The sequence below is a fragment of the Adelges cooleyi genome, unplaced genomic scaffold (genome assembly GCF_023614345.1).
Source record: "Adelges cooleyi isolate 19-005CV unplaced genomic scaffold, UGA_ACOO_1.1 ACOO_flye_CR_arks_rails_tigmint_CR_PRNA_108, whole genome shotgun sequence".
Classification (NCBI taxonomy): Eukaryota; Metazoa; Arthropoda; class Insecta; order Hemiptera; family Adelgidae; genus Adelges; species Adelges cooleyi.
This window is the reverse complement of record NW_026095761.1, coordinates 17,186,401-17,250,219: the sequence shown is the minus strand read 5'-3', so window position 1 is coordinate 17,250,219 and position 63,819 is coordinate 17,186,401. Positions and strand designations below refer to the sequence as shown.

Sequence of the window (63,819 nt, the reverse complement as noted above, 5' to 3'; positions counted from 1 at the left end):
TGAGTGTGTTAATTAATGACAAAATAAATAAACTCAAATGTAAGTAAGTCCGATTTTAATATTTTATTATTTAGCGAATTTTCAAAAACTGTAGAACAAGATACTGGAGTATCTGAAGGAGTAGTAAATCACCTAGGTATCATAGTATGTGATCGCAAACAAAAAATATGCTTGCTGTTTAAACAAAAATATTTTGTAAAAACATGTAATATATTAGGAACATTTGTTCATTTTCATTCAATTGAAAACGGGCATTTGTTAAGAGATATTCATTTATTCATTTTGTTCCTGAATTAAACATTAATAAAATGTACAAATTTGCTATTTTGATAATATGGTGTTATTTAGCTGCTAATAACCCTGTACAGAGCTATCAAATTTCGTCCGAACTTTGTGCTGCTACCTCTGTACAGGATGGTCCTACCGAAGACAAAGCTGCTACCTCTGTACAGGATGGTCCTACCGAAGACAAAGCTGCTACCTCTGTACAGGATGGTCCTACCGAAGACAAAGCTGCTACCTCTGTCCAAGACGATCCTTTTACGGTAGTAAAGGTAATGTTTTATATTTTCACAGATAATAAAAATGTATGATTTTTTTTTCATCCAAAAACTTTAGCTAGGGAAATAAATACTTTATTCTTGATTGAAAAATGTATTACGGATAAATAGTTAATTTAATCTATTAATGAATGAATAATATAATAACAGTTCATTCTTTATTCGTGATTTATTCAATTAAATATTCAATCAAATAATACTCCTATTTTTTGTATGATATAACTGAAAAAAATTTCAGGAACTAGACCAAATATTCTATGCCTACGTAACACTTCTTGGTGTTTGTAAAGCTACAAATTACAAACGTTTCTTTAATGAACAGTTCTTCTTATTTGTTGGGGACGATGAGACAAATAGAAGTACTATTGATAAATATATTGAAAAGAACCCTGGACCATATGAAAGCACAAGTAAAATTAAAAAAACCTAATTTTAAAACTATTATAATATTTTCAGCTTCGCATAGAAACTAAAACACATACCCAAATAATATGTAAACCAGTATATTAGTGTTTAAAATAAGTATGGCACTCATTTTATTGGAAAGTACTTATAGTTAAAGTTAATGGAGCCTTTGAAAATACTAATTAAAGATAATATTAAGTAATTTTTTAATATTGTAAAAAGCCACTAATGTTTAAAAAAAAAAAGAAACTATAAAATCGTTATTACTTTTCGAGAATAATATGAGTGACTTGCAATAAATTGATCTTCCTGTATCATACTGGAATCGTCAAAAATTACATCATGACAATTAAATTTTCATTTTTAGTCCACTCTGTATAACGTCGCCCTCTGTCATAACCCTACAAATGATTTTTAACAATTGTCTTGCAAAGTCCACGTCACGCACCAGAAGGGTGCATTATAAAAAGGATAATATTATTTAACAATTTGTAAAAATAAGTTTTTTTTGTTTTAGAGACTGTAGATGTATGGCAATTTAGACATTACATAAATCTAGTTTACGAAGCTCGTTATAAGGATCAAAAGGGTGTAGTTGCCTTCGCTAAAGAATGCCTTGAAAAAGCAAAAGAATCTTTTAAAATAGGTCGTGACAAAGCTGCTACCTCTGTACAGGATGGTCCTACCGAAGACAAAGCTGCTACCTCTGTACAGGATGGTCCTACCGAAGACAAAGCTGCTACCTCTGTCCAAGACGATCCTTTTACGGTAGTAAAGGTAATGTTTTATATTTTCACAGATAATAAAAATGTATGATTTTTTTTTCATCCAAAAACTTTAGCTAGGGAAATAAATACTTTATTCTTGATTGAAAAATGTATTACGGATAAATAGTTAATTTAATCTATTAATGAATGAATAATATAATAACAGTTCATTCTTTATTCGTGATTTATTCAATTAAATATTCAATCAAATAATACTCCTATTTTTTGTATGATATAACTGAAAAAAATTTCAGGAACTAGACCAAATATTCTATGCCTACGTAACACTTCTTGGTGTTTGTAAAGCTACAAATTACAAACGTTTCTTTAATGAACAGTTCTTCTTATTTGTTGGGGACGATGAGACAAATAGAAGTACTATTGATAAATATATTGAAAAGAACCCTGGACCATATGAAAGCACAAGTAAAATTAAAAAAACCTAATTTTAAAACTATTATAATATTTTCAGCTTCGCATAGAAACTAAAACACATACCCAAATAATATGTAAACCAGTATATTAGTGTTTAAAATAAGTATGGCACTCATTTTATTGGAAAGTACTTATAGTTAAAGTTAATGGAGCCTTTGAAAATACTAATTAAAGATAATATTAAGTAATTTTTTAATATTGTAAAAAGCCACTAATGTTTAAAAAAAAAAAGAAACTATAAAATCGTTATTACTTTTCGAGAATAATATGAGTGACTTGCAATAAATTGATCTTCCTGTATCATACTGGAATCGTCAAAAATTACATCATGACAATTAAATTTTCATTTTTAGTCCACTCTGTATAACGTCGCCCTCTGTCATAACCCTACAAATGATTTTTAACAATTGTCTTGCAAAGTCCACGTCACGCACCAGAAGGGTGCATTATAAAAAGGATAATATTATTTAACAATTTGTAAAAATAAGTTTTTTTTGTTTTAGAGACTGTAGATGTATGGCAATTTAGACATTACATAAATCTAGTTTACGAAGCTCGTTATAAGGATCAAAAGGGTGTAGTTGCCTTCGCTAAAGAATGCCTTGAAAAAGCAAAAGAATCTTTTAAAATAGGTCGTGACAAAGCTGCTACCTCTGTACAGGATGGTCCTACCGAAGACAAAGCTGCTACCTCTGTACAGGATGGTCCTACCGAAGACAAAGCTGCTACCTCTGTACAGGATGGTCCTACCGAAGACAAAGCTGCTACCTCTGTCCAAGACGATCCTTTTACGGTAGTAAAGGTAATGTTTTATATTTTCACAGATAATAAAAATGTATGATTTTTTTTTCATCCAAAAATTTTAGCTAGGGAAATAAATACTTTATTCTTGATTGAAAAATGTATTACGGATAAATAGTTAATTTAATCTATTAATGAATGAATAATATAATAACAGTTCATTCTTTATTCGTGATTTATTCAATTAAATATTCAATCAAATAATACTCCTATTTTTTGTATGATATAACTGAAAAAAATTTCAGGAACTAGACCAAATATTCTATGCCTACGTAACACTTCTTGGTGTTTGTAAAGCTACAAATTACAAACGTTTCTTTAATGAACAGTTCTTCTTATTTGTTGGGGACGATGAGACAAATAGAAGTACTATTGATAAATATATTGAAAAGAACCCTGGACCATATGAAAGCACAAGTAAAATTAAAAAAACCTAATTTTAAAACTATTATAATATTTTCAGCTTCGCATAGAAACTAAAACACATACCCAAATAATATGTAAACCAGTATATTAGTGTTTAAAATAAGTATGGCACTCATTTTATTGGAAAGTACTTATAGTTAAAGTTAATGGAGCCTTTGAAAATACTAATTAAAGATAATATTAAGTAATTTTTTAATATTGTAAAAAGCCACTAATGTTTAAAAAAAAAAAGAAACTATAAAATCGTTATTACTTTTCGAGAATAATATGAGTGACTTGCAATAAATTGATCTTCCTGTATCATACTGGAATCGTCAAAAATTACATCATGACAATTAAATTTTCATTTTTAGTCCACTCTGTATAACGTCGCCCTCTGTCATAACCCTACAAATGATTTTTAACAATTGTCTTGCAAAGTCCACGTCACGCACCAGAAGGGTGCATTATAAAAAGGATAATATTATTTAACAATTTGTAAAAATAAGTTTTTTTTGTTTTAGAGACTGTAGATGTATGGCAATTTAGACATTACATAAATCTAGTTTACGAAGCTCGTTATAAGGATCAAAAGGGTGTAGTTGCCTTCGCTAAAGAATGCCTTGAAAAAGCAAAAGAATCTTTTAAAATAGGTCGTGACAAAGCTGCTACCTCTGTACAGGATGGTCCTACCGAAGACAAAGCTGCTACCTCTGTACAGGATGGTCCTACCGAAGACAAAGCTGCTACCTCTGTACAGGATGGTCCTACCGAAGACAAAGCTGCTACCTCTGTCCAAGACGATCCTTTTACGGTAGTAAAGGTAATGTTTTATATTTTCACAGATAATAAAAATGTATGATTTTTTTTTCATCCAAAAATTTTAGCTAGGGAAATAAATACTTTATTCTTGATTGAAAAATGTATTACGGATAAATAGTTAATTTAATCTATTAATGAATGAATAATATAATAACAGTTCATTCTTTATTCGTGATTTATTCAATTAAATATTCAATCAAATAATACTCCTATTTTTTGTATGATATAACTGAAAAAAATTTCAGGAACTAGACCAAATATTCTATGCCTACGTAACACTTCTTGGTGTTTGTAAAGCTACAAATTACAAACGTTTCTTTAATGAACAGTTCTTCTTATTTGTTGGGGACGATGAGACAAATAGAAGTACTATTGATAAATATATTGAAAAGAACCCTGGACCATATGAAAGCACAAGTAAAATTAAAAAAACCTAATTTTAAAACTATTATAATATTTTCAGCTTCGCATAGAAACTAAAACACATACCCAAATAATATGTAAACCAGTATATTAGTGTTTAAAATAAGTATGGCACTCATTTTATTGGAAAGTACTTATAGTTAAAGTTAATGGAGCCTTTGAAAATACTAATTAAAGATAATATTAAGTAATTTTTTAATATTGTAAAAAGCCACTAATGTTTAAAAAAAAAAAGAAACTATAAAATCGTTATTACTTTTCGAGAATAATATGAGTGACTTGCAATAAATTGATCTTCCTGTATCATACTGGAATCGTCAAAAATTACATCATGACAATTAAATTTTCATTTTTAGTCCACTCTGTATAACGTCGCCCTCTGTCATAACCCTACAAATGATTTTTAACAATTGTCTTGCAAAGTCCACGTCACGCACCAGAAGGGTGCATTATAAAAAGGATAATATTATTTAACAATTTGTAAAAATAAGTTTTTTTTGTTTTAGAGACTGTAGATGTATGGCAATTTAGACATTACATAAATCTAGTTTACGAAGCTCGTTATAAGGATCAAAAGGGTGTAGTTGCCTTCGCTAAAGAATGCCTTGAAAAAGCAAAAGAATCTTTTAAAATAGGTCGTGACAAAGCTGCTACCTCTGTACAGGATGGTCCTACCGAAGACAAAGCTGCTACCTCTGTACAGGATGGTCCTACCGAAGACAAAGCTGCTACCTCTGTACAGGATGGTCCTACCGAAGACAAAGCTGCTACCTCTGTCCAAGACGATCCTTTTACGGTAGTAAAGGTAATGTTTTATATTTTCACAGATAATAAAAATGTATGATTTTTTTTTCATCCAAAAATTTTAGCTAGGGAAATAAATACTTTATTCTTGATTGAAAAATGTATTACGGATAAATAGTTAATTTAATCTATTAATGAATGAATAATATAATAACAGTTCATTCTTTATTCGTGATTTATTCAATTAAATATTCAATCAAATAATACTCCTATTTTTTGTATGATATAACTGAAAAAAATTTCAGGAACTAGACCAAATATTCTATGCCTACGTAACACTTCTTGGTGTTTGTAAAGCTACAAATTACAAACGTTTCTTTAATGAACAGTTCTTCTTATTTGTTGGGGACGATGAGACAAATAGAAGTACTATTGATAAATATATTGAAAAGAACCCTGGACCATATGAAAGCACAAGTAAAATTAAAAAAACCTAATTTTAAAACTATTATAATATTTTCAGCTTCGCATAGAAACTAAAACACATACCCAAATAATATGTAAACCAGTATATTAGTGTTTAAAATAAGTATGGCACTCATTTTATTGGAAAGTACTTATAGTTAAAGTTAATGGAGCCTTTGAAAATACTAATTAAAGATAATATTAAGTAATTTTTTAATATTGTAAAAAGCCACTAATGTTTAAAAAAAAAAAGAAACTATAAAATCGTTATTACTTTTCGAGAATAATATGAGTGACTTGCAATAAATTGATCTTCCTGTATCATACTGGAATCGTCAAAAATTACATCATGACAATTAAATTTTCATTTTTAGTCCACTCTGTATAACGTCGCCCTCTGTCATAACCCTACAAATGATTTTTAACAATTGTCTTGCAAAGTCCACGTCACGCACCAGAAGGGTGCATTATAAAAAGGATAATATTATTTAACAATTTGTAAAAATAAGTTTTTTTTGTTTTAGAGACTGTAGATGTATGGCAATTTAGACATTACATAAATCTAGTTTACGAAGCTCGTTATAAGGATCAAAAGGGTGTAGTTGCCTTCGCTAAAGAATGCCTTGAAAAAGCAAAAGAATCTTTTAAAATAGGTCGTGACAAAGCTGCTACCTCTGTACAGGATGGTCCTACCGAAGACAAAGCTGCTACCTCTGTACAGGATGGTCCTACCGAAGACAAAGCTGCTACCTCTGTACAGGATGGTCCTACCGAAGACAAAGCTGCTACCTCTGTCCAAGACGATCCTTTTACGGTAGTAAAGGTAATGTTTTATATTTTCACAGATAATAAAAATGTATGATTTTTTTTTCATCCAAAAATTTTAGCTAGGGAAATAAATACTTTATTCTTGATTGAAAAATGTATTACGGATAAATAGTTAATTTAATCTATTAATGAATGAATAATATAATAACAGTTCATTCTTTATTCGTGATTTATTCAATTAAATATTCAATCAAATAATACTCCTATTTTTTGTATGATATAACTGAAAAAAATTTCAGGAACTAGACCAAATATTCTATGCCTACGTAACACTTCTTGGTGTTTGTAAAGCTACAAATTACAAACGTTTCTTTAATGAACAGTTCTTCTTATTTGTTGGGGACGATGAGACAAATAGAAGTACTATTGATAAATATATTGAAAAGAACCCTGGACCATATGAAAGCACAAGTAAAATTAAAAAAACCTAATTTTAAAACTATTATAATATTTTCAGCTTCGCATAGAAACTAAAACACATACCCAAATAATATGTAAACCAGTATATTAGTGTTTAAAATAAGTATGGCACTCATTTTATTGGAAAGTACTTATAGTTAAAGTTAATGGAGCCTTTGAAAATACTAATTAAAGATAATATTAAGTAATTTTTTAATATTGTAAAAAGCCACTAATGTTTAAAAAAAAAAAGAAACTATAAAATCGTTATTACTTTTCGAGAATAATATGAGTGACTTGCAATAAATTGATCTTCCTGTATCATACTGGAATCGTCAAAAATTACATCATGACAATTAAATTTTCATTTTTAGTCCACTCTGTATAACGTCGCCCTCTGTCATAACCCTACAAATGATTTTTAACAATTGTCTTGCAAAGTCCACGTCACGCACCAGAAGGGTGCATTATAAAAAGGATAATATTATTTAACAATTTGTAAAAATAAGTTTTTTTTGTTTTAGAGACTGTAGATGTATGGCAATTTAGACATTACATAAATCTAGTTTACGAAGCTCGTTATAAGGATCAAAAGGGTGTAGTTGCCTTCGCTAAAGAATGCCTTGAAAAAGCAAAAGAATCTTTTAAAATAGGTCGTGACAAAGCTGCTACCTCTGTACAGGATGGTCCTACCGAAGACAAAGCTGCTACCTCTGTACAGGATGGTCCTACCGAAGACAAAGCTGCTACCTCTGTACAGGATGGTCCTACCGAAGACAAAGCTGCTACCTCTGTCCAAGACGATCCTTTTACGGTAGTAAAGGTAATGTTTTATATTTTCACAGATAATAAAAATGTATGATTTTTTTTTCATCCAAAAATTTTAGCTAGGGAAATAAATACTTTATTCTTGATTGAAAAATGTATTACGGATAAATAGTTAATTTAATCTATTAATGAATGAATAATATAATAACAGTTCATTCTTTATTCGTGATTTATTCAATTAAATATTCAATCAAATAATACTCCTATTTTTTGTATGATATAACTGAAAAAAATTTCAGGAACTAGACCAAATATTCTATGCCTACGTAACACTTCTTGGTGTTTGTAAAGCTACAAATTACAAACGTTTCTTTAATGAACAGTTCTTCTTATTTGTTGGGGACGATGAGACAAATAGAAGTACTATTGATAAATATATTGAAAAGAACCCTGGACCATATGAAAGCACAAGTAAAATTAAAAAAACCTAATTTTAAAACTATTATAATATTTTCAGCTTCGCATAGAAACTAAAACACATACCCAAATAATATGTAAACCAGTATATTAGTGTTTAAAATAAGTATGGCACTCATTTTATTGGAAAGTACTTATAGTTAAAGTTAATGGAGCCTTTGAAAATACTAATTAAAGATAATATTAAGTAATTTTTTAATATTGTAAAAAGCCACTAATGTTTAAAAAAAAAAAGAAACTATAAAATCGTTATTACTTTTCGAGAATAATATGAGTGACTTGCAATAAATTGATCTTCCTGTATCATACTGGAATCGTCAAAAATTACATCATGACAATTAAATTTTCATTTTTAGTCCACTCTGTATAACGTCGCCCTCTGTCATAACCCTACAAATGATTTTTAACAATTGTCTTGCAAAGTCCACGTCACGCACCAGAAGGGTGCATTATAAAAAGGATAATATTATTTAACAATTTGTAAAAATAAGTTTTTTTTGTTTTAGAGACTGTAGATGTATGGCAATTTAGACATTACATAAATCTAGTTTACGAAGCTCGTTATAAGGATCAAAAGGGTGTAGTTGCCTTCGCTAAAGAATGCCTTGAAAAAGCAAAAGAATCTTTTAAAATAGGTCGTGACAAAGCTGCTACCTCTGTACAGGATGGTCCTACCGAAGACAAAGCTGCTACCTCTGTACAGGATGGTCCTACCGAAGACAAAGCTGCTACCTCTGTACAGGATGGTCCTACCGAAGACAAAGCTGCTACCTCTGTCCAAGACGATCCTTTTACGGTAGTAAAGGTAATGTTTTATATTTTCACAGATAATAAAAATGTATGATTTTTTTTTCATCCAAAAATTTTAGCTAGGGAAATAAATACTTTATTCTTGATTGAAAAATGTATTACGGATAAATAGTTAATTTAATCTATTAATGAATGAATAATATAATAACAGTTCATTCTTTATTCGTGATTTATTCAATTAAATATTCAATCAAATAATACTCCTATTTTTTGTATGATATAACTGAAAAAAATTTCAGGAACTAGACCAAATATTCTATGCCTACGTAACACTTCTTGGTGTTTGTAAAGCTACAAATTACAAACGTTTCTTTAATGAACAGTTCTTCTTATTTGTTGGGGACGATGAGACAAATAGAAGTACTATTGATAAATATATTGAAAAGAACCCTGGACCATATGAAAGCACAAGTAAAATTAAAAAAACCTAATTTTAAAACTATTATAATATTTTCAGCTTCGCATAGAAACTAAAACACATACCCAAATAATATGTAAACCAGTATATTAGTGTTTAAAATAAGTATGGCACTCATTTTATTGGAAAGTACTTATAGTTAAAGTTAATGGAGCCTTTGAAAATACTAATTAAAGATAATATTAAGTAATTTTTTAATATTGTAAAAAGCCACTAATGTTTAAAAAAAAAAAGAAACTATAAAATCGTTATTACTTTTCGAGAATAATATGAGTGACTTGCAATAAATTGATCTTCCTGTATCATACTGGAATCGTCAAAAATTACATCATGACAATTAAATTTTCATTTTTAGTCCACTCTGTATAACGTCGCCCTCTGTCATAACCCTACAAATGATTTTTAACAATTGTCTTGCAAAGTCCACGTCACGCACCAGAAGGGTGCATTATAAAAAGGATAATATTATTTAACAATTTGTAAAAATAAGTTTTTTTTGTTTTAGAGACTGTAGATGTATGGCAATTTAGACATTACATAAATCTAGTTTACGAAGCTCGTTATAAGGATCAAAAGGGTGTAGTTGCCTTCGCTAAAGAATGCCTTGAAAAAGCAAAAGAATCTTTTAAAATAGGTCGTGACAAAGCTGCTACCTCTGTACAGGATGGTCCTACCGAAGACAAAGCTGCTACCTCTGTACAGGATGGTCCTACCGAAGACAAAGCTGCTACCTCTGTACAGGATGGTCCTACCGAAGACAAAGCTGCTACCTCTGTCCAAGACGATCCTTTTACGGTAGTAAAGGTAATGTTTTATATTTTCACAGATAATAAAAATGTATGATTTTTTTTTCATCCAAAAACTTTAGCTAGGGAAATAAATACTTTATTCTTGATTGAAAAATGTATTACGGATAAATAGTTAATTTAATCTATTAATGAATGAATAATATAATAACAGTTCATTCTTTATTCGTGATTTATTCAATTAAATATTCAATCAAATAATACTCCTATTTTTTGTATGATATAACTGAAAAAAATTTCAGGAACTAGACCAAATATTCTATGCCTACGTAACACTTCTTGGTGTTTGTAAAGCTACAAATTACAAACGTTTCTTTAATGAACAGTTCTTCTTATTTGTTGGGGACGATGAGACAAATAGAAGTACTATTGATAAATATATTGAAAAGAACCCTGGACCATATGAAAGCACAAGTAAAATTAAAAAAACCTAATTTTAAAACTATTATAATATTTTCAGCTTCGCATAGAAACTAAAACACATACCCAAATAATATGTAAACCAGTATATTAGTGTTTAAAATAAGTATGGCACTCATTTTATTGGAAAGTACTTATAGTTAAAGTTAATGGAGCCTTTGAAAATACTAATTAAAGATAATATTAAGTAATTTTTTAATATTGTAAAAAGCCACTAATGTTTAAAAAAAAAAAGAAACTATAAAATCGTTATTACTTTTCGAGAATAATATGAGTGACTTGCAATAAATTGATCTTCCTGTATCATACTGGAATCGTCAAAAATTACATCATGACAATTAAATTTTCATTTTTAGTCCACTCTGTATAACGTCGCCCTCTGTCATAACCCTACAAATGATTTTTAACAATTGTCTTGCAAAGTCCACGTCACGCACCAGAAGGGTGCATTATAAAAAGGATAATATTATTTAACAATTTGTAAAAATAAGTTTTTTTTGTTTTAGAGACTGTAGATGTATGGCAATTTAGACATTACATAAATCTAGTTTACGAAGCTCGTTATAAGGATCAAAAGGGTGTAGTTGCCTTCGCTAAAGAATGCCTTGAAAAAGCAAAAGAATCTTTTAAAATAGGTCGTGAAGCAACAACTGATGACACTACAATGGAAATAGGAAGAATTACATTATGAACTTCAGTTATTATAAATATCTTGTAACAACGTATACACTATATAATATCTTATTTGCACAAATGTTTAAATTATATTATCATATAACAATAAATAAATATATTTTATACACACTGGGGTAGAGTAAAAAGGATTTACCTTATAATCTCATCTCAGTGTGCATGCAGTATTTTAACTCAAATTAAAAGTCGTTACTTTTTTTTTTTTCGCCTAATATAATGTTCTCACCTACTATAAGCTACCACTGTGAAAGACTAAAAGAGCTTTATAATCCGTTTAAAGACAAGTTCGATAATCAAGTCGATCAAAGACTATGTTGAGTTACCAGAAAGCTGTACAACAGCTCAACAGTTGTCTAGTTATATATATTATATCTTATTAGTACAAGCCGCTACTGTTATCGATGCTTAGGCGCACACGTGTGTTAAGTATTATCTTATAATTATTTAGTTATAAACTCATAAATAATTAATTAACCAGTATAAAAACTCAAGGAAATACAATATTTCACAATGAAATCATGTATTATTTTATTTGTTGGTCGTAATCATCGATATACAAATAAAATTCAGCCAAATTCGGATCGCATAAATTAAATGGTTTAATATAATATAATAAGCATAATATTATAGAGTCTGAAATTAATTTACGCTTAAGTATTACATTTGTAATATTAAGACATAATTATTGAAATATAAATATTTTTACAATATTATTTCCTACTAAAATATTATAATAATTGATATTGATATATTAGATAATTGTATATTGTATTGCCCCACACAGCACACTGGATTCACAATCGATCAAATTGTCAGACCTTATTTTGTTATCAAATGTATACCTATGTCTATTACTGTTTCATAACAAGCCTACCAATAAGATCTAGAACATGGCTTTGTTTTATAAGGGATTTCTTATCAGTGCAATGTGTCCATCTTCGTGAAAATATAAGATAATTTATTTTAAAAAGGAGAATAACATCGAAATTTTAATGTGATATTCCTTACATTTCGGAAGACGGGTTAACATTTGTATATTAAATTTAATTGCAACAGCAATTTTTATTACCCCAGAAGAGTTTATATCGTTTTTTAGATGTTGTTTTATAGATTTAACTCTGAAAATTAGACTGTTAGTCATTGGACTAGGCTTGATGACAAAGAGTTCAAAAATCTAAACGTCGTTTTTTACAAATTTTTCACTATCACAATTTTTAAACCTAGGCTTTCGGTAAACGATTTCAGTCAGTGCATATTAGGAAAAAAACAGTCAAGAAGTTCAAATTGTTCCAGATATTAAAAAATAATAATAATACAAATACTAACACCAATAATAACAAAACCCCTATATCTTTTATATTAAAAAGATGTTTTAGTTATTTTTCATAGGAAACATATTATAGCGAGTATAAGGCCTACAATTAATAAGTGATTTTTGAGTATGGACCATTGTAAAGTATTTAAGGTAAATAAGACACACAGATATTACTTAATAGCTGTAAATAATTTTAAAGTTGTGCTTCGATCAAAACCTTGTTAAATATGTAATGCATTTATTAATTTTTCATAAAAATTAATAATTAAATATCAAAATAAATCCTTCTTTAATCGGTTAATATTTACAAATTTTACCTTATATCCAGTTTTGATGACAAATTGCCTATACAATGCGCTTCAACAATGTCCGTTTTGAAAATAATTTTTAATTGCTCAAGTCAAAAATAAAACGTCCCACGATAAGATAATAATCGAAATCGTTTTCTAAAACTTTCTAGACTTAAAGTTATATAATTAGATGGATTTCAAAGAAGTCGTTTTTTTGGACATATTTGTGATTTAGTGCATTGGTGTATGACTAACGGGTTACTGATTGAACAAACATACAAAACATCATTTCAATATATTATTATATATTTTTATTATAATTTCAATAAAACACACAAAATCTTTTCAATACTTTTTCGTAAAAAAGTAAATATACAATTATTCAGAAATGTAATAACAATATTACAACTTTGTAATATTTTCAATAGGTTTGAAATAAATATAAAAAATTAAACAGTAAGATTATTCATGGCCGGATGTGGAAATGTGTCCGAGACCAATTGCAGCAATATATATATGAAAAAAAAATAAACTATAATATTATATTTTATAATAACTATTATCTATTTAGTTTACACAATTTTTCATAAAAATTGGTATCGACTATTGTGGAGAGTTAAATTGAAAAATTTTAATAAAACTAAATATTTCTGTTTAATACTTATTGAGAAAATTCAAGTTCTAGGCAGAGGTTTTGTTATATCAGGGGTTTTTAATCAGTGTCCATCAAAATCACTTGAAAACAATTTTTCGGTGCGAATCTGAGGGTAGATAGAATCCAGCGGAGTACTTACTATTGATTATTATGCCGGCTTGGCCAAGGATAAGCTGCTGAAACATAAAAAAAAGTAACTCAAATACTTGTTTCTCCGTTTTATTTATATTTTTTAAGTACATATAACAGCATTGTAATTGTTAATTATCGATTAAAAGTGTTTAGCCGTGTTTAGTGTTTACTACGAACTATAGTAATTATTTTACAACTAGAAGTTTTTTGCATTCAATTAATTCGGATACACTAATAATATTTCCGTCATACCGTCATTTAATATATACTTTTATGTAATGTAAAGTTATTCAATATAATAATTTACATGAACTTACCGGGAGTAACGGTAGATGATAAAGGTTGTGGAAATGTAACTGAAACATAGAAAAATTCAATTACTTGTTTTTTTGTTTTATTTGTATTTTTCAAGTGCCCATTTATTAGTCAGTAGGACAACTGGTATTTTTTATATTAAATTTATTTGGAGGCACTAACATTATACGTCATACATTTATTTTATAAATAGGTACTTTTATCTAACCTTCAGTTAGTTCATAACTCATTTTCTCATTTGTCATATTTGTAAAATTCTCCCTTTCTTAATGTAAAATGTATCAATAAATAAATATTCATAGACTTACAACTACCAGTAGCTGTTGGTACTGAAGGATTATTTATTGTTCCACCTGAAACATAGAAAAACAATATTTCTAATGCTTGTTTTTATATTCTATCTTTTTTTAGTACATAAATTGGTGTAATTTATTTTAATTGATGATTCAAATCGTTTCACTTTGTTAAGTTAAACGATAACCACAAATTAGTTTTTGAATATTTTTACAACAAGACAAATGATATTATAATATGCTAATGAACAAAGTTATTATTTTTTTCAACAATGTTAGGCATTTATAGTATTTTATACAAATTTCAAGCCATCAATAGCGTATTTGATAATATTAAAAAAAAATCCCTGAAACTGTAAATAATAAACGGAGAAAATATATTCACTATTTCAGAGAATCATATTGTGCCCTCAAGAACACTAAGAATTTTTATTTGTTTTTTCTTTATATTTAAGACATTGGAATCCGACCACCAAATAAAAATAGTAAAATGTAGTAAATAACTTACCAGATTGTCCACCAGAAAAAGCTAAAACATGGAAAATAAATAACTATAATACCTATATAAAAATGCATATAAAACTATTGTAATAAAGCATTTAAACATTTTTTTTTTTAATTACTTAATTTTTATTTAATTTATTGTATAAACTTATATTATAACGTTTTATACTATTTTTTTTTTGTACCTATACATAACATATTCACTACAATATTTAATACAAAGAAACCCTGAATCGGAAAAATCGAAACAGAGAACATAATGTGTTCATGATTTCATTGAATCCTGGGCACTCAAGAACTCTAAGAATTTTTTTTTGTTTTTTCTTTATATTTAAGACATTGGAATCCGATCTCCAAATAAAAATAGTACAATGTAGTAAATAACTTACTAAACTGTGAAGGTGACTGGGTATTAGGTTGACCTAAAAATAAATAATTATAATATATTATATTGATGAATATAAAACTATTGTAATAAAGCATTTGAACTTTTTTTTTTTAATTTCATAGTTTTATTTCATTTATAATTTTAACTTATATTATTACATCTTACAATATTTTTTTTTGTACATATTTTAATCTTTTGTAGATTTTATGTTCGATACTTCGTCAATGTAATTAGATAGAAGTTATACAAAAAAAATATTTTTGTTTTTATTGGTTATTTATTTTCGTATGAGTAGTTTGATTTATTTATTTACTTATTAGCAGTACCTATCTAATATAAGTTTACACTTGAGTCCGTAAATGTATAAGAAACATTACTACAAACATTATATTTATATTTTCCTAACATTTATGACATAAGAATCTGATCAACAAAAAAAATAGTACAATTTAGTTTAAAACTTACTAGGTTCAATGTAATCTGAAACATGAAAATGAGTATGTTTAATATAAATAAATAATATAAAACTATTGTAATAAAGCATTTAGTTTGTTTTTTTTATTTCTTAATTTCTTATTATTATTAAGTTTTTTACAAAATTTGTTTTCTGCCCATTCTAAATAACGCCAATGGTTTCTATAGTAACGGCTGATAACCGTTCGCACTATGCACATTGAGAGTCTAGTTTTTTGGCATTTTCGGTACTTTAGATGTGGGATCAAACATATTTTTTACGCATACTAAACCTATGCACATTAGCCTTCTTTTTTTACAAGCGGGTAAAAATTGTTTGGTTAGGTTAGGTAAGAAAACAACGCCCCTTTATAAATATAAAGGTTTTCATGAAAATAACTATATTGACTTACCTCCTCCTCTGGGTAGTTCTTTATCTTGCTCTGAAACATCGAAAAAATAACCTTGTCTAAATACTTATTTAATCCATTGGATAACTTTTCTAATTACTACTTATTAAGTTGTATCTAAAAAAGTTGTATTAAGGTTATACCAAATACTGATTTTCTTTAACTCACTAACACGTACGTATGAATTTATTATTCTATTCATAATTATTAAGTTAAATTATGTATCAGATAAAATTTCAGATAATGATTTTATATTAGTGTGTGACACATACATTTCACAATACTTAACTCGATGAATTTAGACTTTGTTAAATAGGGCCTACACTTTTCTTTTTTAGTCAAATTCTTCTATCAACGAATACAAATAGTACAACTTAATTTAAAACTTACCTCCATTAACGCCTGAAACATGAAAAGTAAAACTATTGTAATATCGCTCTTAGAAAATATTACCTACACTTTTTCTAAAAAACGACCTAATTCGTTTTTATTATATTATACTATTAATTTTTATACTCAATGTTTGTATGTACCTGTAGATGTTGACAGCACAACCAAAACCACTGCTGATAAAAACAAAAAGCTGCCTTTGAAATGCATATTTAAGATATAAATGTATAACACCAAAGAAGCAAATTAATCTCAATGCTAGGTTACCGGTGAATTTGCTAACGTTTTATACCCAAAATGGTTATAATTAGTATTACAATGTAAACAGGTTAAAAAAAATATTATGAGGAAATGACATACAAAACACGACGGTTGTTGTTTGTTTTTATCTTTTAAAGCGTATTTGATGTTAGTGATTTATGATATTCTTCCTGAAATGTTGAAGTATTATTTGACCAATATAGTTTAATATTACAAATATTAGCATAAAGTTTCCGTGTATTATTATATTCTTCATGTTTTTAAGCTATCTCTTCCGTCGTCGCCAAACGGTTTGAACAGATAACCTACATAATATTATGTCAATAATAAAATCTTAACTGATGACAGTGTCAATATCGTGTTTAATTCCGTACGCTGAACTTTCGTTGCATGAAATGCGCCTACACATAATAAACAATAATGTTTATTATAATAATAATTTTTTAAAATTTAATTGGCATCTTTTTTTATCTTAGTTTCGTGAAAAAAGGTCGGGTAAACGTTTGGCCAATTAGCCAAACAGATACTTTACATAAGTATTACTTATTTGGTATAAACCTATAGGTCTATAGCCTCAAATCTTAATTATATCCATTTATCACCCTCACAGTGGTTGGAGTTTGATTATTTTTTGCGATTTTAATAGGATATTTTGTAGAGGAGAAAAATAGTATTGTTTTAATCGTCAATATACTGTTTTTGTAAATTTTAACTTATACACCCAATTACTTCTCAAGCAACGTTAATATTTTTATGAACACCTATTTAGAGCGGTCTTAATAAGTTTTTAATTTCAATTCCTACATCTCTTGATTCTTCACCGTATTATTAAGTCATTTTCAATTAGAACTCAGTGTTTATCCTTGAAGTATTCACCGATGGTTCTTCTCCTAGTTGTTATTACAAAATAATTGTATATTTACATTTTTACACGGAAACGTATTGAAAATACTTTTTAAGTTGTGTTATTTATTGAAATAAGAAGTAAATAGTTATTGATGTTTTGTATGCTTGTTCAAACAGTTATGTGATAGTCACACACCAGTGCTCTAAATTAAGAAGTATATCCAAAACAAAAACAACATCTTTTACATCGCCTTAGTTATATTATTTTAAGGGTTTAATTCTCAAAATGCTGATAAATATTCGTTTAAATATTATTATTGAACGGTCTTTTTTTTTTTTTTTTAATAATTTGAAACCAACATACTTTACAATTAAAAATATGTAGGATTCATTTTTGTACCTTGAATTGTTCTTATAAAAATCGTATTTAAGCCAATCCAATATTATGTGATTGACCAGCTAGGATATTTTTTTCACAGCTCTATATTTATTATACATAGATAGGGTTATTTAGTCGGTCAACATGAGAACTCCATTTAGGCTATATTACCTCTAACACACTAAAATATTTATATCATAATTGTTAAGATAAATTAGAATTTATATCTACTATAAATATGAACAACGAACCTGCCACCAGCATATGCATTGACGTTGAATAAAAGTAGAAAAATAAGGGGAGGATTCCAAAGTAGAAATAAATAGTTTGGAATTGGATAGACAAAACAATAAACTTTACTTAACTTTTATAATTTTAGATTTATTACTGTATAGCTTATCATAAAAGTTGAAATTAAGTTGTAATTACTATATAAATTATCATAAAAGTTGAATAAAAGTTGTGAGAAAATGCAAAAAAGTGTAATTTTGATGGGAACCGGTTTGAACCTGGTACCCCGCTCATATGTGAGCACCGTTTACGCCCAAACGCACCACGCATAATTTTTGCTGGCGAGTGAGAAATAAGTCTTTTTGAATCGCAAGATTCCACCCGGAACGACGGACAAGAAATCGACCCCATTTTAACCCCCTTAGGGGTGGAATTTTCAACCTCTTGTGGATTAATAATGCATTGTCATCGAATTGTGAGCTACCCTGAATATACGATATCGATGGATAGCCAATCGGGAAGTGCTCGAAATTTGAGTTGCAAGATTCCACCCGAAACGACAAACAAGATTGTGAGTTCATAAAAACGTTATAATTATAAAAAAAAAATAGCGAGCGCGCACCGCCGTATATACTATACACAAAGCACCGCAATCCAATTAAACGCGTGTAAATTACACGCGAATTTTACCATAAAATTCGAAATGATTTTGTAAAAATAACGGCTGGACAGAAATGAACATATGAGATATCAGTAGATTGGAAAAGTTGTGTAAATGAGATCGAGCAAACTAGCATATTAGTTGGTACTTTCTTAGTTACAAGCAAAATAGTACAACATTTCTAAGGTTTCGAGATACTTGTTTTAGTCAAAAAAATTGTATGATCACCGCGCGGTGCCAGACGTTGTGTATGACGGCGAGGGGTCGGACCGGGGTAGTCCCCACCATTGTTATTTATACAGCTACACTGTCATGTAATTGTTGTATATTGTGCTGTACCTTGTTGTGTGTTGTCTTTGTATTTATTTTGCTAATGTTAATACTGACGGTTAATACTATATATTTAAAACTATATTTTGTATAATAATATTAAAAAAAAACTACTGATATCCCAACAAAAACACTTCGTTAAATCAGTGTAAATAGTAGCTAAGTAAAAAATTAAAAAAAGTATTCCAACATAAGCCTTAAAATACGTGATATAATATTATAGGAACTGAGTAAATACATAATGTAATATATTTATTATACATCGATGTCAACAAATAAAATCAGTTGTCATATCAAACCAAACCAGTCATATATGACTTGTTTTCGATGTAGGTTTGGTTCAAAAACAAATAATACAAATTACAATTGTTGTTTTTTGGTAAATAAATAATATTTCAGTGGAGTGTACATTAGGATTTCACTGTATGTATTTGCCAGATTCGTCATCGAAGCCAAATGTTTTGGTTATTAGAATATATGACTAAGGCCTGGTTTCAAAACAAATAATACAAAATATGCTGTGGTTTTTATCATAAATAAATAATATTTTTGTAGAGGGTTTCAATGTATGTGTTACAGTTTACACTAGTCATGAAACCCAAATATTGGATACAAGAATACACACCTTGTTTTCGACTTAAATATCTGTTTCTTGTTTTCGACGTAGGTTTGGTTCAAAAACAAATTTTACAAATATGGTTTATTGGTAAATAAATAATATTCCAAAGGGGCATACATTAGAACTTCACTGTATGTATTAGCCAGATTAGTCATCGAAACCAAATGTTTTGGATATAAAAATATGTGACTTGTTATATAACCTATATAACCACACCATTTATAGTATTTCTTAAACATTCCCAAGCCGAACTTGACTTATAATACAACTTACCATAACGTTTCAAAGTTAATATAAAATTAAAATTTGGTTTTCCTATTAGCTGCAGCGGTTTTTAAGTATGGCATTTAAAAGAAATTTTACCGGAATTTTATCAGTACTATTGTTTTTCGTTTTGACAATAATTACAGGTAATATTATATATTATTATGTATTTTTACAAATATATTTTTGTGAATGATGTAGTTAAAACCATATTTTTAGATATATTTATCATTTAGTCCTACGTGTATTTATTATATTGATATTTTGATGGTTGGTATGATAAAATTAAGTTTAAGTTTTCTTTTGTATTTCTGTCATAAACGCAAGACCCGCAGGAGGTGAGTGTTAAAAGTACATTTGATGAGTGGTGGATGCTAGGGTGGCGTAATTTTTACAATGGATAAAGTAGAACTTTATCTTTTTTAATTTGTTTATAAAAAAATATTAAGTATAGATGTTGAAAAAATTAAAACGCAAAAATTATGTTCACAATATATTTTGAAAAAAAATTAGTTTAATGAGGTACCTATTCCATATGTTTATTTTATCAAGTTCGTTAACTGAGTGTAAGTGGTAGCTAAGTAAAAAAAAATAGTATTCCAACATAAGCCTTAAAATACGTGAAATAATATTATAGGAACTAAGTAAATACATAATGTAATATACTTATTATATATCGATGTCAACAAATAAAATCAGTTGACATATCAAACCAAACCAGTCATGAAAAAATTGAAATTTAGTTTACTTGAGCGGAGTCGTAAGTCTGATTTTATTTGTTGACATCGATGTATAATAAATATATTACATTATGGTATTCACTTAGTTCCTATGTTATATCACGTATTTTAAGGCTTATGTTGGAATACTATTTTTTTTTACTTAGCTACCACTTACACTGAGTTAACGAACTTGATAAAATAAACATATGGAATAGGTACCTCATTAAACTAATTTTTTTCCAAATATATTGTGAACATATTTTTTGCGTTTTAATTTTTTCAACATCTATACTTAATATTTTTTTATAAAGAAATTAAAAAAAATGGATAAAGTTCTACTTTATCCATTGTAAAAATTACGCCACCCTAGCATCCACCACTCATCAAATGTACTTTTAACACTCACCTCCTGCGGGTCTAAAACTTAAACTTAATTTTATCATACCAACCATCAAAATATCAAAATAAGAAATTCACACTGGACTAAATAATACAAATATCTAAAAATATGGTTTTAACTAAATCATTCACAAAAATATATTTGTAAAAATACATAATAATATATAATATTACCTGTAATTATTGTCAAAACGAAAAACAATAGTACTGGTAAAATTCTGGTAAAATTTCTTTTAAATGCAATACTTAAAAACCGCTGCAGCTAAAAGGAAAACCAAATTTTAATTTTATATTAACTTTGAAACGTTATGGTAAGTTGTATTATAAGTCAAGTTCGACTTGGGAATGTTTAAGAAATACTATAAATGGTGTGGTTATAAAGGTTATATAACAAGTCACATATTTTTATATCCAAAACATTTGGTTTCGATGACTAATCTGGCTAATACATACAGTGAAGTTCTAATGTATAACCCTTTGGAATATTATTTATTTACCAATAAACCATATTTGTAAAATTTGTTTTTGAACCAAACCTACGTCGAAAACAAGAAACAGATATTTAAGTCGAAAACAAGGTGTGTATTCTTGTATCCAATATTTGGCTTTCATGACTAAATCTGTGTAACACATACATTGAAATCCTCCACTAAAATATTATTTATTCAAAAACAACATCTTAATTTTTTGTTTTAAAACCAAACTTTTAGCCAAGAACAAAACGTATGTTTTGTTTTTACACTATATTTTTGTATCCAAAAACTGTATATTTAATTGAGTACATAAGATTTAACGTATTTTTTTTAATACAAACTCGCATCGATATTCGTAGCTGGTATTAAAAACTTTTGGCTCAGATGACTTAATTATATTTAAGAATTATAACTATAAATACCTATACTATAATATATTTAGACCTTATCAAAGTACCTAAAAAGTATAGTTGAAAAAAATAGAGCAATATAAAAAAAAATGTTTATTAAAAATATTGTCTTTCTGGTTTCATACTTCAAAAGTACTACTAACGTAAAACATGAATAATTATTATACTATACGCAATGTGTATAGTAATCATTAATAAGTATATTTTAATACTCATATACAGGGTGGTTTTTTTTATCAAGAACCACTCAATTTCTTATAGTTTTTTTATAGGAAATTACAATTATTTTTATCATATTGTTTTTATACAATGTGATCTCAGATTATCACATTTTTTTTTGTTTTTATCCCCCTCCCAACTTATTATTTTTGACAGCATGTTTGGTGTTTTGCCATTGCGGCAGCCCATTGTAAAGAACGGTGAATAAAATCAGTTGTTTTATTTTTATTCAAACATTGGGTTGTACTTTTTTTTAACCAACACTTCGTTTGACATTATAGCTGGTATTAAAAACTTTTGGCTCAGATGACCCAATTATATTTAAGAATTATAACTATAAATACCTATACTATAATATATTTAGACCTTATCAAAGTACCTAAAAACTATAGTTGAAAAAAATAGTTACATAAGAAAAATGTTTATTAAAATGATTGTCTTTCTGGTTGCATCCCGTGGAAGCGTCTTCTTAAATGTTAATTTATATTAACATAATAAAAAATTCCTATTACTCATATTGTACTAAACTCTTTCTGTACTGATCTCGACTGTACTTGCTTTAGACAGTGCTGGAATTATTTTCCCAATCAATGACATAAGTTAGTAAACACGACCGTAATAATGTTTTCATTATAATATAACGCTCTTCAATACACAAAACGGCTATCTAAAACGAGTAAATAAATCTGTTGCTTACAGTCAATAATAGGTGCAATTAACGAATAATATAACATTTCAAAATTGGCCGAACAGTAAATATTTATTATGATTTAGTCAAAATATATAATTTTGGTTTTGAAAAAATGTGTACACAATTTGACAATTTATTTAGTTGGATTCGAAAGTTTATTTTTCACAGCTTGTGTTACAGAATAAAAAAATTTAGGGCAGCAGCAGAAGCAGCAGCCAAGGTATATACAACATCCGATAGAACATACACTCGCCTGGACCATGCAATCTTTACATCCCTCTAAATAAAAAAAGAACACCAGACATTTACTTTATTATTACTCATATTGTTTCAACTATTTGCAAAAGGGTACATGTTCATATTTTACTGACTTTAAAACTCGTATAACTTTAAACATAGTTATCCGAAACTAGTTTTCGACCAGTCAACATTTTTAGTACATTATTCTAAATATAAAAAGTTTATAAAATATAATTGTTTGTTAAATAGAACAAAAAAAAAAAAGTTGGGTTGCCCCTGAATTAATTTCGAATAGGCCACCGAACGTGCGCCTCGCTGTTTCGGTAGGTGTCCGCACGTTGACGCAAACGCAGCGCGTTGGACAGGGTGACGCAAAGAGTGACTTAATAGGGACCGTATATAGGGACCGTCACCGCAACAGACATCGTGTTCGATTACGGTTTACTCGGGACGTCCACGAGTAATCAAGAAGGATAAGTCTCTCTGGACTCGGGACGTCGGGCGTTCGAGGGATGCCACGATTATAATCGGTCAGCGTTGTGTGACTGACAGCGTGTCAGGTCTATTTAGCCAAACCATGATGGTACTTGCTTCACTCAGACGTGGAGGTACAAGATCAACGCAATGTCGAACGAAGTGTTGGTTAAAAAAAAGTACAGCCCAATGTTTGAATAAAAATAAAACAACTGATTTTATTCACCGTTCTTTACAATGGGCTGCCGCAATGGCAAAACACCAAACATGCTGTCAAAAATAATAAGTTGGGAGGGGGATAAAAACAAAAAAAAATGTGATAATCTGAGATCACATTGTATAAAAACAATATGATAAAAATAATTGTAATTTCCTATAAAAAAAACTATAAGAAATTGAGTGGTTCTTGATAAAAAAAACCACCCTGTATATGTGTATTAAAATATACTTATTAATGATTACTATACACATTGCGTATAGTATAATAATTATTCATGTTTTACGTTAGTAGTACTTTTGAAGTATGAAACCAGAAAGACAATATTTTTAATAAACATTTTTTTTTATATTGCTCTATTTTTTTCAACTATACTTTTTAGGTACTTTGATAAGGTCTAAATATATTATAGTATAGGTATTTATAGTTATAATTCTTAAATATAATTAAGTCATCTGAGCCAAAAGTTTTTAATACCAGCTACGAATATCGATGCGAGTTTGTATTAATAAAAATACGTGAAATCTTATGTACTCAATTAAATTTACAGTTTTTGGATACTAAATATAGTGTAAAAACAAAACATACGTTTTGTTCTTGGCTAAAAGTTTGGTTTAAAAACAAAAAATAAAAGATATTAAGTGGTTCACGATAAGTGGATCACCTTGTATAAAAAAAATGTACATAAAACTATTGTAATCATGCATTTGGATTATGTTTTTCTATTAATTACCTACTCTGTATTATAGGTACATGTGCTTAACGGCGACTACCGCACGTGTGATTGCGAAATTGGGCGCAATTATTTAGCTAGCATTAGATAACAAGCTTGTTTTTTTTGTAAGCATTATTTAACAACATTTTATACCATTTTTTTTTTTTTTTATCATTTTTTTTTTCTATTATATATCACGATCTGTATGGTAATGTGTTATTATCAAAGATTTATATACATTAATAAATATTTCATAGGAGATGGAAAGTTTTCTAAAATAATCATCAATAAAATAAGTTAGATATGTACATAGCTACATTGAATTATAAACTAATTTAAAAAAACGATAGAAATAAAATTATTATTATAAAAATATATACAAATATTATGTGAATTTTTAATTATTACTTTGTAAACGTAAACATACCGACGGCTGTTGTTTGTGTAACTGAAAATAAATAAAATTATAATAAGCCAAATGTGGTAATGAAAAAAGATTAGTCAATATTCAAGGGCTTAAACAAAATAATCAAAGTCAGAACTGTCTTTTTAAAACCTACTAGCACATAATAATAATTATTCTAATAATACTACTAATATTTCTGACATAATCATGTTATCTCATAAATTATTATTTACTGATCTACGTAAACGTTTTTGTAGTCCAAAATAAGTTGGATCTGAACAAGTTGGATAGCTACATTGATATAAACTAATTTAAAAAAAAGATAGAAATAAAATTATTATTCTAAAAAAAAATACGAATATAATGTGAATTTTTATTTATTATTTTGTAAACGTAAATATACCTGCGGCTGCTGGTCTTGTTTCTGAAAATGATTAAAGTTATAATAAGCCAAATGGACCATACAATAAAATAAACGTACAAATAAACTAAATAAACAATATTATATCCAAAATAACTATAGTAATAAAGACGACTTGTCAAAATACAAAGGTTTAAACGAAATATCAAAATCGGACCAGCTCTTTTTATAAAGACACTCTCTATTAAATTAAACATTATATAATTATTATACAGGTGATTTAATCTTAGTCCCAACATTGTTGTTGAAAATTTTCGAGTAACTTATAACCATAATTGTATAAAACTAATGTAACTTATTATTTATTGCTTAGTAAACGTAAACATACCTGCTGACCATGTCTGTGTTTCTTGCGGGGTTACTGAAAATGAATTAAGTTGTTATAAGCCAAACGGACAACATTCGGTACATAATAAATATGATAATAAAAACTATAGTACTGTACATAACCACATCGAATTATTAATTTATTAAAAAAATCGATAGAAATAAAATTATTATTACAAAAAGAATAACGAATATAATGTGAATTTTTATATATTATTTTGTAAACGGAAACATATCGACGGGTGCTGGTGGTGTTACTGAAAATGATTAGTTATAATAAGCCAAATGGACCATTCAACAAAATAAATGTACAAATAAACTAAATAAACATTATGATAATCAAAACTATTAGTCAAACTATAAGGATGTGTCAGATCAGCTGTTTTTATTATAAGGAACTCTTAAATAAAAAAAGTGGTATTGAAGAAGTGCGCCTCTTCCCTTACCAACAGATTTATGATTATAAATCGCCAAAATAAAATGTCAAAACTTCTTATCGACCAATATTAGTTTCCGGATTACACTACTGAATAAAAGGGACAACTAATTTAAGTATAAAAATTGGTTTTAGTATGAGTTATGTTTATTTATATAAAGTAATTGTAAAATCTACAAGCACCTAATAATAATTAATAAAAAAATGAAAAGAAGCAAATAACATACCGTCTTTGTTTTCACCAGGACCTGCATAAAAATAATTGTTTTTATAAAATTAAATATAACATACATATTTAGGGCTGCGGCGAAAAAAGATCAATGCCAATTTTTTATCATTCTGAGAAAATCATGTTTTTTAATTTTAAAACGTTATACATTTTACCTGTATGCTTAAACTTCTGGCGGCCGTTACTCTCGACTATTCTGTTTTTTTCCCTGGTTCGAGCGCATAAAAGATACAATACATCAATACAAATAATTTGATACCAAAATCTCATTGTCAAAAAAAAAATTGACATTGATCTTTTTTCCCCGCAGTTCTTCATATGGAATAGGTACCTCATTAAACTAAAATTTTTTCCAAATATATTGTGAACATATTTTTTGCGTTTTAATTTTTTCAACATCTATACTTAATATTTTTTTATAAACAAATTAAAAAAGATAAAGATCTACTTTATCCATTTTTTTCAATTATATCGTGAACATATTTATTGATAAATACTAATGGATTTGTTTGGTCTTTGCAAGCTTCAGGTCAATATTTAATGCAGAAATATGTAAAATATTTTTGTTTTGATATATGGAAATGGTAGCGTTTTATTTTTTTCGATATCTATATCTAATATTTTTTTATAAACAAATTAAAAAAGGAAGCCCGATAAACTAGATTTATACCAATTTTGATTGTAAATAAGTTATTTAAAAAAAAACTAAAAACCCTACCCCGTTGATAAAGTTCTACTTTATTCATTATAAAAACTAAGTCACCCTAGCATCCACCACTCATCAAATGTACTTATAACACTTACCTTTTGGTCTTGCGCTTATGACTGAAATACAAAAAAAAACTTAAACTTGATTTTACCATACCAACCATCAAAATATCAAAATAATAAATTCACATTGGACTAAATAATATAAATATCTAAAAATATGGTTTTAACTAAATCATTCACAAAAATATATTTGTAAAAATACATAATAAAATATAATATTACCTGTAACTATTGTCAAAACGGCGATCAAAAGTACTGGTAAAATTCTGGTCAAATTTCTTTTAAATACCATACTTAAAAACCGCTGCAGCTAAAAGGAAAACCAAATTTTAATTTTATATTAACTTTGAAACGTTATGGTAAGTTTTTTTGTAAGTCAAGTTCGGCTTGAGAATGTTTAAGAAATACAATAAACGGTGTTGTAATATAGGTTTACAGTAAAATCCTCTACAAAAATACTATTTATTTATGATAAAAACCACAGCATATTTTGTATTATTTGTTTTCAAACCAGGCCTTAAGTCATTTATTCTAATATCCAAAACATTTAGCTTCGATGACGAATCTGGCAAATACATACAGTGAAATCCTAATGTACGCTCCACTGAAATATTATTTGTTTACCAAAAAACAACAGTTGTAATTTGTATTATTTGTTTTTGAACCAAACCTACGTCGAAAACAAGTAATATATTCTTGTATCCAAAACATTTGTCTTCGATGACTAATCTGACGAATACATACAGTGTAGTACCTAATGTACGCCCCACTGAACTATTATTTATTTATCAATAAACAACATTTGTATTATTTGCTTTTGAACCAAACCTACGTCGAAAACAAGTTGTATATTCTTGTATCCAATATTTGTCCTTAATGACTAAATCTGTGTAACACATACATTGAAATCCTCCACCAAAATATTATTTATTAAAAAAAAAAAAACAACAAGGTATTGTTATTTTATGGTTCTTTTCCAATGTGGTATTTTTTTTTATCTGTATACACTGTAATTTTTTTAATACTAAACCAATTCCTTCGAGTAGCAACTCTATAAATCACAAATTTAATCTTTAAAAGTTTCAGCTGTAAAATGGACTGTACATAGAAAAGATTAAGTAGAAAATAACATTTTAAGGAAAACAATAATAATACTTATTAAGTGGGGTCCAGTGTCTAAAGATTTCCGTTGAAGCGTCTTCGTGAATGTTAATTTATATTAACATAATAAATAATTCCTATTACTCATCTTGTACAAAACTATTTTTGTACTTGCTTCAGACAGTGCTGGAATTATTTTTCCACTCAATGACATAAGTTAGTTAACGCGACTGTAATAATGTTTCCATTATAATATAACGCTCTTCAATACACAAAACCGCTATCTAAGACGTGTAAATAAATCTGTTATTTTCAGTCAATAAGAGGTGAAATTAACGAAAAACATAACATTTTAAAATTGGCCGAATAGTAAATATTTATTATGATTTAGTAAAAATATATAATTTTGATTTTAAAAAAATGTGTAGAATATTTGAGAATTTATTTAGTTGGATTCGAAAGAAACTGGATATAATTATGACTCCTCTGGATCCTTCCTGAAATAAAAAAAACAAATTAAATAACTGAATTCATTCCCATGACACCATTGTCAAAATAAAACTATTGTAAATGGTTTAAGCATGTTATAATTAGACTTTTTTAAAACTATATTTCCTTAAAAAAGAAACGTTATTCAATAGAAAGATCTAAGTTATTTTGGAAAATTTAACATGTTAAAGATTTGTGTTTAACTTTTTTTTGCTAAATCATATAATATTTAATAGAAATATATACCAGGCTCTTAATTTCTAAAGATATATGTGACGGATTTTGTGTTTATATCCGTTTTTGTACGTTCTCAAATTGTTTAGATTTCTTTATCAATAGGAATGTTTCAATGATTTTTTTTTTTAACTTGTATATTTTAAAAGTTAGGTTAGCTTACTCCGTCATTATCAACGATGATAACGATGATGCGAACTAAAATTTGATTATTTATTTATTAATTGTACCAACTTACAAAGTCTATTTTCAATATGTTTTAAAAGAGACCCACAAAATTTATGGCAGAAGCAGCAGCAGCAGCCAAAATAGAAACAAGATCCGATAGGACATACCACCATCTCAACTATGGTGTCTCTACATCCCTCTAAATAAAAAACACCAGACATTTACTTTATTATTATTCATATTGTTTAAACTATATAACAAAAGGTTACATATTATACTAACGTCCTTCTCTTTCCAATTCCGTCGAACCTAACAAAAAAAAAAAAATATATATATATACAAATCAAATTAGGGAGCAGCATAGTAGATAAATATCTAACATAGTAAGAAGCTAAAATACTACAATAAATATAGTCAATAGTGGCAAAGTTCCTTTAAAAACAAGTCTAAAAAAACGCTTCGGTGTCAATCTATGGATAGTCGATACTGGACCCCATTTTGGTCATTTCTTACTTTGCTGGTTTACAATTTTTCACAATTTTGTTTGTTTTTACCCTCATCTCGACTTTGTTTTTTTGATAGCAACTTTTGAAACTTAAATGGTAACGTATATATTTTATTAACTTTTTAAATTGAGAATAATGTAATAAAAATTTTGACTGGTCGGTAACCAGTTTCAGATAACTATTGTTGAAGTTTCAAGGTAATGGTAGGAGGAAAGGTGGAGTGTAGTATTATTTTTATCTGCTCGCATTTTCCAACCGCACTTTTTCTCCCATCCTAACTAAAACTCTTACAACTTTAAAAATAGTTATCCGAAACTAGTTATCGACCAGTCAACATTTTTAGTACATTATTCTTAATTTAAAAAGTTAATAAAATATATACGTTACCATTTAAGTTTCAAAAGTTGCTATCAAAAAAACTAAGCTTGGAGGGGGGTAAAAACAAAACTAAATGTGAAAAATTGAGATAACATTGAATAAAAACTATATGGGAAAAAAACATTTAAATTTCTTAATTAACCCTATGAGATATTGAGTGGTTCACGATAAGTGGATCACTCTGTATAATAAACAAATTTATATAAAACTATTGTAATTAAGCATTTAATTTTTTTAATAACGACTACCGCACGTGTGAATGCAAAATTGGATACAATTTAGCTAGCATTAGGCAACAAGCTTGTTATTTTTGTCAGCATTATTTAACAACATTTATGACATTTATTTTTTTAATCACTTTTTTTAAAACACATACCAGATATGCAAGGACCGCAGCAAAATTTCTTCAGGCAATTTCTACACGTCTCTAAATAAAAAAAACAACAGACATTTACTTTATTATTACTCATATTGTTTAAACTATATTAACAAAAGGTTACATATGCTACTAACGTCCTTCTCTTTCCAATTCCGTCGAACCTAACAAAAAAAAAAAAATATATACAAATCAAATTAGGGGGCAGCATAGTAGATAAATATCTAACATAGTAAGAAGCTAACATACTACAATAAATATAGTTAATAGTGGTAAAATTCCTTTAAAAACAAGTCTAAGAAAACGCTTCGGTGTCAATCTATGGATAGTCGATACTGGACCCCATTTTGGTCATTTCTTACTGTGCTGGTTTACAATTTTTCACAATTTTGTTTGTTTTTACCCTCATCTCGACTTTGTTTTTTTGATAGCAACTTTTGAAACTTAAATGGTAACATATATATTTTATTAACTTTTCAAATTGAGAATAATGTAATACAAATTTTGACTGGTCGATAACCAGTTTCGGGTAACTATTTTTGAAGTTTCAAGGTAATGGTAGGAGAAAAGGTGGAGTGTAGTATTGTTTTAGTCTGCTCGCATTTCCCAACCGCACTTTATCTCCCATCCTAACTAAAACTCTTACAACTTTAAAAATAGTTATCCGAAACTGGTAATCGACCAGTCAATATTTTTAGTACATTATTCTTAATTTAAAAAGTTAATAAAATATATACGTTTCATTTAAGTTTCAAAAGTTGCTATCAAAAAAACTAAGCTTGGAGGGGGGTTAAAACAAAACTAAATATGAAAAATTGAGATAACATTGAATAAAAACAATATGAAAAATAAATTTAATTCCTTATTAAACCCTATGAGATATTGAGTGGTTCACGATAAGTGGATCACTCTGTATAATAAACAAATTTATATAAAACTATTGTAATTAAGCATTTAATTTTTTTAATGACGACTACCGCACGTGTGAATGCAAAATTGGATACAATTTAGCTAGTATTAGGCAACAAGATTGTTATTTTTGTCAGCACTATTTAACAACATTTTATGACATTTATTTTTTTAATCACTTTTTTTAAAACACATACCAGATATGCAAGAACCACAGCAAATTTTCTTCAGGCAATTTCTACACGTCTCTAAATAAAAAAAACAACAGACATTTACTTTATTATTACTCATATTGTTTAAACTATATTAACAAAAGGTTACATATGCTACTAACGTCCTTCTCTTTCCAATTCCGTCGAACCTAACAAAAAAAAAAAATGTATACAAATCAAATTAGGGGGCAGCATAGTAGATACATATCTAACATAGTAAGAAGCTAAAATACTACAATAAATATAGTCAATAGTGGCAAAGTTCCTTTAAAAACAAGTCTAAAAAAACGCTTCGGTGTCAATCTATGGATAGTCGATACTGGACCCCATTTTGGTCATTTCTTACTTTGCTGGTTTACAATTTTTCACAATTTTGTTTGTTTTTACCCTCATCTCGACTTTGTTTTTTTGATAGCAACTTTTGAAACTTAAATGGTAACGTATATATTTTATTAACTTTTTAAATTGAGAATAATGTAATAAAAATTTTGACTGGTCGATAACCAGTTTCGGATAACTATTTTTGAAGTTTCAAGGTAATGGTAGGAGAAAAGGTGGAGTGTAGTATTATTTTTATCTGCTCGCATTTTCCAACCGCACTTTTTCTCCCATCCTAACTTTAAAACTCTTATAACTTTCTTATATATTATCTTATTATAATCTTAGTCGTAACATTGTCGTTGGAAATTTTCGAGTAACTTATAATTGTTTTAAAACTAATAGTGCCTTGGTAATTCACATCGAACAAATTGGTATTGAAGGGAGCATCTCTTCCCAGCCTATAGATTTAAATTTAAAAAAATGCCAAAATAAAATATCAAAACTTCTCATTAACCATTCTAAGTTTCCGGATTACACTGCTTAAATAAGAATCCCTTTTGGCCACGTATGTAGACAGTATAATATAGTACAATTTGTTAAGACATTATTATAAAAAATATAAATATATCATGTAACATATTATAGTTTATTGTTTGGCAGGCGTAAACATACTTCTTGACAATGTCTGTGTTACTGGCGGGGTCACTGAAAATTAATAAAGTTATTATAAGCCAAACGGCCAATATTGGGTACCTACATAATAAATATGATAATCAAAACTATGGTACTGTACATAGCCACATCGAATTATTAATTTATTTAAAAAATTGATAGAAATAAAAATATTATTATAAAAAGATCTGATACATCATATATCTGATATACGAAGAGTATGTTAATTTTTATATATTATTTTGTAAACGTAAACATACTGGCGGCTGCTGGTGTTGTAACTGAAAAAGATTAAAGTTATAATAAGCAAAATGGACGATACAATAAAATTAATGTCCATATGAACTAAATAAACAATATTATATACAAAATAATTATGATAATCAAAACTATTAGTCAAACTACAAGGATGTGTCAAACCAGCTGTTTTTATTATAAGGAACTCTTAAATAAAAAAAGTGGTATTGAAGAAGTGCGCCTTCTCCCTTGCCAACAGATTTATATTTATAAATCGCCAAAATAAAATTTCAAAACTTCTTATCGACCAATATTAGTTTTTGGATTACACTACTGAATAAAATGGACAACTAATTTAAGTATAAAAATTGGTTTTAGTATGCGTGATTTGTATTTATACAAAATAATTGTAAAATCTACAAGCACCTAATAATAATTAATAAAAAAATGAAAAAAAAAAACAAATAATTATACATACCGTTTTGACCAGGACCTGCATACAAATAATTGTTTTTAAAAAATGAAGTATACTTATGGAATTGGTACCTCATTAAACTAAATTTTTTTATTCAAATATATTGTGAACATATTTCTTTTTATAATTGAAAAGTACTAAATCCATTAGTTTGGTCTTTGCGAGCTTCAGGTCAATACTTAATGCAGAAATATGTGAAATATTTTGACATTTTTATATCTTTGCTTTGGCACATAAACGGAAAAATCGACACCGGTTATCATAACGAAAAAATCAGCTGATTTATCTGATAAAATAAGAGAGATAAGAGGTAAGGGAAAGAGATAAGAGATATGGTTTTTACTTTGGAACACAACCGGAAAAATCGACAACGACACCAAGACCGGTTATCATAACGAAGAGTAACAGCTGATTTATCTGATAAGAGAGATAAGAGAAGGAGATAGAGGGTGAGAGTTAGGGAGTGCGAGATAGAAGTGAGATATAGGGGGTGAGAGATAGGGGTGAGAGATAGGGGTGAGAGATAGTGGTGAGAGATAGTGGTGAGAGACAGGGGTAAGAGATAAGGGTTGGGGGTGGGGTTGGGGACATATATGGTGTATTCACAACGTTCAAAATAGAAATGAATAATAAATTCAATAATTTAAGGGGACAAATTTTCTATGAATTATTTTGGGCCAGATATTATAAGAACACTAAAATATAAGCCAGAAACTTGATACAAAACTTCTTATCGACCAATATTAGTTTCCGGATTACACTACTGAATAAAATGGACAACTAATTTAAGTATAAAAATTGGTTTTAGTATGCGTGATTTGTATTTATACAAAATAATTGTAAAATCTACAAGCACCTAATAATAATTAATAAAAAAATGAAAAAAAAAACAAATAATTATACATACCGTTTTGACCAGGACCTGCATACAAATAATTGTTTTTAAAAAATGAAGTATACTTATGGAATTGGTACCTCATTAAACTAAATTTTTTTATTCAAATATATTGTGAACATATTTTTTTTTATAATTGAAAAATACTAAATCCATTAGTTTGGTCTTTGCGAGCTTCAGGTCAATACTTAATGCAGAAATATGTGAAATATTTTGACATTTTTATATCTTTGCTTTGGCACATAAACGGAAAAATCGACACCGGTTATCATAACGAAAAAATCAGCTGATTTATCTGATAAAATAAGAGAGATAAGAGGTAAGGGAAAGAGATAAGAGATATGGTTTTTACTTTGGAACACAACCGGAAAAATCGACAACGACACTTAGACCGGTTATCATAACGAAGAGTAACAGCTGATTTATCTGATAAGAGAGATAAGAGAAGGAGATAGAGGGTGAGAGTTAGGGAGTGCGAGATAGAAGTGAGATATAGGGGGTGAGAGATAGGGGTGAGAGATAGGGGTGAGAGATAGTGGTGAGAGATAGTGGTGAGAGACAGGGGTAAGAGATAAGGGTTGGGGACATATATGGTGTATTCACAACGTCCAAAATAGAAATGAATAATAAATTCAATAATTTAAGGGGACAAATTTTCTATGAATTATTTTGGGCCAGATATTATAAGAACACTAAAATATAAGCCAGAAACTTGATATGTTTACTAACCACCTTAGGTACATACAAATGTATCCCGTGGTGTTGCGGACTCGTACGCAAGCTGTTTATACATCATTTCTTAACTACGTGAGTATGCCAGTTAAACACCTTAAAAATATAATATTTTTATTTGTTTTGGTATATGGCAATGGTAGCGTTTTAATTTTTTCGATATCTTTACTTAATACTTTTTTATAAGCAAATTAAAAAATGTAAACTAGACTAAGTTAAGCCCGCTAAACTCGATTTATACCAATTTTGATTGTACTTAAGATATCAAAAAACTAAAAACGCTACCCCATAGATAAAGTTCTACTTTATCCTTTGTAAAAATTACGCCACCCTAGCATCCACCACTCATCAAATGTACTATTAACACTCACCTCCTGCGGGTCTTGCGTTTATGACTGAAATACAAAAGAAAACTTAAACTTAATTTTATCATACCAACCATCAAAATATCAATATAATAAATACACGTTGGACTAAATGACAAATATATCTAAAAATATGGTTTTAACTACATCATTCACAAAAATATATTTGTAAAAATACATTATAAAATATAATATTACCTGTAATTATTGTCAAAACGAAAAACAATAGTACTGGTAAAATTCCGGTAAAATTTCTTTTAAATCCCATACTTAAAAACCGCTGCAGCTAATAGGAAAACCAAATTTTAATTTTATATTAACTTTGAAACGTTATGGTAAGTTGTATTATAAGTCAAGTTCGGCTTGGGAATGTTTAAGAAATACTATAAATGGTGTGGTTATATAGGTTATATAACAAGTCACATATTTTTATATCCAAAACATTTGGTTTCGATGACTAATCTGGCTAATACATACAGTGAAGTTCTAATGTATGCCCCTTTGGAATATTATTTATTTACCAATAAACCATATTTGTAAAATTTGTTTTTGAACCAAACCTACGTCGAAAACAAGAAACAGATATTTAAGTCAAAAACAAGGTGTGTATTCTTGTATCCAATATTTGGGTTTCATGACTAGTTTTGTGTAAACTGTAACACATACATTGAAACCCTCTACAAAAATATTATTTATTTATGATACAAACCACAGCATATTTTGTATTATTTGTTTTGAAACCAGGCCTTAGTCATATATTCTAATAACCAAAACATTTGGCTTCGATGACGAATCTGGCAAATACATACAGTGAAATCCTAATGTACGCTCCACTGAAATATTATTTATTTACCAAAAAACAACAATTGTAATTTGTATTATTTGTTTTTGAACCAAACCTACATCGAAAACAAGTCATATATTCTTATATCCAAAACATTTGACTTTGATGACTAATCTGGGCAATACATACATTGAAATCCTCCACTAAAATATTATTTATTCAAAAACAACATTTTATTTTTTTGTTTTAAAACCAAACTTTTAGCCAAGAACAAAACGTATGTTTTGTTTTTACACTATATTTTTGTATCCAAAAACTGTATATTTAATTGAGTACATAAGATTTAACGTATTTTTTTTAATACAAACTCCCATCGATATTCGTAGCTAGTATTAAAAACTTTTGGCTCAGATGACCCAATTATATTTAAGAATTATAACTATAAATACCTCTACTATAATATATTTAGACCTTATCAAAGTACCTAAAAACTATAGTTGAAAAAAATAGTTACATAAAAAAAATGTTTATTAAAATGATTGTCTTTCTGGTTGCATCCCGTGGAAGCGTCTTCTTAAATGTTAATTTATATTAACATAATAAAAAATTCCTATTACTCATATTGTACTAAACTCTTTCTGTACTGATCTCGACTGTACTTGCTTTAGACAGTGCTGGAATTATTTATATTTATATCTATATCTAATATTTTTTTATAAACAAATTAAAAAAGGAAGCCCGATAAACTAGATTTATACCAATTTTGATTATACTTAAGATATTAAAAAACTAAAAACGCTACCCCGTAGATAAAGTTCTACTTTATCCTTTGTAAAAATTACGCCACCCTAGCATCCACCACTCATCAAATGTACTTTTAACACTCACCTCCTGCGGGTCTTGCGTTTATGACTGAAATACAAAAGAAAACTTAAACTTAATTTTATCATACCAACCATCAAAATATCAATATAATAAATACACGTTGGACTAAATGATAAATATATCTAAAAATATGGTTTTAACTACATCATTCACAAAAATATATTTGTAAAAATACATAATAAAATATAATATTACCTGTAACTATTGTCAAAACAAAAAACAATAGTGCTGGTAAAATTCTAGTAAAATTTCTTTTAAATGCCATACTTAAAAACCGCTGCAGCTAAAAAGAAAACAAAGTTTTAATTTTATATTAACTTTGAAACGTTATGGTAAGTTTTTTTTGTAAGTCAAGTTCGGCTTGAGAATGTTTAAGAAATACAATAAACGGTGTAGGAATATAGGTTTACAGTGAAATCCCCTACAAAAATACTATTTATTTATGAAAAAAAACAACAGCATATTTTGTATTATTTGTTTTCAAACTAGGCTTTAAGTCAAAAACAAGTCATATATTGTAATATACAAAACCTTTGGCTTCGATGACTTTGGATCCGGCAAATACGTACAGTGAAATCCAAATGTACGCTTTACTAAAATATTATTTATTTACCAATAAACCACATTTGTAAAATTCGTTTTTGAACCAAACCTACATCGAAAACGAGAAACAGACCTTTGTCGAAAACAAGTTGTATATTCTTGTATCCAATATTCGGCTTTCATGATACACAAATCTGTGTATCACATACAGTGAAATCCTCCACTAAAATATTATTTATTTTAAAAAAACAACAACATTTTTATTTTTAGGGTTTTTAACCAAACTTTTAGCCGAAAACAAAACTTATATTTTTATATTATATTTTTGTATTCTAAAAATGTATACTTAATTGAGTACATCAGATTTTCATTTAAGGTTTTTTTTTAATACAAACTTGCATCGATATTCGTAGCTAGGATTCGAAACTTTTGGCTCAGATGTCTTAGTAAAAATCAAAATCAAATTAATATGTCTATAAATTTATAGAACAAAATGCGGGGGCTGGGTTGTGTAACCATAGAGTGCCCTATTTAGATAGATGGAATGTTGGCTAATTTCTAAAGTTATAGGAACGGACATATAGATAAATAAGCCTTAAAAGAAAATAATCATCGTTTGAATCAAAGCAGAATTTTTAATTTAAAGTTATGCGGTGGGAAAATACCTATAAAATTGATATTTTATAATGAGGTATCATTCATACTATTTAATAAATGTATGCTCTAATTAAAACATTTTGTTTAATATAAGTGTTTTGTTTTATATTACATAATTTGGAATGTTTTCTTCAAAATGACATTTTAGTATATTATTGAAAATTAATTTAATAATTTACTTTTTCGGTGACTAGTAACCCCATGTTTATTAACATTTAAAATTTTAGCAAAAAATGTTTACCCAGTTTGCACAAACGGTTTTACTAAACAAATGGATCATAATATACTGCTGGGTGATTTTTTCAACGCCCTAATATTAAACAACGTTTTAGTGTTTATTAGTATTATCTAGTTTTATCAACGTTTTAAAATTAATTTAAGTATAGATGTTACCATTTAAGTTTTAAAAGTTGTCATAACCCTAGCAAATACTAAAAATGATAATAATTTAAAAGTTGTCTAATAATGTACTATAACATAAATACAATTTTTTTCAAAAAGAAATACAACAATATTGCAATTATTTCCATTATTTCGATAGTAAACTAGTCTGGGGCGTTAAGAAAAAACCTTTTATATTTGTTTATAGAATCGGAGAGTATTTTTAAATACTTAAAAAAAAAAATAAAAGCTACAAAATTAAAATGTTTTTTTTCTTAATGAGTTGTTCTCTTTAAAATTAAAACAAATTTATTGAACATTTTGTGTAGTCGATAACCCGTTTTTATTTATTTATCATTAAATTTATCGTTAAAATTTCAAAAGTTAATAAGACTAGATAATACTAAAACAGATAAACAATAGTTGACTTATATTAGGTCGTTGAAAAATCACCCGCGGTATATTATGATTTTATTATTATTATTATTTTTTTAGTAAAACCGTTTGTACAAACTGGGTAAACATTTTTTGCTAAACTTTGAAATATTAATAAACATAATATGGTTACTTGTCACCAAAAAAGAATATTATTAAATTCATTTTGAAAAATACATTCAAAATTATGTAAAATACGGACAAATGTCCGTTAAAGTAGATAAAAGAATATTATTAAACTTATATATTTGTATTTAGACACATCTAGTCAATAGTCAACCTAGTGTCTAGACTTTGTGTCGAAAAGCAATCCATGTTAGGTCAGTATATTGTTTGTTTTTTTAACCAAAGTTGGCTCTAAACACACATATATAAATTTATGTATAAGGGTGCGACAGGATTTTATTTTTCTGATTTTCCAGGTTAAAAAAAGTCTTAATACAAATTTTAGCAAAAATAAAACAAGGCTGCGAGCTTTAAATTTATGAAAACATTAGCTCTTTTATTACACGAGCAAAACAAAATATGTAATACTAATATCACTTATGCTACAAATATTAAGCAAAAACCTTATTTTATTGAATTTATGTATAATATATGTATAGGTATCATACATACAATGCACACGTATGTGTTTATTACATTAGGTCAATCTTCGTTAAACATTTTATTCTAACAATACTTGTTATAAAGTAATGTTTTTTTTGATCAATTTAAATGTAGGAACTTCTAATGTATGTCATACAACAAACTAGAGATTTGTCTTAAAATCCTGAAATGTTTCCAGGTCGTCTAAAGTCTGCCATAGCCGTTATTTTTCCACCTGTTGTCCTGTGAATAGCTGTAACAGCTGACCCTCCTCGAACCTTCAGTCTCTTTACCGGATGACCAACGTCTGTTAAATTTTTAATCACATCCTATATAAAAAAAAAGAAGTATGTAATATATTAATATCAACATTTTAATTAATTTTTAAAGCTTAATACTACAGGAAGACAAAATATGTTCTATTCTTGTACAAATGAGTGATGGCTTACCCTAAGTACGCCATATTCATAATCAATTCTCATTGGCACTAATTGATGGTAAAGTCTGGGCTCGTCTACAGCTTCTTTAAGCGTTTTGTTACTCCAGAGTACTAGAGAAGCCACCTACAAAATCAGTAATTACTGTAACTTCAGTTTTAATTTTCTTAAATAAAATGTAAAATTTAGTTTTTCAAATTTTAATTCAATATAATTGGTTTCCAAAATATGTAGTATTTTTAAACAATATGTTGTATAGCTCATTTCGAAAAATTCAAAATGTTTTTATGCAAATTAAAATATAAATTAATTATCAATCAATTCTCATCGGGCTGTTAGCTGTTATGGTTAATGTTTGTATGATTTTATGTAGTCAAATGCTGAGGGCAATGATTCCAAATGGTTATTCTTACGTAAGAGGTGGCCAGTGTGATTTTAGATCCACCCGCTGCTCCAAATGCTAGCACAACATCTCCTTCACTGTTTGTTATTATTGCTGGACACATCGAAGACATTGGTCTTTTTCTTGGTGCTATGTAGTTTGCTGGGGATGGCGGAATTCCAAAATAATTTGGAACGCCCGGTGTTGAGAAGTCGTCCATCTCGCTATTCAAAATAATTCCTGTGCCCTTAGACATAAGCATGGAGCCGAATCTGTGCGATGTTAAACAAATGTCTGTTCAATTGCTAAGTAAAGAATTAAATTAGACAAATTAATATTGTACAAATTATTACATTGTGTTCACAGTACTCGTAGCAACAACGGCATTGCCCAGAGCGTCCAACACGACCACGTTTGCGGTACCATGGTCAGCAGGTATTCCGAAATCAGCTCCATAATACACCGGGTCCAACGATGTGAAATGATCGTTCATTTTGTTCTGAATTTCATTTATGTAATCGGCCGATTGGATTTTTCTAAAAATCTAAATAATAACAATATCATTAACATCAATCATTAATTGAATACAGGGTGTATCAAAAATAATGGTGGGGTTCCAAACGGCTGTAGGTTGTGAAGTATTGGACCTACAGTGCTCTGGTAGGACCTAAATGAAAGAGGGAGTTGTCAAGTTTCGAATCACTGCCGCTAGATGTCTCTGACACTAGATGTTTTATAGTCGTAACTGAATTACGCTTCGCGAACTCGATCACTTCGTTTGCGAGGACGCCATCTTAACAAGCTAAACAATGAAGGCTGGCAACACAAACGGGAACGTGACAGTCATTCGAAACTAGACAACTCCCTCTTTCTTTTAGCCCAACCTACAACCGTTTGAAACCCCACCATTCTTTTTGATACACCCTGTATTAAATGATTAAGATTGATAGCTTTTAATTAATATGTTTTTGCAAATTAACCTCAGTAACGTTAACGAAGTTATGATCTCCGAGATGAGTCCTTTCGCCGTATGCAAATTTGAATGCTTCCACCAAACGATGGGCGTCCAGTCCTGCATTCGGTGCTGGTAGTTTTCCATCTAATACCCGTAAAATATGAGCCAATATTACACCAGAACCTGGAGGTGGTCCAGCGTGTAGTGTAACCCCGTTACTCATTGTCACGTTGAACGCATCTTCAACCTCAACACTACAAATCCAATTGTTATTTCAAATATTTCTAGCTGCCTAATGATATACTATGTACACACTTGTAGTTTGCTAAATCGTCCGCTGTTATTATACCACCGGCGTCTTTAATGTCTTCTATGAGTTGTTGTGTCAATTCTCCATTATATAGTGCATCCGCTCCGTGTTTTGCTACGATTCTCATGGTTTCGGCCAGTTCCGGTAGTTTATAAATATCTCCGGCTTTCTTCACACGACCGGTTTTTTCATCAAAAAAATGTTTCCTATCCATCAAATGCAGAACTTAAAAAATGTTTTTTTAAAAAGCCAACTAAACTCATAGCTAATTATTTTATTATTATCTCTATGACTAAACTTAAAATAATTTTTGCTGAGAAATTTCCTTTCAATTCGTGAATGAGCTAAAATTTAAAAATTATAAACAATAGAATATTAAAAAAAAAATGATGCATGGTCCTGATGCAATGACCATCAATACAAATATTATAAAATTAACGGATAATTGAACGTAGACATTTACTTGAGTGTTGTAGAATTTTTTATTAACTCTTCATTATTTGCCATATTTTTTGCCAAGCGTTGACTAACGGCAATGCCTTCTTCGCATTGCTTTATAGTCGGCTCAAATAATGAGCTCCACGTAACTTCACCGCTGCCGTATTTGTTAAAAACAGTCCAATACCCTTTAAGTTCTCCTGGTATAGCGATTGCCAATCCTCCTATAATGAAATCACTTTAGTATCAAAATAATATAAACAACTGTAAAAAATTTTATCGTAAACATGTATTTATAAAATTTAAGTATATCGTTTTTAGATAAAACTAACAAATTAATTTTATCACTTTTTAATGGTTAACAATATGTAACTTTAAATTTTTTGTTCCTGTTTTTAAAAATCTTGACTCATGCTCAAGTTAAACTAGCCTAACGTGTTTAGTAGGGTAGAATTTTACAAAAAACCACAAATTCTACTATTTTTAAATCGTGATAACTGTGCAATATCAATAAACAGATGTAATTTTTTCATAATTTTAGTACTTCATCATACATAAAAATCACTAGGACCATGAAGTTCTGAATTCTATGTATTTTATTTGCTTTGCACTTGATTTATTTGCCAATAGCCCCAGCGTGGCGGCGCACAAACTTAATAGTAAGGATAAGTACCTATTTGAGATTTTATTGAATCATTAACAAACATAGTCTCATTGGCAGCGGCTGGTGCCGATTCACGTGCATTGACTGCTGTTGCCGTTTTAGTAGTTCCATTGTAAATAGTCATCAAAAATCCTCCGCCCAGCCCCATGTATTCCGGACAGTGAACACCATCACATATCAAGGTTGCTATAATCGCATCAATAGCGTTACCACCTTTTTCCAAAACATTCCTGTAATTAATTATATCGCATCACTAGGTATTGTAATGACGATTCAAAAAAAAAAAGTATATCAATTTATATTATAGCCAAATTATAATATATTACCGTCCAATCTCAGCGCAAGGTTCTCCATTGGATACAACTCCTACCTTATCGTAGACACCCATTGGCATACTAGAGGGCGGCAACGGTTCATTTGGATCTGGAATTATATCCAGCTTCGATGGTTTATCATAATGGATATATACAGCCAACAATGAAACCGCTATGATGACAATAATAGATATGGCCAATATTATGAGGAACCGTTTTGATTGTAGTCTGAAAACGCATAACTTTTTTTTTATCTGGTGTATTTGTAGACATTTAATTATAATACAAATTATATAGATTAATAGGACTGTATTGTTAATCAATACAATACTATTAATCTAATAGGAATAATATTAATAATATTAATAATATATACCTCTTTAACAACATCGTTTATTTATATTTCCGCAACGAGCACCAATGTTCCGTATTAACCTGAAAACAATAAATCATTTAGTTTGATTTAATGATAGTAAAATTATGTTTTAAATTAAGAATTTTACTTAAAAAGCTACCCAGAAACACTCATAAGAAATTCAATTATAAGAAATATTTATACATAGAAATATTTATGAGCGTGTTTAATAAGGACTCCAAATATAATTAAATAATAGATACAGGGTTAATGGGACAATTAAGACATTTCGAGTGGAAGTGATGAAATATATAAACATTTAAAAATGACAGACCTAACCATTTAGAAGTAAATCCTACAAATCCGTTTTAATCCGTGGATTAAATTATACAACCATCAAAGCGTACATAATGTATTCTGTTCAAAATTTTCGTCATTTCCGTTTTAATTATAATCGTAATCTTATCTTTTCCATACGTACTTTGATGATTAAAATATTAAAAAAGGATATTGAGTCGTTAAACTATAAAAAAGTGGCTTCTACCTACACAAATGCTTTATCAAAAAAATTGTCTTTAAATAACTTTTTATACTTAGTTTGCATTACACATTGCTCTTAATAATTGCTTTAAATTATAATATCAGCTCACAACTCATCACACACTTAAGTGTAATATATGTCATAACAACATCCAAAAATAAGTGAAATGAACAACATAATATATATAATACAAAAATGTGGGAAATAATACTATATTAAAAGTAAATGTATAGCTACATTATTTTAGTGAAATCTTAATTTAATTGTTGAAAATTGCAAAAATTGACAAAACCTAAATCTTGTTAAAAAAACTACTGAAATTTAATTTATTTTTTAACAGCAAGTAATTAGGGATTAACTCTACTGAGTAGCATAAGTTTATTATTTAAATAGAAAAACCTGTACGCGACGTGATCATTTTAAACTTAATTACTTATTTTTAATTAATATAAACACTGGGTTTTGATAGCCATGCTTTAAATAAATGCTGTAATATACCTAAACCTTAATTATAAGATTATAGGATTACTTTTATTTCGTCAACGATATTTAATTCGTCATAGAAAATATCAGCGTGTGTTCGAAATTAAAATACAGCATTTCATCATTAGTTTATAACTTCTAACTGTGTAAATTATCTATATTATCGTAAATAAAGTATGATGACATATTCCATTATACACATTGTAGAACATAAGAATTTATTGTACCTGAATATCTTTTATTTTTTTATAGTCAGTCAATGACCATGATGTGTGAGCCTGATAATAACTTTTATTAACCATTTGATTTCTACATAAATAGAAATACTCGAAACAAAAATGATAGAGACTCAGACTGCTCGGTTCAATAGCTCCCTTGTGCGGAATAAGACAAATAGTTTACAAAACAATTTATTATTTTTGTGAAACTTTTCTATGAATCCGTAATTTTAGTAATATAACTATAAAACTAAAACTGTTGGTGAGAAAATCTATTATAATATGTTTTACCATCATTGTTAAAAAATCTCGAGTTCACATAGAAGCAAAAATTAGACTTAGCATTAAAAAAATGTTATTTTTCTTTATATCCAATTTTGAAGCATAGTTTTTAAGCCTAAAATGTTTTCTAAAAACGTTTTAGCTTAGAAGTGGAACGAAAGTATCCCCAATTTGTACATAATATGCCAAATTTTCTTTTTATTCTAATTTTTATGTTATACTACTTAAGTCTAACATAATAGTATTTGATTCAAAATGTGAATTATAAATTAATGTCAAATAAATTAATTATATCTTATTAGTTGTATAAAATAATTTTATAAACATTTTAAACATAATTTATAAGTATATATACAAGGTCTAAACTAACGTTGATCCAACTAACGCAAGACACTCATTTGCTCTGAAAATATGAATATTTCGAGAAAAAAGATTTTCCTAAAATTTTAAGTACATATTTTACTACATTTTTCAATATTTTCAAAATTTATATCACCAATCCTTATAAGTCAATAAGGGGGATATTTGGTTTTTTAAATGGCAACATATGATTTTAATTACACAAATTTGTAGACAAAAAAATTTTAAAAAATATGTTAGCGTTTGAATTTTTTATTTTCATTTATCTGTTCATTAGCTATGACTTTGTATAAATAATAATTATCATACTTTTTAGGTTCTCCAAAAACTGGTAACACATAAAATTCATATTTATGTTCGCATTGTCCAATTGGCGATAACAGTCTAACAACTAGGAAGTCACTATAAAATATTTTGAAATAATAATAGACGGTTCTTATCTACAAAATACTTAGATTACAGGTAATTTATTAAATCTGATTATGATGCAGAGAACGGCAACACATCAAATTATTTTTATGCCATATAATAAAACTACTAGTCTTTGTAGTAACGATTGAAAATATTAATAAATACATTAAAAAAATCAAATCTTTATAAAGTCATAACAAATGAGCAAATAAATGAAAATTCGAACGCTAACACAGTTTTTTATTTTTTATCTACAAATTTATGTAATTAAAAACATATGTTGCCATTTAAAAAAACCAAACATCCCCCTTTTTGGCCTATAAGGATTGGTGATAAAAATTTTCAAAACTTTAAAAAAGTTGGTAAAATATGTACCTAAAATAAAAGGGAAAAAAATTCTCAAAATATACATATTTGCAGAGAAAATGAGTGTCTTACGTTAGATGGATTACCCTGTATATTAATATCGAAACGAGTATATTGTAGAAATATTATTTTTGTAACGTTAAATGAGTGTTTTAATCTTTTATACATAAGTATTAAATATATTTTGTTTAGATAATCGATTTAATAAAATATTACATTAGAATGTTATCATATTATACTGAAATAATGTTGTAAAAGTAGATTGATCGCTGAACGTAAGAAGAAGAAGAATTCACTGGTACTCCAAAAACAAAATAAAAAGGTATAAAACTTAAAATATTTCAATTATTAGTTAATTATATTTTTTTAAATTTATGACTGCGTTTTTCAGTAAAATTATTACTTATACTATTTTACTAAGATTTTCAATGGCAAACCCGTTTGAAATTATTAAAATAAAATCTTTAACAAAAATTAAATTCCGGACATTTCAAAGAGAATTTCAACTGTTATGTTATGTGAGCGGGTATCTTCTTAGCGGGTATACTTCTATTTAATTTGGAATGGTGCATTGGCCTTACACGATTAAAATGCAACAAAACTGATAATTTAAAATTTAAGTATTTTGCACCGACATAATATATATATATTAATATATATATATATACTAAATTTGTACTACATAAAACCATATAAAAAAATTATTAAGCAAATAACTAAAAGAAAAAAGATGTTAATCGCTTATGAAACTAATTCAAAAATCTTATGTTATAACTAGTCCTAAAAAAATAATTGCATATAATTGTAATACAAATAATAATAAAACACAACTTATATAGTAGATAACAAATCATATAATATAATACTATTGTAATAGTGTGTATACCTTATTCAACTAAATATCCGAAATGTCTGACAAGTGACACGTGTTAACTGATAGTCATATAAATTGTACTAGTAATTAGTATTTAAGTACAAAATCCTCCAACAAACACTTAAAAATTAAATTTAATTACTAAAACCAATAAATATATTATATATATATATATATTTACGTTGTAACACTCAAACATGACCGTTCCAATTGAATAACCGACTCGAAGTGTGCTGATGGCATGGGAATACAGTGCTTAACATAAATTCTACCTAACCGTTTGCATTCTAACATCATTCGCCTACTGCTGTGATTATGTCATGTTATTGTACAATGTACATAGCACAGTAGGCAGTAGGGGCTTTAGAAGCAGTACTGCAGGAGAAGGGCAACAGCAACATATACGACCTTGGTATCTTCGAATGTTGGTTACTACTATAATGTGTATGTGTATTGGCTGTTGTGTATAAAAACCAAGTCATTGTTGAACTTAGAAAAGCGAAAATATGGGTTTTATGCACTACCTCAGGGTTTTTGACGTTATTATAAGCATGTAAGGGCAATAATTAGAAATCCTAATAAGTTTTATGAAGTCATTCAAATTAGAATCAATAAATTTCTATGCAACTATACTTCTAGGTATATTTGTTTGTATAATAAACTCATTGATTTCAATCTACAACCAAGAGTGGGTTTAGAATATTTAGCCCCCCAGTCTCTAGAAAAGTCCCCCCCCCTAATAGCTCAAAGGCTACACAAAAAAATGTACCGCATTTTCTATAAACTAAAAAGTTAATAGCAAATAAAAATTGATATTTTTTATTATAAATCGTTTTTCTGTACAACCAGAAAGATATAGCGATTGCTGATTAGTGTTTATATGATTGACAGCTACTAATCGTGACGCTACGATTTAATGATTCACCTACACAGAAAATCATGAGTGAAAATAATATATTGACAATCTTGACTGATATCCGTGCAATACATAAGTATTAGGAACAGCATGCTTACTTATAACACATTGAAGAAAATACTATTTTGTCGAGAATTATTATGGTAGCCAAAAACTGTTGTAAAATCATTAACTCAATTTCAGTGAATATCTTTTAAACCACCTTAAGGGGATTAAGGACCACCAATGAAGGGGTCTGTTTTAAAAAATTGTGTAAGTTAAAAATTATATTCAAATAATTCCGCATTCAATACAATAAAAATTATTTGTTTAGCTTTCTCTATACCAGTTAGTTGTGTATATTGTGAAAGGTCCTTTTCAGTAATGCGTCGCATCTGTATCTATATTCGCTCAACGATTTCACAGCATAGATTTTCTAAATTATCTGTATTGTACATTGAACGAGAGATGTTTAATCAAATAAATAGAGTAAGTATACTAAATGCATTTGGTAAGAAGGATCTTAAGATCAAATTATAATTTACTTATTTTTTTATATTTAAATTAAAAAAAAGACATAATTTATAAAATATTATTTTCTGACGCTTGCCTACACGAGAAGGGGGAGAGTGCCTTTCCTCCTGCCCTAAACTTGAAATTTCAATAACTTCAAAAAATAGTTATCCGAAACTGGTTATCGACCAGCCAAAATGTTTAATACATTATTCTGAATTTAAAAAGTTTAAAAATATATATGTCACCATTTAAGTTTCAAAAGTTGCTATCAAAAAAACTAGTTTGGGAGAGGGGTAGAAACATAATAATTTGTGGAAAATTGAGATCACATTATATAAAAACGCTTTGAAAAAAAAATAAAATTATTAATTAAACTCAGTGAGATATTAAGTGGCTCATGATAAAAAAATCACCCTGTAGTGTTAGCTTTCTTCGATTTATAAAAATGATTGTCATTTATTTATTGGTGTATCATATCATATTGGTATGATACACAAGTCACTTATGTAGTATATTATTTGTTATAATGTTGATAGCAATGCAGTGATGACATTTCGCTCTCAACTGGTTAAACTGGATTAAACGGTTTTGGAATTGCTTCATACTGGTACTCGTTGACATCGGGTACGTCTTATCTCCTATAAACGCCAAGCCGTATCAGCAGCACTTCATCAATAAACCAGTCAGCTGTTTTTCTTCAGAGACCTAAACGCTGGACATCTTCATACTCTATCTTAAACTTCGTCTTACTTTTTGCTAAGCTGGTATGCCGCACTATATTGCTGTGCTTTGTATTGCGTACACTAATTTTTAAGGAGTTACGTGGTAATTCAAATATTGGCAAATTAAAAAAGAAAATAATTTCCTAGTCGTAACTGGATTGTTTTTTACGGAGTATTCAGTTCTCCGTACAAGAGTTGATCTTCTCGAATCGCGACCGGTCCAATCTAGCGATTTTAACCCATAGGTTTAAAAGTATTTAGTATACATAGTGTACCGTGTGTTCTCTGACCTATCAATTTGATATATTATAAAATAAAACATAGGTTCAGGCACAAAAATAGAAACCTTTGAGACTTACGGATGTACTTGTATTAAATCTTCCTAGTTTAAGAACAAACACAAATGAATAATCCAAAACTTCAAAAAGTAATGAGTGTTTTAAAATGTATAAAAATATGTTTTAACTTTTAAAAAAATTTAATTTTTAAGCCACGCATAAAAAAATTGTTTCTAAATACCCGCAACGTCTTCACTCTTGGACTTCATTATTTTCCTTCCCGAACATACTACACCCCTCCTACGTTAATATGTTTTTATCATTTATTTCAAATCATACACAGCTTGAAAATGTCGGTCCCACAGAAGACTTTCACGTTATTTAATTTATTCATACATATTTGTACCTAACACGGCAGACTAAAATCAGGAGAGGCTGTTTAAGACCTCTCTGTAGCATACGATACTGTCTGTAAAAATTACCTCCTATGGGAACTAGAGAAGACTATATTATGCTTACTCTTATTACTTTTTTTTCTAAACTTTGGAAATAGAAACATTCGGATATTCCTTGGAAAATCAGAAGAACAAAACGCATTAATATATAACTATATATTTCTAAAATTGTTACCAATACGAGTCAGTAAAAATGTTTTTGCAATGAAAACATTATCATTTTAACTTCACATCGAAGCTAAAATATTACAAAGATCCTATTTTTTAACAACAGTGTTAGTATATTATTATAAAATGTATATAATATGATATAGTTCTAGCTTTTAATATTTAAACCTTGAGAAGTTGAAACTCTATCACTAGGATAATTATAATTAGGCAGGATTGCAAAATATTTATACACGTTATGATGCAATAGAGGTATAAATAATTAATAACGTCAAAAAGTTTGTGCTGTTATAATATTATATTCACTTTTGCACATCTGTTTTGTACTCATATTCGTTATTATTTGAAAGATACTAATACTGAATAATCTAAAGCAAATTATGTTTATGAGAACATTTATAAAATAACCACCGACCACGTTTCCTAATTAAACAACAAAATAAGGTAATAATGTATGGTGTTTATATTAGTTTAGTAATAGAATTATACACCGTTTTCAATGAATGGGGAAAAAAAATAAGACCCATTGCGATGCTATACTGTAAAATATACTTACCTCGCAAGGGTGGACTGGCAAGTAGGGACAGTGTATAGTTGCTACAATCCACGCTGTATGCCCATAATAACTTTCATTTAATTGTTTGTGTGTATATGAGGTAACTGCATTTTTTTTAGAAATTTTTTAATCTAAGATCGTAATTGTTACTGTTGAAAGCAACCCGGAAAGGAATAGCATTTAATGATCTCGAATGTTATTTCTATAAAATTAATACATGAAACCTGTGCTATCCATTTAGGTATACACTCAGTTTTACTAATAACCATGTTAAAAACTTATAACTTTGCATTAATCTCGTTTTGAGTAGAAACTGGTGTAAAATCCTTTATCTTGAACTCCTTTGACAAACTGAAAATACCACTTAGTATGTGCAAAACACACAGTATTGCTACTATGAACGAAGACAATTTGAACATTCTTTCGCCCCCAAAAGCTTCGTATAAATAACCACCAATTAGGCTTCCGGCACAATCGCCTACGGACATAAAATCCAAACATAAATCAATACCTATTTATTGTCATGATAATATAGTATTATGAAGTATATTACTTACCACCAGCAAGGAAAAACCCGATTAAGCCCATCAATGAATTAAGCTCATCGGGAGGACAAATGAGCTTAGCGTAAGACATCCTAGTGGCCTCGGCTAACGCAAAAGACATTCCGTTTGATATTTCTATTAATAAAACCCACGCTGGATTCAAAATGACTGAATAGAAAAACATTCTAGCACTAACAACTACTAATGTCAAAGACATTGATTTCAAATAGCCCAACTTTTGTATGATCCAACCAGACAAAAAATAAAACGGTAACTCTCCGCCGAAACATTGGACACCTTGAGCGAGACCTTGTAGTGTTTTTATCCATTGACGTTTATTACAATCGTGTTGTGAAGTCATTTCATCCAAATACCTAAACATATTTTCAAATTATTAATTTGTATATTAGACTGTGTTATTATCAGTAAATTAGATTAAGTCTTTTACTACTTGTTTAAAAACATAAGTACTACACATTTGTTTTGTGGTGTTTCATGACCTCCGTGTTAAGAAAAGTTTTATATTGAAATTTGTCTACATAGCAAATGAGAAATACGAGTATGTTATTATCTTGTGTATAATGTACTTAAAAAAAAAAGTATTAACAAACACTGGTTAAAATTTGATCATTATAAACGATTGTTTTTTAATCTATGACTACTCTTGATAGGATTTGAATAAAGCAGTAAAAGACAATTTAAAAAAAAACCTAACATATCACTATTTTAATTTTTATGTGTATAAAAGTATATGTTTACTTTACCAAAACAGGTAATAACTAATTATGCCATGAAAAAATTGCATCACTAAGATCCAGACAAAAAAAATAAACACATAGCCTTTTTTCAATAATCTATATATATTAGGCTGAATTTTGCTTTTATTTTCTTTTGCTTTGTTAGTATCAACGACCTAGAATTGATTGAAATCAACATTTTAGGATAACTAGTATATACATGATATGATATTAAACAACACTATAGCTATAAGATTACTTTAATTTTAAGAATCACAATAAAATGGCATATTGAAATTAAAAGGCATGTACAGTAAACCGGCATATAGTTTTTATTCTTGGGGTCGGAACTGAAATAGTCTACCAGCCAACCGCTGGCAATCGAAGAAATTCCCCATCCAACAGACGACCAACATCTAATCTTGCCATAATTTTCATGTTTGTTGCCTACACGTAATTGGCAAAATGTAAATTTATATTTTAATAAGAGAAAATAGCAGCTTTAGCATGGAATGCCAGCTGCATGTCATAATCATAATGTTAGCGACATTAAAATACCTATAATTAGGTGCAATTTACGCGGGAACAAAAAGTGTTGAGCTTTATATTATATACTCGTACGAACCGCATATTACCCAAAAGATCAAGACACAGAGCGCTTTGTATGGCACTAGGTACGTAAAAGGACATCACCAGTAATATAACAACAATGAAAAACAGCCAAAAAGTATACAGCCCGAGAACGTTTCTTTTAAATGTAGGACTAGAGGCCAATTCGTTCAAAAGATGAACAGAACAATTCACATGGCAGTTGGTGTTAATCTGACTTTGGCAATACAATGATGGTATAGGGCTGTCATTGATATGAGCTGATAATATGCGAAACACATAAGTATTTTCAACCTAAAAAGAAAAAAAAAATAACCGTACAACTCAATTAAAAACCGAACTGTTGGTATAAAACGCAAAATCAACCGCATATTATTACATGTTCTGTAAAATATATTTCAGTCGAGATATCGATTTGATGTCTGTCTTCTTTCGTATTACTTGAATAATTATCTGAGTTTATCCACTTTTCTATTCTCGTAAAGTTATTATAATATTGGTCCAAAGATTTGGATTTATCATCATAATTAAAAGGGTTTTCTTGACAGTTAAGCTAAAACATACTTTTAATTAGTGTAATTATGTATACAATGTATATGGTTGCATTTATTTACAAATAATTTATAAACAATTCACCATGGCATAATTAGATAAGAAAATATATCCAAAATGAAATCTTAAACGAAGTTTAGAACCCCTATTTTTGAAAAACAACAAACGAAGAACCGGAAACAATTGCTTCGTTCGAAGAACTCAAACCAAAAAGTATAGTTACTTTTAAATAATATTTTTTTTTAGTTCTCGTTCAAATATAAATATGTTTGTACTTCTAATTTCTTTATTTAAATTTACAACAGTTTTCAGAAAGTAATTGTACGTATGCAAAAACTTTGGAAAATATCATTTTAAACGGTCAATTGTTTTAATTGGACTATCATTGAATCAGGTTTAGTTAAAATTTACATTATTTTGAAACAATAAATTTGAAACCAATAAATCTTGAATCAAATTTACTTGGAAACGATAAACATCATTCATATCCTTTGCCCTAACTCGAAATGCAAATGTAGTTGAAGGTTTTATATTGGAACATTTGTATTTATTCTTCAACAACTTATACCTGACAAAAAAAATGTCCGTTCATTTTCGAATCCAAAAATTGTTCTTCGTCACATTTGGGTAGTTGGTTGAACTGTGAAATTATTTTTAAATACGTGTTGTTTCCACATCTTAACTCTGAATTTGTTTCAAGCGGAATAGCAGGAACAAAAGTCATTAAAAATCCAAAAATTCCAAAGACTAACACCCCAGTCGAAAAAACTAATTTTCTAATTCGATATTTATCTACTAAATATCCAAAAATAGGAGAAGCAATCATAGTTATTATCAACGCACAAGTAATCATAGTACCATAGATTGACATAGAGTATCCCATCTGTTTTGCTATTGTAGGTAGGAACATGGCTAATGGCGCTGCACCTATAATGGAAAAAAGTCTTAAAGTTACAATGAGTTACAACTTGACATGCTTAGAAATTAATATTTACAAATAGAAAATCTATTCATCTAAAGACTAAAACTAATTTTATTTATTATATGATTATTGGTTACAACTTACATTTTAAAATTAATTAATAGCGAATTTTAAACACAATCGCGCTGGCGATATTACTTATCGTCCTCCCTACTTAAACTATTTTCATTAGTTCCCTGTAATGTGATAATATTACAAGTGTTAATCATAAGTTTGATACAGTTTACGATTTTTATTTTTTCCCAATTATTGTTTAGTATTATGTATAGGTAAACAATTTATTCTTATGAAGTGTTCTTCAATGTTTAGCCAATGAGGCAAAACACTCAAAGGTTTGATTTGTTCAACATTTTTAAAATGGCACATAGATATGGTGATATAATATAATAATGTCACTGTCAAGCATTGATCGGTCCCACGACCGCGACATGTAGGAAAGTAAAATTGAACATGACGTTTTATTAGATACTCCTAAAACGACTTCAAAAGATAAAACGTATGTTGAATTGCACGTTTTAAAAATAATCTAATCAATATATTTTCAGACAACTGAATTTGTTTTTTTTTCAAGTACATGTTGACAAACCTTTAATTATAACTTAAGAAGACTCAACACAACCGTAATTTATTCACGAAAAATGTTTTGTGGGGAACAAGTATGCGAGGGCGGTATTGACAGTAACCGTATACAATTTTTACAATAAATATAGAAAAACTTTATTTATGTCGTAACATTTTTAGTTTTTTGAACACAATAAAAATTATTCATTCATAAAAAAAATGTTTTCTTTTTAAATTTGCTTATAAAAAATCAAGTATAGTTATCAAAAGAATAAAAACGCTACGGCATAGATAAAGTAAGGACTTTATACATTGTGTAAAATTGGTTAATCTACTGTTAATGCCTACATACTTGCCTCGCGCAAAGCAGTAAGCCTGTAAAAATTACTGTGGTAATCCGAAAAAAATGGCAAGATAATAAGAGTCGTCATTAATGTATTAGTAAGTACACACTATGGTTCAAGCTCTAAATTAAAATTTGGCAAAAAATTGCCTATACTTTGCTCCCTCTTATGGGATGTATGGGATTCGATGAAGCGCCCTCTTATAACAGTTCATCGATATAAATGTAAGTAAGATTTCCCACATTTTTAAAGTATTCTTCAAATAATTTTAACTTTACCTAAACTAACTTACTATAAACTGTTATGCATTGATCATGATTAATCGTATACGGATTCTAAAAATGTCCATTATGTACTTACCTCCTAAGAATAAGAAAAAACTCAATTTAATAAGTGTTACATTTCTAGGTAATTTCGTTTGATCCATTGTATTAACCTAAATAATTATATTTATTCAATGAAAACTAAATACAATTAAGTACGATTTTATTTTTATGAGTAATTAAAATTAACAATATTTAAGAAACATAATATGTAGCTAATGCAACCAACCGAGAGCTATTAAACATACCATTCACAATTGCAGCAATGTATTAAATACTTATAAGGCCTATAGGTTATCAAATCAAGTGGGAAAAAAATATACATATGACGACAAATTAAATAAAAGATCTCACGTCATATTATCTTTATACGCTATTTACAAAAATATAAAGTAAAAAAAAGGGTTCTTATCTTATTAACATTAAAGTGATGAATAACTATAATTTATGATTTATTTTCTTCTATGCACATTAAGCGTTGCATAAAATAATAAATATAAATAAAATTTAAGCAAAAACGACAGAGTATAATTATTATATTGATTATAAATTCTGATTATCCTGGTTACATTTGGCGATTTCTGCTTTAAGCAAAAATTTAATTTTTTAATAAATACCTACTTATAAAATTAATTATACTTTCTTAATGGTAATTTATAAGTATCTATTATAAATAATAATAATACTAATAATAAGACCATATTATTGTTGAATGATGTACTTACCATATTAGATACACCTGCAACTCGTTTGATTTACAGAAATGGCAATTGCAGGAAATTAAAAAAAAAAAATTACGTAAGATAATTAAAAGTTGTATGTAATCAAATAGTATCTACCTACTGGTATTATATCTTCAATCCTTTTAAGATCTCGATTTGTGTAATCATGGTTATAAGTATTTTTTATAAAATTATGAAAAATAATATTCTACACTATAGGTAAATAACTATAAATACCTAATGGCAAACTCTTCTTGAATGAACTCGATAATTTATTATAAAAATATACTTTTTTTTTCTTGAACTAAAAAATGTAGGCACTCAAATTATATTTCATAAAAAAAACGTATTAACATTCTATTCACACTTAACAGGCATAGTATTTTTTTTTAGTATTAAAATAAAAGTTGAAGTGTTGTTTAAAATGCTCTAATGTTAATCGACATTTTCTTCTTGTTCACTTAATTTACCAAACCCCATGCTCTACCCCCACCACCATATCCTTGTATCTCATTAAAGGGTATGTGAGAGGGGGGGGGGGTTAGTTGTTAGGAGGAGCGAGTTGTTATATAAAAAATATAACGTTATATTATCTAAAGTTTGTAAAAACGGTAATTTTTTATTTTGTTTTAAGACTGTTGTTTCTGTTTTCTAAAAAGGTTTGAAAATTGATTTTTATTTAATGTCCGTTTTATTTTTTTGTTTTTAATATTGTTACAATTGTAATATTATAAAAATACCGTTTTTATTACAATAGTTTACAATAAAAAATACTTAATATTTTTTATTTTTAAAATAAATAATGTATAAAAAATGACATGGGAGTTCGACAAGGAAATGCCTTTATCGACTTCAAGAAGGCATACGACAGTATCCATCACAAAAGCTTGATAAATATTCTTAGAGAGTATAACTTCCCACAAAAATTAGTAAAGCTAGTGTCGAAACAAGCATTATGGAAACATTCATAAAAATAAGAGTAGGAGAAGCTGAAACCGACCCAATAATAGTGAAATCAGGCCTAAGACAGGGGGTCTCTATGTCACCTGTTCTATTTAATCTAGTATTAGAAAAAGTTATTAGGGAATCTAATATCGGACCCCAGGAGGGGGTGTCACTACAAGAGTCTTCCGTGGCATTATTGGCATATGCAGACGATTTGGTCCTCATGGATAAATCACACGATGGCCTAAGAACACTGTTCGGCCGTTTGGAGGAGGCAGCGAAGAAGGTTGGCTTGCAAAACCGAACACATGGTGGTGGGGAGAAGAGATAGTACGAGAATGAATCCTTCCTTAAGAGTGGGTAACCACGAATTCAATCGAGTCAAACAATTTAAATACTTAGGTTCGGTGTTGACCGAAAAAAATGAAACTGAAAAGGAAGTAGCAGCAAGAATCCTGTCGGGAAACAAATGTCTTTACGGACTTACAAAGATACTAGGGTCACGGTCCCTGTCGAGAGAAGTAAAGATACAATTGTATATTACACTATTACGCCCTATAATTACATACGGAGCAGAAACATGGACATTAAGAAAAACGGAAGAAAATAAATTGATTATTCTGGAGACGAAAATCCTAAGAAAGATCTTTGGTCCAGTAAAAAACGAGGAAACTGACGGATGGAGAATAAGAAAAAACAAAGAACTAGAGGAACTCTTTCATCATCCAAACATATTTAATATAATCCAGAGTAGGAGGTTACAGTGGGCTGGTCACGCCTGGCGTAGTCAGAACCCACTACTGGAAAGGCCTCTTGGACGACCCCGTTTAAGATGGGAAGACGTGGTAGAGAGACGCAGAATCGTTAAATGGAGGCTCAGATTAGAAAACCAAAGCAGCTGACAGAGAGACTTGGAGGATTGGTTGTTTGACGGGATGGTCCTAGTGGCCGTTAATACCCAAGAAGAGAGAAGAATGTATAAAAAATAAAATACAAATTCATATTAGGTATTAGCATTTGCTTCCAGTTTGTAACAATTTACTCTACATAGACTTGGGTAAAGTAAAATATATTTTTTTTTTTTCAATTAAAATGTGTATTTATTTATTTGTTTTTAAAGGTAGCTAAGAAAAAGTGATCTTAAAAATATACCTACATTCATTTGGAAAATAACTAAATATTATAAAAATTGTTACAACTAACCCAAGTGTGGGTACGTGTGCAATAATTACCGGCCCAGACGCGTCAAGAATGTATATTGTTGTACTGTTTTACGAACAGTAGTAAAAGTATAATATTTGAAACGTCTTAAAACTCTTACTTCGAATATTTTCTAATTCGGCACTACAAACTCTTAAAAAACTGAAAACGTGTATACATATATTACCAACTAAATATACCTTTTTCTATGTTTTACAACAAATAATTATAAATTATAATTTATACTGAATGCCATTACATAAAACCAAGTGCTAACTAAACTACAGTGCTATCAACTGACAAACATGATCAACACTGTTGTAATGCCAGTTTCATAAACAAACCTACCGATTATCATATCACCAAGTAGTAAGTTATCAAAATATATTATCTCTCCAAAGTCTCAAGTGATAACACAAAGAATAAACATTCTTATGCTAAGGAAAAATGCTCGTTATTATTAATTATTATCATATAATGTAATTATTTGATACTCGATAAACATAATAATAGGTAATAATACAAATTACATAGTGTTTGACCGTTGATGTGTTGTGTTATCGAATTTCTGAATTCTGAGGATAATGTTTCGGTATGAAATTTTTTGATTAGACGGTAGCGTTATTAGTTATTAGTGCGCAGTAATGTTATCGCGATAGTTTATTTATAAAGGTAGTTTATTTTTTTATTCCGATGTACATGCAATAGGTTTATTTTTTAATAATGAACCCTAACAATGTAGTTTAATATCTGCCTATTTTTCCAGTCACGAAACGTCTCCGAAAATGTATGATGCAGATAACCTGTCATGTGGAAAGATTTTCTATTCAGTTTTATTAGAAGAAAAATCGTGCTGTCTGTAATTTTCGGCTGCTCGCTAACATATTGCATCGTCAGTTTTTTAGTAATCGTAAGTATGAAGCGTTTATAAAAAAATAAAATATTATTATTACATGTTTGTGTGGTTTATATAAACAAGTTTTTTAATATTTTAGCCACCCAAGCCTTTAGACACATGGAGGTTACCGACAAAAGTAGATCACAGCTCGTTCGTATGGATTTCAGCAGAAGGAGAATCGAACAATACTGTGCCTCAAAATTGCAGGAACACTGTTCAAGGCAGAGAATATGTTGCAGATGACAGAGGTAGTTTCATTTAAAAGAAAACAATGAATTTATTAATTTTACTGGTTAAACTTATTTTAACTGTTATACACACATAACAAATTTGTACTTTTTGATAAACCGCTTACTGTTTTCTGTTACTATTATTAAAACCAATACAACTTATGCTAACATTAAAATATTCCACTAAACTTCATAAATATCTTGTCCCAGTTGGTATGATTACTTTTAGAAATATTTAAGTTTTATTTGAGTTTATTAACAAATAGTAATTTCTAAGATTTTTAATATATTGATGACTTTATTAAAAAATGTCATAAGCATAATGACGATTTTACAAGAGAGCTACGATTTTACTAAGCTTAGTAGAGCTAAGCGATCTACTATAATATGTAATACTACTGATTGTTTGATAAAATATATTATGTTAATATAATATAAACTATTATTTTTTTTTTTTTTTTAGGTTACCTCTGTCTAAGAGGTGATGTTCAAGCTAATAACTGTTGTGGATCTTCCGATAAACGTTATATATGTGATACCTGTAATAAAGACGGCTGTTGTGTATTGTACGAACACTGTGTATCATGCTGTCTAGATCCACAAAAGGTAAAGATAATTACTACATATTTTATTATTGTAAAAACTCATTTTTTGTTATAACACCTATATTTGTACCTTTTACAGAGAAAGCTTTTACAAACGGTATTAGGAAAAGCCTCGGAAACTTTTCGAGTACTATTTGCGGCTATCAATGATCATTTCGAACTATGTTTAGCTAAATGCCGAACAAATTCTCAGAGTGTTCAACATGAGAACACATATTTAAAACCAAACAAACATTGCTATACCACTGCGGATAAGGTGCCCTGAACAATACAGTCGGAATATGATGTTGTATTCAGTTACATTAATTTTAAATTGCATAATTAATTAATTTATATTTCATTCTAAAATATGTCTATATCGTTAGATAATTGTAATTAGACTACATATAATTGTAGTGCATGGGCTAATAATCAATTATGTAATCAAATGCATAAAAAATGTGCATGAACAGAAAATAAAATAACAAATTTATAATATTACCATAAACTCATTTTTGTAACTATAATTTTTTTTACTTTAAATAATATTTTATTATCAAAAAGACTAAAACTTATTTTGCTATCAAAAAATTAATAAATTAATATTTTTTAAAGATATTATAGCAATTGATTTTTAGTAGGATATATTCAGAAGCGGACTAAACAAAACAGTAAATTTAAAAGTAGTCCGCATCATTTTAAAATTTCTAGATTTTATTTATTGTTCTAAAAATGTAATTCTAAACCATATTACATTCTAAAATGTAATATGGTTAATACATACAAAGACATACATACAGTGTTCAAAATAAAGCCAAAACTCAGTTAAGCTCTATCGTACCTTGTACGTATTTAAATACTACACACTGTTTCACTTTATCAGATTTCAAAATATTGTAATTGAAATACAAATGTGAACTTTATGTTGTAACATTGATTCTCATATTTTTTAAGTTATATTAGTCAATAATTATACGAACAATTACAGGTTTCTTTACTTAATATATTATATATTTATATTTTATTTATACAACAGTTGTGTGTGCTGTATTTTTTAAGTTTTATTTATGTATATTTTCTTATTGTCCAGGTTTTTTAAAAATAAATATTTATTGTATATTTACCTATTTTGAAGCTCGTGTTTGGGTAATACATGTTTAAAACGGTTTTTTTCGTATTTTATTAATTAAGAAATCACTACCTACCTATATGATGTACCATATTTGAGGGTTGCCTAGTTATTACCTAAATATTGCCTAATTATTAATGAAGCATTACGCTATTCATATATGATACCCTGTTTGCACTACCGATTTAAAATTGTAAGTTCTTATATAATATACTACCTCATTAAAAATAATTGTGTGCAAAAAAAAAAACTATTATTTATATTAATATAATTCTTTACGTGAACAATATACAAATAACAATACTTAGTTATGACTTATATTTTTATTTAAACAAATTATAACCTTTAGTAATACTCGTTGTTTACTCTTTATAATACAACTGTCGAACGATGTCAAACCGAATGTCGACCAGATTTTAAATAAAGTCATTATTTTACTAAAAATTATTGCTTGATAAAAATAGATGCTTGTTGAGTATAATATTTTATTTTTTAACTTCAAAAACATCAATGGATATATTTATTTGAAAAAACATATGAGTTTATTTTTAGCATATTTTTCTAACTCTATTTTGTATCTTCTGTTAAACATTTTTAAAAGTTGGTACAAAATTTAAAAAAGTTACCACCATAAAGTCTCTAAGACTTTAAAACTCAATAAGACATATTTAACTAACTTTAGATTAATACAATTATTGACTAAGATATTTCTTACTTTCATCAGTTCAACAATCCTTTAAGAACTACCGCATACATCACTAGGTCAAGCCATTGATTAATATTGATCTTGTCTTAATAATTTTCTCAGTCAGCACAAAATTAAACAGCCACCGACCTGGGACGACCGAACCATTGTATTATATGTACTAAACCGTATGTCCGTGACTTATTCAAATTTATTTTTGTTTTTGAATAATCTCTATTATTATAAGGGTTTTAAATTTAGGACTAGTGTTGAAGACCGGTAGAGTAATGCGCCTAAGTAAAAATAAAACTACACTCCACCCTCCTCCCACTAAATAAATATATGATTCAATATAGAGTTAACAAAATATGTACACTAAAATAGTAAGTGGTATTCTTCGGATCAACAATATAATTATGTGTTGAATTAAAATACAATTTAATTTTCATTATTACTTATGATATATGTTATTATTATTCACGAATGTTTTGATTTCTACACATTATTGTGTTAGTGTGCTCTGAGCTAAGCAAATATTATTTAGAATTAGAACTTATAAGGAAATTTAATGATTATAACACACAAGCAGCGACTTTTTAGTATGTGGTCTTTACCTAAGGTTATAGTTAAATTATTAAAAAACCGCTTAGACCCTATGAATATTTTAACTATAACGAATAGGTCAACCTATGTATTAAAAATGTAACACAAAACATTTCTTAGAAGTAGACTACATTTTTCATTAGAGTGCACCATTGCATTTCTTAGAATATTACTAATAACGGGTGTTAGTGTGGAAAAATGCCTAGACACCGTTAATTAAAACCAGAGTCTATTATAATAAATAAGCAAGCTCTAAGTGTTTTTAAATAGCTTGGCGATATGTGTTGTTCAGTTGTATCAGTTGTTCTTCGCCCGTCACATCAGTCACATAATCAATCTACTCGACTAAACCGACGCTGCTCATTAAATTTAAGTTTTCTGCACACTGCAATTTTCGACCGCCAATAGGCCGTACCAAAATGCTGGAATTCGGGCCCGATGACTATAAAGATTATGTCTTTAACGTACGTCTGGCCAAATTGTTGGGTCTGTGTCAAACGCTACATCCGAAAAATGCTAAGTACTACGGTTACAATATCTATCAATTATCGACCATGTTCGGTATGGTGCTCGTGGGAATCACAGCGGCCGTCAGTGGACTGACGGGAATGTACCATTGGAGCAACGACTTGACTCAGTTTTCCTTAGTGTACACTACATGCCAAAATCTTATGTTTCTCATTTACAAATCGACAGCGATGTTTAAGAGATCCGATGAGATCTGGGACTGTTTGGACGTGATTAGATTCGACTTTTTGTCCTACGAGTTCTACGACAAAACAATACTGAAAGTGTGGCAGACCCGAACGATACGAATCACTTATGCAATATGCGCCATGTCATTTACCGCGACTGGACTTTGGGCTGTGGGTCCCCTTTTTATTAGTGAAAGCTATGTCAATTTAAGAAACCGCGACGGCTCGTACGACAGCTACCGCCTAAGCGTGTTTAATTTCTATTTCATGGTATCCTCAGACGTGTACAACGAGTATTTCTTGATGTTCCACATAGTCGAGACGTTGATTGTCTACACGATAAGTATCATAATGGTGTTATCGCATGTAGTGGTAATATCTTTATTCTACGCCATTGCCGGTCAATTAGAAATAATCAATAATGCACTTGAGAACTTTGAAAAAAACCACATCAATTTTCAGGCAGAAGGTAATTTATATTTTATACTCTGCTTTTATGCGTATGTGCTATGTCACATGTAATAGCTGTTCTGTTTCCCTTAAATGCAAATTTTAAATTATAATTTTTTCTTTATGAGTAAAACAATCCAAAAAATGTATAAATGGTTTAGGTAACTACAGTCAAAGTGTAATTTACCCTTTTTCTACCTATTCTAAGGAAAAGGGTTTTTATTTTTTTGTTTGTCAACGTTTGTCGTTACTACTTTACCTAAAAAATATTCCATACAAATTTAGAACTAATAAGACTGTATAATAAAATGTATAACTTTTTAAAAAATGTTATACATTTTTCTTGATTATGATTTTTAATTTTTGTCAA

The 63,819-nt window shown here is 28.5% G+C and overlaps 6 protein-coding genes and 1 long non-coding RNA gene across 28 annotated transcripts; 2 read left to right on the top strand and 5 right to left on the bottom strand.

The window, feature by feature from the left end:
- Positions 1-13,479: 13,479 nt before the first annotated feature.
- Positions 13,480-16,837, bottom strand: LOC126844704 (uncharacterized). Of its 7 annotated transcripts, none has more exons than XM_050583087.1 (10): positions 16,735-16,837; positions 16,592-16,603; positions 16,205-16,234; positions 15,804-15,818; positions 15,340-15,372; positions 14,955-14,975; positions 14,462-14,506; positions 14,156-14,194; positions 13,846-13,882; positions 13,480-13,583 (listed from the first exon to the last, which is right to left on the bottom strand). In XM_050583087.1, the coding sequence occupies exons 1-10, from the start codon at positions 16,799-16,801 to the stop codon at positions 13,514-13,516; spliced, it is 369 nt and encodes a 122-aa protein (XP_050439044.1). In that variant the 5' UTR covers positions 16,802-16,837; the 3' UTR covers positions 13,480-13,513. The 7 variants fall into 7 exon arrangements, with proteins under 7 accessions (XP_050439044.1, XP_050439050.1, XP_050439066.1 ...); XM_050583093.1 differs by having other exon boundaries at positions 13,846-13,879; XM_050583109.1 differs by lacking the exon at positions 15,804-15,818.
- A 6,413-nt stretch (positions 16,838-23,250) lies between these two features.
- Positions 23,251-25,932, bottom strand: LOC126847355 (uncharacterized). The gene is made up of 4 exons (XR_007687056.1): positions 25,898-25,932; positions 25,552-25,572; positions 25,151-25,190; positions 23,251-23,375 (listed from the first exon to the last, which is right to left on the bottom strand). It is a non-coding gene; the product is annotated as an uncharacterized LOC126847355 (long non-coding RNA).
- Positions 25,933-28,857: 2,925 nt separating this feature from the next.
- LOC126844623 (uncharacterized) lies at positions 28,858-37,395 on the bottom strand. 10 transcript variants are annotated; one of them, XM_050582937.1, is made up of 13 exons: positions 35,601-35,757; positions 35,409-35,432; positions 34,318-34,332; positions 33,414-33,428; positions 32,959-32,979; positions 32,699-32,731; positions 31,828-31,854; positions 31,691-31,741; positions 30,722-30,748; positions 30,585-30,635; positions 29,607-29,633; positions 29,395-29,523; positions 28,858-28,930 (listed from the first exon to the last, which is right to left on the bottom strand). In XM_050582937.1, coding segments are annotated over exons 1-13 (492 nt in total). In that variant the 5' UTR covers positions 35,671-35,757; the 3' UTR covers positions 28,858-28,928. The 10 variants fall into 10 exon arrangements, with proteins under 10 accessions (XP_050438894.1, XP_050438928.1, XP_050438918.1 ...); XM_050582971.1 differs by lacking the exons at positions 33,414-33,428; positions 35,409-35,432; positions 35,601-35,757 and adding exons at positions 37,075-37,098; positions 37,267-37,395; XM_050582961.1 differs by lacking the exons at positions 34,318-34,332; positions 35,409-35,432; positions 35,601-35,757 and adding exons at positions 37,075-37,098; positions 37,267-37,395.
- Positions 37,396-39,609: 2,214 nt separating this feature from the next.
- On the bottom strand, positions 39,610-47,373 carry LOC126839570 (scoloptoxin SSD14-like). 4 transcript variants are annotated; one of them, XM_050574946.1, is made up of 12 exons: positions 47,247-47,264; positions 47,078-47,185; positions 43,552-43,610; positions 43,188-43,403; positions 42,871-43,091; positions 42,223-42,421; positions 41,765-41,965; positions 41,475-41,703; positions 40,848-41,038; positions 40,526-40,766; positions 40,125-40,238; positions 39,610-40,004 (listed from the first exon to the last, which is right to left on the bottom strand). In XM_050574946.1, the coding sequence occupies exons 3-12, from the start codon at positions 43,563-43,565 to the stop codon at positions 39,852-39,854; spliced, it is 1,779 nt and encodes a 592-aa protein (XP_050430903.1). In that variant the 5' UTR covers positions 43,566-43,610; positions 47,078-47,185; positions 47,247-47,264; the 3' UTR covers positions 39,610-39,851. The 4 variants fall into 4 exon arrangements, with proteins under 4 accessions (XP_050430903.1, XP_050430913.1, XP_050430894.1 ...); XM_050574956.1 differs by lacking the exon at positions 47,078-47,185 and having other exon boundaries at positions 47,247-47,373; XM_050574937.1 differs by lacking the exon at positions 47,247-47,264 and having other exon boundaries at positions 47,078-47,238.
- Positions 47,374-50,240: 2,867 nt separating this feature from the next.
- Positions 50,241-55,557, bottom strand: LOC126840886 (uncharacterized). 3 transcript variants are annotated; one of them, XM_050576879.1, is made up of 8 exons: positions 55,346-55,557; positions 53,667-54,025; positions 52,926-53,099; positions 52,573-52,840; positions 52,197-52,384; positions 51,965-52,113; positions 51,213-51,574; positions 50,242-51,133 (listed from the first exon to the last, which is right to left on the bottom strand). In XM_050576879.1, the coding sequence occupies exons 1-8, from the start codon at positions 55,410-55,412 to the stop codon at positions 50,934-50,936; spliced, it is 1,767 nt and encodes a 588-aa protein (XP_050432836.1). In that variant the 5' UTR covers positions 55,413-55,557; the 3' UTR covers positions 50,242-50,933. The 3 variants fall into 3 exon arrangements, with proteins under 3 accessions (XP_050432853.1, XP_050432836.1, XP_050432844.1); XM_050576887.1 differs by lacking the exon at positions 55,346-55,557 and adding an exon at positions 54,165-54,286; XM_050576896.1 differs by lacking the exons at positions 51,965-52,113; positions 52,197-52,384 and having other exon boundaries at positions 50,241-51,133; positions 52,563-52,840.
- Positions 55,558-58,593: 3,036 nt separating this feature from the next.
- On the top strand, positions 58,594-61,275 carry LOC126843052 (SREBP regulating gene protein). 2 transcript variants are annotated; one of them, XM_050580368.1, is made up of 5 exons: positions 58,594-58,767; positions 58,942-59,085; positions 59,171-59,321; positions 59,767-59,909; positions 59,988-61,275. In XM_050580368.1, the coding sequence occupies exons 2-5, from the start codon at positions 58,984-58,986 to the stop codon at positions 60,171-60,173; spliced, it is 582 nt and encodes a 193-aa protein (XP_050436325.1). In that variant the 5' UTR covers positions 58,594-58,767; positions 58,942-58,983; the 3' UTR covers positions 60,174-61,275. The 2 variants fall into 2 exon arrangements, with proteins under 2 accessions (XP_050436325.1, XP_050436319.1); XM_050580362.1 differs by having other exon boundaries at positions 58,594-58,847; positions 59,988-61,274.
- Positions 61,276-62,723: 1,448 nt separating this feature from the next.
- On the top strand, positions 62,724-63,521 carry LOC126841809 (uncharacterized). Its single transcript, XM_050578472.1, has one exon. The coding sequence runs from the start codon at positions 62,724-62,726 to the stop codon at positions 63,519-63,521; it is 798 nt and encodes a 265-aa protein (XP_050434429.1).
- Positions 63,522-63,819: the final 298 nt, after the last annotated feature.

Coding starts and splice junctions, on each gene's coding strand:
- LOC126844704 (XM_050583087.1), bottom strand. CDS start 16,801: ATGCATTTCAAAGGCAGCTTTTTGTTTTTATCAGCAGTGGTTTTGGTT. Junction 14,507..14,954: donor TTTTTCTGGTGGACAATCTG/GTAAGTTATTTA, acceptor TCTATGTTTCAG/GTGGAACAATAAATAATCCT. Junction 13,883..14,155: donor ATCATCTACCGTTACTCCCG/GTAAGTTCATGT, acceptor TTTATGTTTCAG/CAGCTTATCCTTGGCCAAGC.
- LOC126844623 (XM_050582937.1), bottom strand. CDS start 35,670: ATGGGATTTAAAAGAAATTTTACCGGAATTTTACCAGTACTATTGTTT. Junction 31,855..32,698: donor AACACAGACATTGTCAAGAA/GTATGTTTACGC, acceptor TTTTTTTGTTAG/GTTCGACGGAATTGGAAAGA. Junction 31,742..31,827: donor GGAATTGGAAAGAGAAGGAC/GTTAGTAGCATA, acceptor TTTTTTATTTAG/AGACGTGTAGAAATTGCCTG.
- LOC126839570 (XM_050574956.1), bottom strand. Junction 41,039..41,474: donor ACTTCGTTAACGTTACTGAG/GTTAATTTGCAA, acceptor GTTATTATTTAG/ATTTTTAGAAAAATCCAATC. Junction 40,767..40,847: donor ACGAGTACTGTGAACACAAT/GTAATAATTTGT, acceptor AACATCGCACAG/ATTCGGCTCCATGCTTATGT.
- LOC126840886 (XM_050576879.1), bottom strand. CDS start 55,412: ATGGATCAAACGAAATTACCTAGAAATGTAACACTTATTAAATTGAGT. Junction 52,841..52,925: donor AAATATATTTTACAGAACAT/GTAATAATATGC, acceptor TTTTCTTTTTAG/GTTGAAAATACTTATGTGTT. Junction 52,385..52,572: donor TCTGTGTCTTGATCTTTTGG/GTAATATGCGGT, acceptor AATTACGTGTAG/GCAACAAACATGAAAATTAT.
- LOC126843052 (XM_050580368.1), top strand. CDS start 58,984: ATGTGGAAAGATTTTCTATTCAGTTTTATTAGAAGAAAAATCGTGCTG. Junction 59,322..59,766: donor ATATGTTGCAGATGACAGAG/GTAGTTTCATTT, acceptor TTTTTTTTTTAG/GTTACCTCTGTCTAAGAGGT. Junction 59,910..59,987: donor GCTGTCTAGATCCACAAAAG/GTAAAGATAATT, acceptor TACCTTTTACAG/AGAAAGCTTTTACAAACGGT.
- LOC126841809 (XM_050578472.1), top strand. CDS start 62,724: ATGCTGGAATTCGGGCCCGATGACTATAAAGATTATGTCTTTAACGTA.